At 42.5% G+C, this 72,089-nt stretch overlaps 3 protein-coding genes across 3 annotated transcripts; all 3 read right to left on the bottom strand.

Moving 5' to 3' along the window:
• Positions 1 to 2,797: 2,797 nt before the first annotated feature.
• Positions 2,798 to 13,457, bottom strand: ATP6V0E1 (ATPase H+ transporting V0 subunit e1; the record flags this gene model as incomplete). Its single annotated transcript, XM_082005980.1, has 4 exons — positions 2,798 to 2,868; positions 5,698 to 5,825; positions 11,144 to 11,191; positions 13,354 to 13,457. The coding sequence occupies 3 exons, from the start codon at positions 13,455 to 13,457 to the stop codon at positions 5,732 to 5,734; spliced, it is 246 nt and encodes an 81-aa protein (XP_081862106.1). The 3' UTR covers positions 2,798 to 2,868; positions 5,698 to 5,731.
• A 1,428-nt stretch (positions 13,458 to 14,885) lies between these two features.
• On the bottom strand, positions 14,886 to 19,182 carry RPL26L1 (ribosomal protein L26 like 1). Its single transcript, XM_082006391.1, has 4 exons — positions 19,161 to 19,182; positions 17,861 to 18,033; positions 16,993 to 17,133; positions 14,886 to 15,057 (listed from the first exon to the last, which is right to left on the bottom strand). The coding sequence occupies exons 2-4, from the start codon at positions 18,026 to 18,028 to the stop codon at positions 14,929 to 14,931; spliced, it is 438 nt and encodes a 145-aa protein (XP_081862517.1). The 5' UTR covers positions 18,029 to 18,033; positions 19,161 to 19,182; the 3' UTR covers positions 14,886 to 14,928.
• Positions 19,183 to 24,171: 4,989 nt separating this feature from the next.
• Positions 24,172 to 60,422, bottom strand: ERGIC1 (endoplasmic reticulum-golgi intermediate compartment 1; the record flags this gene model as incomplete). Its single annotated transcript, XM_082006177.1, has 9 exons — positions 60,047 to 60,422; positions 53,157 to 53,229; positions 43,111 to 43,205; positions 42,346 to 42,470; positions 39,714 to 39,818; positions 34,466 to 34,526; positions 33,178 to 33,278; positions 29,932 to 30,054; positions 24,172 to 24,279 (listed from the first exon to the last, which is right to left on the bottom strand). Exons 1-9 carry the CDS (start codon positions 60,162 to 60,164, stop codon positions 24,172 to 24,174), a joined length of 909 nt encoding a protein of 302 aa, XP_081862303.1. The 5' UTR covers positions 60,165 to 60,422.
• Positions 60,423 to 72,089: the final 11,667 nt, after the last annotated feature.

The raw sequence follows: 72,089 nt of genomic DNA, 5'->3' as shown, positions 1-72,089 counted from the left end.
AATAACAAAACCAAACCCAGCCCTTCTTCTCTTACTATTTGTAAAGAATGTTTCTTCTATTGTTTAGATGACTTTACCTTTGTGGTAACAAAACTTTTTTCCCCTGTACCTAAAACCCATCATGCCTGACAAAACAAAGAAAAAAAACCAAACATATTTTGGCCCCAGAGACTTTGTAATGCATTATTCTGGAAACAAGGGACCAGCCACCCACCTCTGAAAAGAAACTTAAAGCCCTTTGCATGAATAAAATGTTTCCATCATTTCCAGCAGAGGAAAAGCAAACTTCATAAACTCTTCACAACAATTTCCTCCAAGGGGCACAGATGCAGATAACTGAATCTCCTAAACAAGGCAAACAAGAGAAGTTAAAGCATTTTAGATGACCCTGACCTAATGCTTGCTCTAGGTGCTGCCAATGTTCATGACAAAGTCTTCAAGACTTGACTACAGAGTCAGTTTCCTTAACCTTCCTCTGTTTTTACCTTCCCCCAAAATATCAATACACATACAGAGATCAGACTGTTTTCCTGCAGACCCAGGCCTTCTATCTATTTTAAGCACCAGCAAGATTCCTTCATATATACTTTAACATTTTGTGTTCTCCTTCTGTTGTCACAAAGCCTGGAACAGTTTCCCCTTGGTTTTGATACCTGCATTGTTTGTTAAACACCAGTGGCTGAATTCGTTTGCTCTAATTTCCTGCAGTCATGCAAAAAAATAATTTATCTGAAGCAGTATGAATTCCTGGCACACATGGAGCAGACCATTCCATAATCACGATGCAGACAGCAGGTCACACAACATTCAGCAGAACAGGAACAAAACATTTTTTCAACTTCTTCAAATCATGCTACTACCCAGTATCTGTTTCAGAGAAGATATTAACCATTTGGATAAAGGGAAATTTCTTTATCTGGAAAGCACCTAAATAAAAATTGAACTATGGCACATTCATCCAGACTTTGAATAGCTCTACATTAAGTTCGCCAACAGTGACACATGATGTGAACTCTGTTTTACTTCTCCTGTATATTCTACAAAGAGTGATACCTTAGAACCTAAAATAGAAAGCTTGTTAAAGAAGTGATAATACCGACATAATACCACTGTTTGTCACTGGATGTCTTCTTTTTTGATGTCTCACTTTAGGGTAAATATGACATGCAGATCAATGTATTTTAAAAACTGTTACATATTCAAAATTGTCAACGATGTCTTGAAGCATTTATCCTCCCCTCCTCATATGATGTCAACATATATTATCCTACACACACTTTAAAAGACAACCAACCACCTAAGCTTTTATAAGATCATTTGGTTTCAAATTTTCTTAGGAATTATTTGCCACAGACTATATAGCATTTTGGTGTACAACTTCTTGCATCTTAAAATACAGCTCTCAGTAGTAGATAACTTGAAAAAAAAAATCCACCATTCCAGTCCCAACAGTCGCTATGCTTATTTGTAATAATGGACACGTTCTTATTTCTTTTGCAATTCATGCTGTCCAATTTTCAATCACTGCAAGTTACAGCATTTTGTCAAGATCTCAGAATTTCCTGTATAGTAATGAGTACTATCCTACTATCCTACTGAACAGTGGATAACACAGTTAACAGTGCTATCCAAAAGGAAAAAGAAAAATGAACCTGTCCATCATGTTCTTGTGCATAACAATAAAACATGGTAAGCAATAATTGCAATTTATCTGGACATGAGGAGGAAAGAAAGTATACATGAAGATGACTCCTGTGCACGCAGCAGTATTTGTATCCTGTGAAGCTATTCCCTAGCTAATGACTTACTAGATTCATTCTCAACCCCACAGACTAAGCTAGCGTTGAGAAGCCCCAGCAATCTTTCACCTCTGGCCTATACTTCATGTGCTTTATCAGGTTTGCAATTCCACATGTGAGTGTCAAGTCAGGATAAAACAATTGCTATGTTTTCTGTTCAATTCAAATTGCTTGTTACTGTATGTATCCTCCAAAAAAGGCCAGGAGTAAATCAATCTCCTATCAAAATTACTATTTTCGCTTCATTTAAACTAGTCATGTTATCTCTGCTACTGAGTCCCTCTAGTATCAGACAGTGGCAAGTTCTTGGAGAAGAGGCTCTCGAGCTAAGCATTGCCTTCTTCCTGCAGACCTTTCAGCAACTTTAGATTGAAAACTCAGTCCTATTTTAGAACTAGAGGTCTTGATAGAGGCAGCAAGCATCTTCATCTCATCACAGTATATGACTCTCTTACAGTTTATCCACATCGTCTGTTTCCTCAGCTCAACTCTGGCTAACTGTTGTCTGACTAGAACCACAGAAAAGCACATTGTAACAGTTAAACATGTCACAAGAACATTTGTATAAAGCAGAGGATTAGTTTTATTTCCAGGCATGGGAAATTTAAGACCAAATTTCCCAAGAATACAACTCATTTTTAAAAATAAATGCCATCAGCACGTGGCACAACTGTTTCTCCTCTCCTCATACAGTTTGATTGCACACATTTTTTTCAAGTGCAAACAGAACAGCACAACAACAGACAACGTAAGAGATGAGAGAGAGAGAGAGATCCTACAGAGTGAGTAAAATGAACAGGAAAGCTGACTCTATGACCCATAAAAACTTTAGAAATTTCCATCACATCTGAAGTTAATACACAAAAATTTACAGTACCAAAGAAGAGTATAAATTGCATTAGGCACACTGTTAAATGGTATAGTAGGAAGAAAATAGGGCTTTGAACAAGCCATTTGAAGCACAATAGAAAGGTTTAAGGCATTAATGCAGGCTTGGTATCCAATCAACTATGTTAAGGGCATCTTTGGGTCAGTGGAGTTTTTCATCTGGAGGAAATCTCTTCTTTACCTGCAAAGCAAGAAGCAATTTAATTATTCCTCTCCATGGACAATTTACTAATTGAAGACCTGGGTGTTACCCACAGGTATTTCCATTCCACAAATGCACTGAGAAATGGTCAAGAACTGTAGATAATTCATCTATATGGAGCTTCAAGAATAATCTCTACTTCCTTGCTTTCTTAGCAGTTTTATTTCTGAAGTTACTGCAAGTAGTTTTAGTTACATCATAAACTGGTAGAACAACTATTTTACTAGAAAGTTTTCAATGCTGTAATAGCATACAGTCATCTGGATGATAGCCCTCCTTGCATTTGCAGGAAGGAAGTTCCTGTTCTGAGAACAGAGACTGTAAATTGACAAAGTTAAGTAGAACAGGCAGCATTAAATCACTGTGCTCATAAGACGCTACAGCCCATATTTACCAGAGCTACAATATTCTTACATACCGCCATCCTAGCCATTAACTTGATTATACAGACAAATCATCTGATACATCATCATCACTTGAACTGGAGGGATACTGACTGAAAACAAAGACCAAACTTCTGTAATTTGGCATAGATCAATCAAGTCAGCGGCTCCTCATTAGAATGCAGTAGCCTTCTGCATGCATTTTCAGCCTGCCCCACTGGTCAAGTAAAATGGGTTTGCTTAGACTATTCAAATTTTTAAATAAGATCTCTTCACTCTGGGAGTTAGTATTTCATTCTCTTTGCATTGTTCACACTAATCCATCCAAGCCTGAACTGAAAGAGAAATGGGAGGCAGAAAAAAAATCTATAGTACATGCACCTTGAGTGCTGGAAAAGCGCATCTTAAAAGCCAAAAATAACTGGTCAAACAAGAAATGGTAGTTATATTTATGGGATTCTGTGCAATGTCAGAGAAATATATCCCAACTCTTTCACATGGAATCTAATTCACAGCTCCTGTCTAGCAAGAAGCTCAACAGGAGGTTCTGAATGCAGAGGCACACAACAGCAAAAGACCACCACTGCAGCCTGATCAATGTAGCCACCTCCCTGCCGCTCAGGTCACTCAACACTACAAGAATAATTCAAACAAGGTTTTGGAGAATAGTATGTCCTGTAATAGCATATTTCTAGCAAGAAAGAACATAATAGTTAACTACAATATTTGAGGATTATTTTATGCTTTTACTTTTTTAAAGCATTCTCTTTCAAAGACAAAAACCTTAATTTTATTCCAAAATTAAACAAACACAGATATATCAATGGTTAAAACAAACTGCTTCATATAACACAGCAGCATGTGCTATATAGGTCTCAAATTATCAATTAGTTAAGTTCAAAAATGACAGCTCCTCACAAACTTTCTGGCCATCCTAGAACACATTAGCTCCCTCTCTTCCTTGGTACAACTCCACCTCCAGTTCTATGGAAAATCCTTCACTGAAAGGGAGGGGGAAAGCCCTGATTCTTTTAGTAGGTGCCTAGAGTCCAAGAGTTGTATCTCATCTCCAGTTTGTCCTTGCGGGTTGCAACACACAGACCATTTATCAGTCAGAAAGAAGCACCGTTTTTATATCTAGGGCATCCATTTGTCCAGATAACTACATTTCAATTTCAGATCCCAGGCAACTGAATTTTGCTATGAAATTCAGGGATCTGTATGCCCATTACCAGCATACGCTGGTCTCTGTTTTAGCTAACTAATTATGTGTTAACACATGAGCAGTGAAAATGCACCAAGGAAATTCAGCTTGACTGACTTAGCTAATTACAGGCCTCTACTTGAAGCAGGGCCAAGTTCACCTTTAGCTTCTGCTCGCTGCTTCAAAGAAAACACACAGACACATACACATGCCACAGTCCGGCAACACCACAGTTCAGCTGAAGCCTACTTTCAAGCAGCACAGCTTTGCTTCAGGGTAAATGCTCAGGATGCTTTACAGACAGCATTTATCTGAGCTATAACATCAACTGTCACCTGCCTGCTGCTATTGGACTTCTGTAAACAGAAGTTAAAGTAATAACAGCAAGGGGGTAGGCATTTAAGCCTAAAAGGACTGAAAAACCAGGTAAAAAACTCTTAATTGTCTAATTATTCAGTTACCAGCATCACAACTAAAATCATGGGTACTTCTTTCCACAGTTATCCTTCATTTAAACCTTCAACTAGAGAAACCTGAAATCATCATCATATTTGAGTATAAGACTTTGTATTTTTGCAGGTCATGTCAGAAAGCATGCCCAAGAACTGCAAGAGCAGCATTCCAATAGCACTACCCAGATAGCAACCACCAGGCTCATCTATGATTAAAGTTGCACGCAGGTTATCATTAAAAAACCCACAAAGATTCACCTGTAAGCTCTGTGTTAGTGCTATACATTGACAGAAGAAAAAGAACCATTCTAATTGCAGTTCTCACTCTGACTTCCCAGATGAATGAGGGCAACTGTACATTGCCTTGGAAATCAGGACAGGTCTTGGATGAAATGGTAGTAGGCTTCAAGAGAGATATAACAATTGTTAAAAGATTAGGAAATCCGCTTATGTTAGCTATTAAAATACACCCCAGCCCAATTTTTTTTTATAGGAAGAAATGCACTGTTCCCCTTACAGACACCTGCTTACTGAACACAGCACTGCATGACACGATAGCAGGGAAAAATAACTGTGCAAGAATTCAGTCCAAACTTTTCACAGTGTCCAGTCAAGAGTAACATCCAAAACGTGTTTTATTTCAGCCTACAGAAAGATAGATTTCTCCTGCAAAACAGCCAGCAACTCTGAACACACTGCTTACACTACTGTTCAATTTCTCCTGAAGCTTTAACATACCAAGTATATTAATAAATCTGATCATACTCACCTAGTCAATAAATTGCAGCAGAGGACAGACTTCCTTAAGGCCAGTGAGATTTAAGATACCAGATTGTTTCATTGCTTAACTGCGGCCCAAAGAGGGGGTTGAGTTGAGCCAGAATCGCAATCAGCCAACTGCAAGACAACCCCCCCAACCCAAAAAGAGAGAACATCAGCCAAATTACAAAGCTTATGATAATGTAAAGGTGTGTCCAAAGCACAAGGACTACGAGAGAAAAGATGACTTTCAGGAACGTCTACTATCAAATGAAAATTTTACTCACGCTCATACACAAAGACCAGATACCAGCAATGAAGATCTGGTACCGAATTATTCCACAACTGAAACAATAAATTGTCCTGTTCAATTTAAAGCAACACAAAACCACCTGACAGCATTTCTCTTGTACTTTTCCTTTAACAGGAAAGAGTTTTAAGACATATGAAACTCACGTATTTGTGGGCTCAGAAGATAGAAACGTAAGAGAGAGAGACCTTTTCTCAGTGCCTTTGAAGGATCCTTTAAACAAAAACCTCCAAGAAACATAACTCTTTCTCATTTGCTCTTATCTTCAGTGTATGACAACCTCCCCTTGCAGACATGCTATATTTTTCCACCAGAGATGGAACAAGAGTGAATTTAAACCTGGCACAGAGTGCAAGAAACAAGGACCTGAAGCAGAAGGGTAGACTGCTACAGGAACACACACATACACAAATTTAAAAACACACAACGATGAAAGTAATATGACAACAACCCCAGGTCATCAGCAACAGCATCCCTGTCATCAGAGCAGTTCACAAACTAACACTGCAGAAGTCACACCCAGAACCAAGAACATGAGGAACGTAGTTTGTGGAAAATATCCAGGAAAGCTAAATAGAAATACATGTTCCACTGTTAAAAGATGTATTTGCTTTGTAAATATTACTAGATTCAGGAAAAGGATGGATGCTTCCATGGATTTAAATCTATGTTAAATACTAACTATATAAACACATTTAGTGAACACTCTGGCTCATCTGTCTGCTATTTCTAGAATGCTTTGTAAGGAGGAGAAAAAGCAGAGCAGCTTTGTAATGGGAGCTGCCACAAATACATCAGAGTGCTTAGGCAGTCATGGAAAATTCCACACAAACCTTGATGCTTTGACCAGCAAGTGAAGTGCAGGTCTGCTGTAAAATGGCTAGAGCAGCCAGTGGCAACAGATGTGGGCCAGACTTAAAGAAAACACATCCATCCTCTTAAAATTTACAAATATTTGTTTTCAATGCCACTTTCAGTTTTGCACAAGGTAGGACTCTAGTCAAAATGAGGTGCTGAGCCTGCAGCAGTCTATCAGTCATGCAAGCCTTGAAACATGTAGCAAGCTCTACAAAGCAATTAAAACATCAGCAAGACACCACCAAGAAGAGCCGATAACCTTTAGGTTGACATGTTTCTACTTTGCTATTCAAAGCTATGACAATTTATTTTGAAACCACATTAATCATTATGTTAAATTTCCTTAAGGGAAAACCAAATTAGCTCTTAAAAATACCATGGCATTTATTTTGCAAGGGTTAATTTTCAGATACAAAAGACAGATAGAAGGGGTGCCAGAGCAGTGTACCATCTGCCTTTAGCATCCTGAACTAACATAGGTGGGAGGAGGGTAGGAACACTAAAAGCCTGTTAAAGCACATTATTCTCTTTCCCACTGTACAGAAGGAAGGAACTCTGTGCACAAATATCTCACCTCTTTATGCTTCCTGAGTTCAAACCCAGCATGGCTGTGAATTAAATGAGCTGGAAGCACATTCAAAATATTGACGTGTCCCAGCTGTATCACCATGCTTTAGGCAAGCACTGTGCAGTTTTCAAAAGCTATTTGTTGGGACCATGCTGGATACCCAAGCTCCAAGCCAAAGCAGCATTACAGGTCAACAGTATATTCCTCCTCCCTGCTCTGCTAGGGCCTAATAATTTAAAGCAGTAGCTAGGCACTGAAGTCTATGACTCCCTTGCATTCAAGATAAGTCACGAAAAAGCTTCTCCGTTTTGCTTAAGCAATGCTGCTTTATACAATAACCTATCATGACAAAGCAAAACAAAACATGGCATTCAAAGTAAAACAAAGCATGCCCCTGTGTCCAATGTGTAATGTTCTAGAGTTGCTAAAATCAGGTATAGCATTCGAGCCACCCACAGGTCCTTAAATTCTACCAGATACCACTTACAACAGTTAGTGATAATTTCCTTGTCTGAGCTGGGTAATTAAAGTCCCTTATGTTTTACCAGAAAGATTTTTTTAAAAGGTCTTTCTACCATAACTGCCATCTGTCTATGCTGTGTATTACAAATTAAGGTCCTGCTATCTCTGTTTAAATGTCAATTTGAGCAACCATATTTTATCCTTTTAGAATCGGATATGGTTGTCAAATCAGCAAATGTAAAATTTTTCAAGGACCCTGTCATCCTCTCTTAGTAGAAAATCATGGTACTGTTTCAGGAACTGCTCTGTAAACAGCAAAACAGATTTAGACTTTGACAGTACCTTACAACATGCTGTAACCTGTAATTTCTGCGGCAGTAACTCCTTATACTTTGCCTTGTATTTTATCAGGTTCCTGAGGCTCATGTATTCCCCCTCGAAAGGCTGCTGGGTACAATTTCTGGACAGAAATTATGTACTTACCCATGTAAAAAAATTTCCATAGAACAACCAAATTAACACCATGTGATCAATATGGTTATTCAAAATGATCACTGCTAAATCTAAACACAGAAGAAACAGCTTTAAGTTGAAATGTGACTGACTTTGAATTTGTGCTAACTAAATTTAATTTGATGTAAATCAATTTGTCAATCAAGTGGCATTTAATGCAGATAGGAAATTGGTTTTTTCCTATTTTCAACTTGAAAGATAACTCAAAGAGCATGAAAGTAGGTCTAGCAGAGTCCTGAACAACTCTAAAAAGCAGCAGGTAACAGCACCAGCCACCTACTAAGGACACACAAACACAGATGAACATACCTGAGACAGCACAACAAGTTACTTTAACCCTAACATATCCAATGAAGAATCCTCAGAAACCATTCTTTCGGGCTTCCTCCAAGACTGGTATGAAAAATTAATCTCTTCCTTTACTCACTGAAATTAAGGTCTGAAATTTTTCAAATTCTCCCACGAAAAAGGAAAAGGATATGGCAAGAACAAACTTGCATACATTTGAATAAAACAGAGGAGAGAAAGGTAGGATCAGATGATCTTTCTAGGTCCTTTCCAACCAGGGTTTTCTATGATTCTATACAGAATTCATCAAAGGAGGGGAGGGGGGGGAGGAAAAAAAAAAAAAAAAAAAGACTGCATGATGAGGCAAGTTCTATCTTGGAACACGAGGAGAAAAATCTGCTTTTTGTTGTATTCTGGCAAGCAGGCATTATATAAGTAATTTATGTGGTTGGGTATAATTACTGATGGTTTAAACCGTCGTAAGATTTTGCTGCTTCTCTTTTTTTAAGGCGTAATTGAAGAAAACCAAAGGTAATACAGAAAACAAGTTAGAGCCCACAAGATTACAAAAGAACTCCCTCACTGGACATGCAAGAACAGATTATAAATCACGTTAATGACGCTAGATTTATAATAGGTATGTTTCAGTACTGAAAAAAAAAAAGAAAATCACTAAGCGTACAACTGAAATACTACTGTACATTTGAAGAGTTCACAGCATTCAGCCAAAGTTAAGAAATTCTACAACAAATACATTCCACAACATAGTCCAGAGGATTCTACAGATGCCCTGTGGCCCCAGCTTCAAGGAAACTGTCCTTCAAACAATAAAGAAAACAAACCCTAAGCCTCAAGGATTTTAGAAGAGTAGGACATTATTTCTGTTAAAGTACAGCATAGGAGGAACTTAAGTGAGAACTTTAAACTTAAACAAAACCAAAATAAAACCCAAAACACCATGCCCCCAACTTACTGTAACCTAGTAAAAACAAGCACCCAGTTGCCCTTTCTTAGCCAAACATTTGGGACCTACCACATACTTTATGTGCAAGCAAGGAGGCCTTCCTAGCACTGAAATTCCCAAATTTCAATCCCAAATTGAAGATGCTGGCACTACAAAGCTCTTCTCAAGCTTCTACATCTGCTCAGCGAAACTTTAATTAAAAAAAACCCTGTCATAGATACAAAACACAGAACCAAGTTTGCTGTATTTTTACAATTATCCAGAAGTATGACTTCCTAAGGCTCTGTCAAATACTCTGAACAAAAAAAAAAAAGAAAAAAGGCGTCACCTGTATAAAGCCTGAATATCACATTATTAAGCTAGATCAAACTTCCATAAGCCTGCGCCACAGGCCAGCCCAACATGCAACTAAACAGGACCCTCCTGGAACATGCCAACACTGATAATACAGCTTTTGGCTGCCAGTTCTTATTAGAGACGCATTTCTCTAAATATTCATGCTAAGCTCCTTAGAGTAGCATAAATAATGCCTAAATAGTTCGGGAAAATACAAATACTACTGAGGTTCAAGCGGAACTCTGAAAAATTATTTTATTACAAGTTAACCCTAAAGATCTACCCAGACTTTACCAATTTACTCTCTGTGACAAATTCTGCCCAAACACCTTTCAAAGTTATTTCTGGATAGCGCTTTCTTTGACAAGATCAGTCTCTACAGTCTTACATAAAAGAAAAAAAAGCCGAAACAAAAAGAGAAGGAAGGGAAGAAAAAAAGAGAGATGGAGAAAACTTGACAAAAACCAAAAAACCCAAACATAGTATGAAATGTTCCTCAACAAGTCATTTTTGTTATTTCTACTAATTCTTTTACAGGAAAAAGGCAGCCTCAAAATATACTGTGCATTTAAAAAGAAACAGTCTTAATATATCAAAGCATCACAAGTTTGTCACAAAAATTGTCATGTATCAAAAAACCTCCACATAAGGTTTTCCACCCACTGCTCTACCAGATTTTGAGAATATATTCAACCAAACTAAGTAAACCAAAACTTATCAGCACATTTAAATTAGTATCACATTAGAAATAAATGTAAGGGTATAAAGAATGAAAAAGGCAAAAAGACATTCTACCGTGAACCAGTCAAACCATAGAATTGACAAACTGCCATTAGACTTGTGAGCAAATAAGCCAGTGAATTGGAACGGAGTAGTATCAAGTCAACACGGAGCACTATTCAACAGTTATGTGTCAAGAGACAACAAGAGGAATTCAGGTTTGTTTTAATTCAGTATCCACTTAACAGGAAAATGTTTTCTTCAGCAGATTGAAGGTCTTTAGAACCAAGAATTCTAAGAGCTGTCAAAGAATATCATGTGTTTAAATCTCTGACACATTTGAAAAGCTTCTTCCTAAATGTCTTGAAGATATAAAAAAGGAACTTTTGATTCCATCAGAACCATGCCTTAAGAGGCAAGACATTATTTATACTTACAACAGGTAGCAGCAAACAGCACATGTCACCAGCATTGTGTTGATAACACTGCAAAAAGGAAGGAAAAAACCAGCTAATTAGGTGTCATGTTATGACTGACCACAAGACACATAGGAAAAAAAAACCAACCCAAACAAGAATGAGTTCAACTTTGATCATATGGAAGGTGACTCAACATGAGTGTTCTAACATCTTCCAGCTGATTAAGTTGCAAAGACACAGCTAAGACTGCAAAAGAACTGAACCAGCTCTGGCAAACAAAGGTATACAGCTGTATTTAACAAAAAATCTCTCTGAAGAGGCGCAAAACTTTATGCAGTCAGTGACCTTGCTCCATTTCACAGCCAATTCTACCAGCAAGTTATTAAACTACTGAAGCTGGATGTTCTAATACTAACAGTAAACAATAAACATTTTCTGCATTTGCAAAATTCTGCATACATAAAGTTTCAGTATCAAAATATGTATTTTAGTTTTGTATCATGAATGAGGGTTTTGCAAATTGAATACAAAATAAAGTCTCAAAGCCACTTGAAATTATCTGTAGGATAAGATTTTCCTTTCTTGCCGGAAGAAAACTGTGACAGAAACCATAGTTAAGCTGAAAAACAAGAACCAAGCAGTCCTTGAAACTGAAAATGGTAAAAGTGCAGTTATACATACATATGATTTTGAAATGGGAGGAAGGAAATGAGATTTTCTAAGAGTGAGTGATCTATGCAGCTCATGGAACTTACTAGCAAAGTGGAGGTTTGTTTTTTTTTCTTTTTTCATCTATCAATACACATCCACCTTGCCAACTTTCAAATGAATGCTACAAAGCTAACATAGCCTGCATTAAGCTTCAGAAACCCCTCCTTTCCAGGGAGTCCCAGAGTCATTGTTTGGGAGTTTTAACCTATGCCACATGAATTCTTTGATCAGTTAAAGTTTGCGTTGACTTATTCTGTTGGAAAAAGAATAATCCTGTTCAGAAACAGGCCTTGGGTAGAGTCTTTTTTTGTTTTATTTGTTTTAAGAAGATGAGAATTTAACAGACTACACAGTGTTACTATAGAATCAGAACACAGCAGTGCTCTGTTCATGTTTGTTAAACAATCACGTTTTGGAATAACGACAGACCATCTGTTGGTGACCCACATACTTTAAGGACATGCCTGGAAAATGTATTTCCAAGGTGTTTCTGAGGTCAGGCAAGTTTTCAAGCACAAAACACACTTCAGGTTTGAAACTGAAGCAGTAAATATCAGAGCTTAATAGAACTTGAGGAAAATTCCTCCAAGTTTAGATAAACAACTAAGAGAAAAGACAGTTGGTACCTGTGGAGTAGAGGGGATGTCAGAGAAAGGAAGAGAGATTAAGAAGTCATTATCTCCTACGGAAAAGAGAAAGACAAAAACTTGGCTACTTTTTAACCTGAGCAGCTATGATCACTGCAAGAAAAATGCCTCTGCTTAGATGCCCTGCTTTTGTCCTCAGGCCATGACAGCTACAAGGCCACTAGCATACATTAAGCACAGAATGAAGATCTACTACAGCAACTTTTTCAGTCTCATCCAGGGTGAGGCTAGAGGATGGTGGAGTAAGAGGTCAAGTAAGAGAACAAAAGGAACTTATTGCTCAAACACGATCTAACTTAACAATCCATCTCCTTGCCACAGGATGCTGTGTATGCAGGCATTTACAGGCCTGGAGAATAAAACTCAAAACCGTGACGGGTTATTAACGCCCGGAGACATCGCTCCTGGCTCCGGCCCTCGGTCCCAAGCTCAGAAAGCCTCACGGGCGATTGCTCCGGCCTTCCGCCGCTGGCTGGATCTGGGCTGGCATAGGCGTCTGGGCTCCCCGCCCTCCGCGCTGCGCCAGTACGGCGACGAGGAGCCCGCAGGCTACTGCGGCAAGAGGCGACGGCTCCGGGCCCGGCGGCGCGGCCAGCACAGCCCGTACAGCACTGCAAGGCGCCGCGGCGGCCGCCGGACCTCGAGAACGGGGGAAGGGAACTCGAGAGAGCCGGAGCCGCAAGGCCGCTGTTGCCCGGCAGGCCCGCAAGGGCACGGAGCGCCTCGGCCAGGCCGCCACTGGCTTGGGGCAGGGGGCCCGCCTCTGCCGGGGCGTCCTCACTCAGTCCCCATACGCCTGAGGCGGAAGGGAAGGGGTCCGTCACCCCCTTCAGAGCGGCCTCGGCCTCCCACCGTCCCCCGGACACTCACCCGCGGTTGGGCCCCTTGGGTACGAGCCACGGCAGGACGCCGCCGACCACCCCCCAGAAAACGCTCATGACGATAATCGGCACCGTTAGGCCACCGTACGCCATGGCCGGGCTGGCGGGGGCGGCAGCGGAGGGAAGCTCCTCGGTGCGACCCGGCACGGTACCTCCCCTCCCCTTCCTCCCGGCCGGCCGCAGCGCCCCGCCCTGCCGCGCCCGCCAATCAGCGCCCGCGACGTCGACGATGCCCGGCGGACGGTGGCGCACTCGGCAACGAGACGGGCGCGCGCAGCGATGCGGCGAAGCGCGAGCACTCAGCCCCGCCCCCCGCGCTGCCCGCGGGCCGGGCCCGCCTCCCGCCGCCGAACGACCGGACTCCGGCGTCCACCGGGGAAAAGAGGGACGAAAAAAGGGGCTTTCAGGAAAGGGTGGAGCTCCAGGGCTGGTTTTGGTCCCTCAGAAAACTGGAGAGACGGGGAAGGTTGCGGTAGGAGAGCGCGCTGCGCGCAGCCGCGGCCCAACAGCCGGGCAGGCCCCGCAGCGGCCGCGAAGCCCGACTCGGGCTGAAAGCAAGTCTTACGAAGCAGCAGGTGCGTGCGCGCGCACGCATGGACCGCGGGGGATAACGCCTCTGTGCCTACGTAAAAGCAGCCTCCGTATTAATGCCCATCAGCGACGCCCAAAGCGCAAATTTAATTTTCCCCGCCCCTTGGCATCCCGTTTTTCAGACCCCGCTGATGTTCAGGCAGGAGCTGAATTTCTTTCCCACTGTATTAGCAATTAGAGGGCCATTCACAGAGCCAGTAATTTCACTTAATTGCACAGCTGTTTTCAACATGCTGCAGCAGCTCTCAATTAAATTTTCTCCAAAAACCTCATCTCCACTTCAGAAAATTCATCCAAGATAGTGTTAGCAACAGCACTAAGACTGCCTTCACCCCTACCCTTTTGCAACCAGATGGCTCTACCTCACAAGCACTGGTGAGCTAAAAAACCCCATCCCCAACCTCAAGCATTAATGTAAGACCCTGAGACATTACACAGAAAATTCAGTGCTGTGTTTTGCCACGACACGCCCAGTGACCCTCTAAAATGTCATCTTTTACCATCAAATACATAAGATTGTTGAAAGAAATGTAATTTAAGAGGATTACAGAAGGAGATGCATGGGCAGAAACAGCTTATTTCAAATGCCCTATAAAGTATTAAATATATACAGTGCACAGAATTATCATGTTTGTTTAAAACAGTGGACATGTCTAAGTAAGTATTAAAGATCAGTGGAAGAGACAGAAGTACAATGGTCAATAGATGCCCATTTTCAGGATTGCACTACTCTTTCTAATGTTGGCTGAAACATTCCTGTTTGGGGAAAAAGTCTTTAGCTTTCTTAGAAGTAAAAAAAGGTATCAAAAGCTTTTTAATTTAGTGAAAGTGTTTTTCACATAGCCAACATGAAAATAAGAGAATCAGTATTTAAATGCTAACCAGACACACCGTATCAAGACTTTCTCAAGGAGAAGACACAACAAGAGGTTAAATTTTAGCAGTTTTTTAATGGTGTCAAATAGGAAACCATCTATTCTTGCATCTTCTCGATTGTTTCTTCCTTGTATTTGCCCTTCTCCTTGCCAACCTGGCGAGATTTGGCTTTACGCTCCAAGATCTTTTTGCGATCTTTGTCCAGTTTTAGCCTAGTGATCACCACCTAGAGAAAAGACAAAGAATTTAGTGTCTCTTCAGTGTTAAAGCACAGCAACCTATAGAACTGCGGTAACATAGCACAGCCCAGGAAGATCACTGCCAACAGGCTGCACCAAATCACCCAAGTTTTATTTCCGCAGACTATTTAATTTGGTTTGAGTAGAACCAAGGTACTGAACTGCTTTCTCTAGTTCAAAACACTGAACTATATTCACTTTTCCGGGTACATTCAGGGATCAGAACATAGAGTTTTTTCAATGCACAGCCACAACATTTGGACAAAGCAAAAAGCAGCCAAATTATCTACATAATAAAACAATTACTTTCAAGTAAAACTCATTTCGATTATGCCGCTCAAACATAACAGATACATCCTTCTAAAACATAGCATACAGCCGAGTCTTCCTCCCACCACCACAAAGGCAAGTAATGAATCATTATTTTAATTTCTCCATGTTTTAAGCACTGCTACCTAAATTTCAAACACTGGAAAACCATGCTGCTGCTGGCCATTATCACATCATTGCTGTACCATCTGGAATAGCCAATACATCCCGCTAAACTACAGGCAGCTGTAAAAGTTCACACATCGTAGGGAGTCATATAAAGACAGTTTAAAGAACACATCTGCTATTGAACAGTGGTGAAGCGGCTGAGCAGTTATCAAGTATTACTAACACGGACACATAAAGGTAATTTGCACAGATCATTTGCTACCAGAGCTTTAACGGTATTTCCTAACAACACAGCAGCAAACTAAAGCTCTGGTTTTCAGCCCACAAGCAGCCTTCAGTGCTCTTTGTGCCTCCAAAACCGGCAAAGAAATGCAGGCTTTGGTATTACTGAAAGGAGTACTTTAAAAATAGAACTAACACAGTCAAATCCTAGAAAAAACATATAGGCTGCAGCAGGGCTGTGCACTCCTGCTCAGTTCCATTGTGCATTCAGGTGTCTCTTAATTGTAATTAATTCCTATCTCTTTACGTAGGAGAGGTAGAAACTGTTCATCCAACCCCCTGCAAGTTTGCAACAAACAAAACATTCTTTCTGTTCTGTTCCATAATCAGAATCTTTATGCAAAGCTTTATCAAGGTCCAATTCCCAGTTAGAGAAAACTTTCACAGAAATAAAGGAACAGCACAAACCTCAATTTCTTCCACTGCTATTTACCACACAAGTAGTATGTGCACTGGTTCCATCACAATGTCACCTTGTCCCTCAAATGTTATTACTGCACACAAGTAATTATGTTGTTTTGGAATAATTCTCCTCTCCCTCTGCTGAACATACCAACCATTTAGATCAGAAAACCTGTTAAAACTGGATTTCTTCCATCAACACTTCAGCATGCGTGCCCATATGGCAAGGCTGAAGCAGACTAATTTCATCTGCTTCAAAGCAGGTTTTGGCTAGTTGTTCTGTTTAGTTTGAAGTGTTTTCCTGTTATGATCTAAACAGGCTTTGCCTGGGTTTCACAAACCCTAAACACTGTAAATCACTTCAGGCTAAAACCAGATTCAGACAAACTTAGTTCACAATAATCCACAAGAACAAATTGCGATTCTGAGGATCTCTCTCAACATTCCCAACAACTCCTTAATCAGTGCAAATGCCACGTAGCAAAGATGAAGGATTGTTCTGAACGATCTATTTTGTGCTTTAAGAATACCAAGCTCTTAAAAAAACATATTTTAGCAAGACTCCATATTCTTTAGCAGCTTCTCCACCAAATAAGCCCTAGAAACATCGAGGAGTTCTTGGTTTCAAGTGTCACTTCTCTACTACCATGACATATTTTATTTATTATCGCCCCAATGCTGTAGTATCTCAGTCCATTATTCCATGGACCATAACAAGGTTCTACTCATACTAGCAGCAGCATCTTCATTTGCCAATAAGGTCTCCTCATGCATTTCAGATCTCACTTGACGCACTGTACCTTGCTGGGATGGATCCCCACATGGACAGTTGTGCCATTGGCCTTCTCACGCTGAACACGTTCAATGTAGATGACATATTTTTTTCTGTACACCTGGACCACCTTGCCAATCTGCTGTCCTTTGTAGTGTCCCCGGACAACCTAAACATGAACGTAAGAAGCACACTGTCCCATACTTCAAAACCACCCCTTACAACAATTACCACATCTTAAGAACCACTACCTAATTATCCCCACAGAAACCCAGGACTGCACAGGTTGAAATCCCAACATCTTCTCTGTGTACACAGGCTACAAAGACATCAAGTATTGGACAATTTCAGTGATCACTAAAATGGAAAATATAATGGATCAGAACCATACTTTTTCCTCATTTTCTCTGCATTAAACCCTAATGAAAGAACTCTGAATATTTTCAATTGCAAGGATAATGGTCAACTTCCAACAGTTTTTCACTTATCACTGCATTTTAAATCAGAAGAGCCACTTGGATTAATTTCTAAACCGATCCTTCAAGTATCGCAGGTAGCAAACAGTCTATAAAAAAAAAGAGATAATACTTTGTTTTGTGCTTTATCGTTAAAAGCCTTTAATCCAGTGTAATACTTGATGCAAGTAACTAAAATGCAGCAGAGTTGCCAGCACACTTGTATTTTCCTTCTCACTGATGTGATCTCAAGAAGCACTCAACAGATCAAGTCTATGACTACATTAACTCGCATTATTTCTGCAAGACTCATAGCAAAGTTCTATAACCAACTTTTATTTGTCTAGCCCTTCCTCTGTGCACAGGCTATACATGAAAACCAAAACACAGGCAGAAGTTCATGTGTGACAGTACAGTTTAAAATACAGACAGCGCAGTTACCTGGACTTCATCATCCTTTCGAATGGGCATAGAGCGGACATTGTATTTCTGCCGCAGCTCCTTGGAGAGCGGGGAGGACATTATTTTTCTTCGAATGTGAGAAGGTGCATTGAAGTGTCGTTTGCGGTTCTTACTGCGGTCTGAGGTCACAAATGGATTGAACTTCATTTTGGCTGCATAAGGAAGAACAATAGTTTGAGAAATGATTGTAAGATACACACTGTGCTTTATCATCTACCCACACAAAGTATGCTAGGACATAAAAAAGCAGCTGCAACTATTTTTAATCCCACCCCCAGATCATATACTCTTACAAACTGGACTTTAAATAAGGTTTAAGTCTCTTCCCCGATTGACAATGACCCTGTGATTGTGACAGATCTGCTACACACATGCACATCAGACCATTCTTTCAAATGCAAAGCTCACTGTTCTCTCAAGTCAGGACATCTGACTGACATCTCAATTTTTACACTGTAGTTTACACTGTCTTCATTTATAAAGGAAACATATATTTTGGATTTGCAGAGGCAGGGAACTCATATTGCTTATGTATCTCCAGTAGCATGACTCCAGACTAGCACACATAACAGACTTGTAAACCCAAAATACCTGTGGCCTGCCCTAAATCTTAATAACTGCACTACAAGATTGTCTGATATGGCACAATTCATCCTGCCTGAGAAAGGCTGGTCCATCAAACGATGCTTTTGCTCAATTCTGCAACTTTTAGGCCCTACGCACTTGCACCTCCTGTGCATGCTAGCCTGGGCTGTACGGCAAGCCAGGGCATACTACAGATCAGAACGCCATATGCTGCCTGAGCTGCGTTAAGCAAATAATCTATTATCAAACCACAGACAAAAGGAGTGTGAGCTCTACTTGGAGCCTGAGCTCCCAACGGCACACCCGAGCACAGCTCCGAGGGAGGCCTGCCCCACCAGACACTCCTGCAGCCCGACTCCAGGGCCAGGCTCCTACACCCACCTACCCGCCGCTTCTACCCGACCCACGAACGCCAGCAGCGCCCTCGCGGCACACTCGCCTCGGGCCCAGCGAGCCCAGGCCAACCCCACTACCCCTCCCCAGGCAGCGATCAGCCCCTTGCCGCGCGAAGGTGTTCTGGGCCGCGCCGCCCCAGAGCTCCGGGCGCGACAGAGTCCCTTCCAGCTTCCCCGAGTAGGCCCCACCGGGCACGCCGCGGGGGCCCCGCCGTGCACACGGCCAGCGGGTGACTGCGCAGGGCCATTCCGCGCAGGATGACGGCGGATGGGAACAGGCCGCGCTGCGCCACCCTTACCCCACTGCTGCCGCCGCGACGATCGCCCGGAAAGAGGAAAGCGACGCACTTCCGCTTCCCCAAGCGGCCGCCAGGCTCTCGCGAGATCCTGAGCTGGAGGCGCCCCGCCCCCTGGCGGCCGGCGGCCACAGGCGCAGTGGGGCAGGGCGTGCACGGGCCGCCCAGCCGGGCATCCTCCCCGCGGTACCCAGCCGCGCGTTCCTGCATCCCCTCCTTCCACCGCGCCCAAAGTCAGAGCTATTCAGCGGCAGCTGCTTCTCTCCCAGTCCTGCCCCTCCAGCCAGCTTCCTCCTCTCCAGGCCAGCTCAGAAAACCCACGTCCCTCAACCAAAAGGGAGACCACGTTGCTGGGGCTTCCGCCAAGTTCAAATTCCTCAGCCCAGACCCTGCTCCTGTGCCTGTGTGTGCTGCCACCTGCATCCCCACCTCTGCAAACTAACTTACCTTGCTTGCATTTGAGTTAGATTGGGTGCTAATAAATTTTTTCAGGACACAGATTAATTTATTCTCAAGGAAAATTATTTATGGCAGAACCTCTTGGTGGTAGAAATGAACCAATCAATGGGGTGAGCAGCAGTACAGACACTTGACTGGGTTTTGGTTTTTAATAATAGGCTGGAAAAGTTTCTGGACAATGGAGATGGAGCAGGCTGCAAGTTGGACAAACACCTTTCCCTGTGCCTTTACTCGTCTTTTGTGCAGAGTAAGGAAACTTCAGCACCATCCTGTCACTTCTGGAAATCTGAGTTCCAATCTGTACTTGAAGTTAACTGGAAGCGGGGAGGATCTCTTCCTTCAGGAAGATGTTGTACAGCAGACACCAACATAAGTAGCAATACCAGAACTTAAAAAGGAATTGGTTTCTTAATAGGGTACAGATATATAGTGCCCAAATTCACCGTGTTGTAACCTTTTACTATTTAATCTTTAATAATTGCCTCAGACACTTATTTCTAAATACTTTGCGAAGCAAGGCTAAAAGGAAATTAAAGGGGGGCATGACACAAAACCCAAGTTATTTTATATACTAAGTGGCACAGTGACTAAAGCCAAACCCAGCAAGTGCCAAGCACAGTCCACTCACCTCATTAAAAAAATGGGACGTTAGGACACTTGGTACCATTCAAAACCAAGCACTGACCGTCCAGCCATGACTCAGTGCCGATTACAAAAGAGTCTCATGTTAACTTTCTACACAGTGACCTGGCTTACAGCAATTTCATTGCGTGATAACGCTTAGTTCACAGAAATAATTAAAAACAAAAGAAAAAAGCCCTTTTAGATTGATTTTGCAATAGTAGTGCAACAAGAAGCCAATCAAAACACAAGAGTTTTATTTTTAATTATAGAACTAAAAAGACTAATATTTTATTAACAAATTGAGTGAAATGCCAGAACTCCTTAATAATCTCCTTAATAATCTCCACTGTAAAACTGTGCTTTAAACATTGCCATAACATACTACAGGACTACGTCCTCCCTCCCCTGCCACTGTCTCCCTTCTTCCAAGGACTATTGAGAAATACCTCATTGACATATTTCATCTGAAACTTCAAACAACTATTCTAAAGCAGATACTCATCGCAGTCATTTTCAGCCCAACAGTTTGTGTATCACAAAAATAAGAAACAACTTTAAATGAGAAATATTCAGAAATTAACTACAGACATTACCACCTACACCTCAGATTTCACTTATTACAGAGCAGTAGTTGGATCCAAGTATTTGATAAATCAAACATTCACAAATGCATGTCTTCCAATTTTTTCTTTCCCCACTTCCATTTTTTTCTTAAAAAATAATCTTCAGCAGTCCACAGACTGCCTAGAATATACCTAAGCACAGCTTTCCCTAGCGCTAAAAATTTTAACTCCATCACTGCAAAGCATCCTACGCCACAGGTTCTCACAGTATGATGGAGTGTCACTTGAGAGGGACTTACTTAAACTGGGATATATACAAGTTCTAAATATTTTACTTCCTAAAGGGATGTCTGCCTTAAAAAACCAGAAATACTTCTGTCAAAATACTGACTTGAAAGAGCAAAGTCAGGAATATGTATGAACACCTACGACTGACGGTTTTCCTTCCACTATGGCTTGAAATTATTCTTATTTAACGTTTAAAAGCATAACTAAGCTCATTTTGTCTCTAGAAAGTGTTTGGAAATAAAAGTGAAATCTAAGGAGAGACGTATACACAGGGCAGGACTGCTGTAACAGTAACTACCTTGCTTTCACATTTGGAGAGATGAAGAGCAGATTCTTCTGTAAACATGTGATACAGCATCATTACATGACCCAGGCCAGCCATGACTGAAGGACAAGCTCGCCGCAACTTACGGCAGACCCAGAAGGTAGTCTTGGCTTGGCAGTAGTCAAATGCTTAGATCTGGTTTAGAGAACTAAGGTGCGGACTGCTTCTTCAGCAAAGTTTTGTGAAAAGTTCAGAACAATTTGGTTTCCACATCTAGCAAGAAAATGTGATTTATTAGGTTACTGCAGTGGACATTTTGGCAGAGAAAGCAGCCACACTGAAGTATGCATCTGTTACATCCAAAAAAAGCCAAACAATTTCACTGGTCTGTTTTAGAGAACTGGCCTGGACTGCACAAAAGGCAGTGTTTAATTCAGACAGAGGATGGGGAGAAGGGCAGGAGTAACACACCAGGGGACACAAGGAATCTGCAACCCGCTTTGCATGTTTGTGTGAAAGAAATTGTACCGGGGAAGAAAATTCAGAAAACAAACAGTACAATCCACCACGCTAGAAAGATCTTCTCTTGCACAGCTCAGGAGAAGGAGCTTGCACTGCTAAGATATTAAAAATGACATCCTTGTCATCCACTGGCTTCACAACTGGTGAGCAAAGACTCAACAAATTCAAGAGGAAAAATTAGGGCATTTTTGCTGTAAGCTTCAGCTGGTCACAGCAGATTAGAGGAAATCCTGCAGCCAGCAAGAGAAGCAACTGCAATGGAAAATCCCAGCTCCCACCAGGCAGCTGCTGCCATCCAGTGGGTACTGCTCATGGGCACAGGGACGCACGCACCGAAATGAAGACAAGCATCTCATTTTCAAGTTGATTTTTGTAAATGGAAAAAAATGTATAAAATCTATCCATACATTAACAGATACAGGAAGTTACACAATCCAGTTTACACCTAAAGTAATAGCAATCAGTCCATAATAAGAACAGGGAAAATATTCCAATGCTGTAATTTGTCCAAAGTTACTACAGGGCAGAGGACGGCAGGGGGAGGGAGGGTGGTTGGCTGTTGCTTTTTGGTGTGTGGATAAAACTGGCTACCTTCCCTACTTCCAAAGCAATGAGACAATTTCACCAGACACATATTAGGAATACTTCTGAAATGCATCTGACTCTAGCATTAACACTGAATATTCAAAGATTCATATTATTACAGCACAATGTTTCGATACTTTTGCCTCCAGGAAAGGGCAGTGGATAGCAGATAATATCCAAGAGAAATCCTGCACCCGTCTTAGTATTTACAGCATTGGTTGAGTTCAAGGGTTTTATTCTATGATTTTTATCCATCCTGGAACACTTAAAATTTGTGTATTCTCAGCTCAGACATTTACAAAGCATGCAGAGACTGCTACTACTCACAGAACATTTAGGAGGCTATGGAAAATGCGCTGGTGGATATTGGTCTAATTTTAGTGAACTCATGTCTACCATTACATGCAAGCCACCCCTGGCAGTAGTCTTCCTCTCACGCCTCCATTTATTGGAGGCCCCAGAAGACAAGGCTTGAATGAATGGGCATGGAAGCTCAGGTACCATTTTAAGGAATAAAACAAAACAACCACTAGCAGGGGCCACCTTGTGGGAATGCCTACGCTGCTACTGGCGTACCTGTGGGTGAACAGTGTCAGTCTAGGGCTCAGTAAAGATGCCTGACTGAATTTTAAAAGGAAAAGGGAGGCACCTTAAACCCTGAAAAGACAGACTTCCTGTGTTTGACAGGTGTATTCAATATGCATACACAAAGCAAGACAGTAAGCTGTGCTCATCATCCACCCAGAAGATTGCACCATTTTTCTGAACACACAGAATGTACAACCCCTTTTCAAAATAACAACAACAACAAAGTAGAAGTGCAGAATCCAGACTGTTGGGTGGTCTGTGTTTAAAAAACGTAAGAAAGAATAAAAGCTAATGCTGTAAATACAACTATTCCCTTTCAAAGCAAAGGCCACATAAAACTGTGTTGCTCAGTTTGGTTTTTACTTCATGCCACCTGTAAACACAAGACTGGATATTCAGTTTCTGGGAAGAAATGAAACCACTTTTACATCCAGAGTAAAAGAAAGGCCCTCCGCTGCCTGGATCACAGATTACCCAGAAAAAGATAGCTGGGGGAAGGCTTCCTCTTCTTGTTTGCTCATTTCATTAGAAAGGTCATATCTGAACAAAAGAGCTTTCAATAAAAGCACAAGGTATTTCTTGACGTTATTTCTGCCCTCTGTCTCTAAAGTTTGCTATGGGGACTAACACTTTCCATTCCTCATCAACAGATACATCACCTTTTTGGCACCACAGGTGGAATTTCTTCCTAATGTATAATTTTTCCTTATACAGAAGTCGATTGTCTAATCATGCAAATACAACAGAATTCCAAAAAGTGCCACAATACAGCTCAACTCTTTGCAATCTACTACCTAGTTGGTACACTGCCCCAGGAACCTCCCAGAGAACAGACTGTTATCCTTACTTAGATCTGACAGTGTATTTCATATATGGCATTTCAACCTCTCTTTGTGGGGAGAGAGAATTGAAATCCACTCCCTGATTCCATTGCTTTTTCATTCTCAGAGTCCTGAAATGCATGGAGATTTCTTTGATTTGTTGATGATGTCTTCACTGAACAGCCTGATTAGAGAAAAACTTACTGATTCAATCAAATAGAAAATAAAGACAAAAACAGGTAGTGGTAGATTTCTCAATCTTTGCTCATGTCCTTGGAGACTAGGGTAGAGTTTCACAGCTACTGCATTTTCCCCAGCTGGATCTTCTTCCAGGCCTCTGATGCTGTGAAAATGCAGGAGTCGAGGATCCCAGCTACAGTAAATGTTCCTCCAATGATGGCACATATCTGAAATGTATGGAGAGAGGAAACAGGTTTGTCAGTGATGAGGGAAACTTTTACACAGCTTGAAACTAGGGAGAAGGATATTATTGCCTACTGCTAGAGTATTTCCTGGAAGCATAGTAAGAACTGGGTAACAGTACTGGGGACATAATTACGTGACAATCATTCAGGAAAACCGTTCCGTACAGTGGAATAACTTACTGCTATCCTGAACTCATCATAGCCTGAGCTAATTGTAAATCCCAGCTCCTAGGAGCCTACAGCATGAATGCTGTTCCCTTCTGCGCTAAACTCCACCTAACAAAACTTTCTAGAAGTTCTGTGTTGCTCATATCTTCCTACTACTGTTTTCTATTACAAATACCACGGCCTTGTAGTCTTTCCCCTATTTCACAAGATACAACATTTGCAAACAGGCAAGACACTTAAATAGCATGTGAAGGACAGTGACTAACAGAGGAACCTAGCTACCAGTGACACCTACAGCTATGTCTGTCTAACACTTTCCATTACAAGGGCTGCTTACAAAAGCACTGCCAGCTTAACTCTTTGTGGGCCAAAGTTTTCCATGCAAGACGTCTCGGGTTGAATTATTTAAACAACAGTAAAAACACATAATCATTTTCAAGAACAGAATTAGGGAAAAAATTAATCTCCTGATTAGCATAACAGCCTACTTCAGGTCTCAAGTGCTAGAAAAACGCAAAAGTATTCTGACATGTCAAACCAAACGTACCTTGGTGTGGAGCACCCGAAATCAAGGGCACCAGTTACAGACTTTGCAACACACGGCTACGATTCCCTTATCTATGAAATGGGGACAATGCCAAACTTGCCTCCCAGGGAAGCTGTGATGGAAAACACATTTGAAGGTTCAATAGCATGACAACAGCGCTCTCAGAGTCCTTGTGGAAACATATGACTTGTACTCAGGATCTGGTTAAGATAAACCACCTGCTAGTAGTCAAATACCATAGGATGGGAAGAAACGCTGCTCACAGGCTGCCACCCCAGCCCGCGCACTGCACAAGGCAGGGTTCACATGGAAAGTATGATACACGATAAATGTAACTTAATAACATTTAGCAACCAAGTTATAATTACACAGGGCCTGGCATTTCCTAACTCCCACATTTTTTACTTCGTAACTGTGATGCTCTTTATTTGGTCTTTTACATCTCCTAGGATTAGGTGGCTCTAAGGATAAGAGACACCGAGTCAGTAAGAAGGGGACAAGATACAGAGCTTATCTCCTGAGAAGGGCCTGCCTAGGAAAAGGGGGATTTGGCTGTGACCTAGAAGCCAAGAGAGAGAGGAACCCCAAATCAGTACGCCAATGTAGCAGGGTATCAGGGAAATGCAATACAACTGACACAGAAGGGAACTGGTGCCACACCAGACCTACTGCGCCATGTCTCTCCTCCCATACAGCACTACACCCCATGGGCAAAGCTACAGACAAGAGAGTCACATAGCGCACTGTTCAGCTCAGCAGGGAGTTAGCAGTGGCAACAGAACAAACAGTTCAGTAATGGTGAGCGAAGGCAGCAAGAAATAAAGCACTCATTTACATGCGTATTTATAACTGGATATATGCATTTAGTGACCTTGGTGAAATGACGAGCTGCAGTAAACATGGCTTTTGCAAGACAGCTGGCATTCCAGCAGATAAAGGCTTCAAAACCCAGAGCGCCAACCTAACTGAGCCAAAGTTAGTATTTTTAGGGGACAAGTCCAGCTCCTGCTCCCTGCGCCCCCCCCCCCCAGTCTATCCCTCAGAGCATGACGCAGGGTGACTTTTCAGGGAAAATGACCGCAATGGAGTTGGGTTATTTCAGTCCACAGCAGCTCAGCTGACAGGAGATGCTACACCGCAAACAACAGAAAAACTGTCCAACACTAAGATTTTGCATCATATGGTAGGAAAATCTGATTTCAGTGCAGCAGTGCAGAGGTGAGGAATAGAAAAAAAATATATATTCATCTGCACAGCTCTGTACTGCTCTGTACTGCTGAAGGTTTGAGTCACACACACCTGGCATTCACTTGGAGCCTGCCTCCCAGCACGCACACAGCCCTCTTGTTTTGTTGTGACAAAAAAAAAAAGCAGCACCAGTGTTGGTCTCTAGGTCAGCACAGAAGCTGCACCCACTGTGTTTCTTTATCATCACAGTTCTAATATGTATGTGGTGCTGCTCCTTCGCAGCACTGAAGGAAGTTAGGCATCATGCACTTCTTTACATTTAATGGAGCATACTGGGAATGATCTGCATTTGGCTCCCTGAGGTTACAGTTTGACTCAGGCCCAACCATTAAAGAAGAAAGGAAAAGAAATACAGAAATGTAATAATTACAGCAGTAAGAGACCATGCTATGTGGGGTACATGTGAGGATTTTGAACAGAATATGGTTATAGAATAGTGGCTGGGATGCAGGATGAAGTCTAAAGGAAAACACGAGTGGATATGTAGGAGGGGGCAAAGCTGCAAGCAAGATGGCAGAAAGGCAATTGTCAGATACCTGACTCTGTAGGACCCGCAGGTAATTCCTGGTAAGGTAAGCTGTGGAATCCCACCCAAGAGATTTCTGGCTGACCTGCAGCACATCTTGTAGAGCAACACTATCGTGGTTTTAAAAATGCCACAGGACCGAGTCTATGATATCTGTTGGTAACAGGTCCCATGGCTGAAATAATTCTACCTGCAACCATTTTTCTCTCCCATTATTTCCAGTTTCCTTTTTTTCTATACCTAGAGGGCAGATGACTTCTCTCATATAATGAAAAAAATTCTATTCTTTTCTTTGGATTTTGAATGCTTCACCAGAATTTTGGCTTGTTTTCTGCCTGCTCTCTGCTCTCAGCTGCTAGACTGACCTTATGATAAAACCTTCTTTCAGTTTGGCCACTTACAGGAACTCATAAATTTTCAGCAGTGAAAGTCTCTCCCTGCTCCATAACCTCAACCACAAGGCCATGAATGGCTTCTATTTATGGGGAGATGCCTTGATTTTAAGCAGTACTGTTTAACAGGCAAAAACTACTGTGTTTAACACTATGCCAAGTGTCTCTGGTTAGCCCCAGGATCCGTGGCAAATTCACAGCCCAGTCACAGTGGCAGCACTGACCCACAAGCAATACAAAATCTGATTTAGTACTGAGTATTTTAAAGTGTGACATGTAAAGTAAAATCTATGCTAAACCAATGCCTTTAGTCCTGCTCAGGAAGCACCTCTCACATAGTGCAGAAAACTAGGATAATTTTTCATACCACAAAAACCCAAGGAGGCAGCATGAGTTAGAGCAGGTCTGTTGGGAACACAGAAGACCTGGGAGCACTGCTATGGTGCAATAATGCTGCTCTTAGTGGCGCTGAAGTTTTTCGGGGGCAAACTTGTTACTAACAAAGAGCATCAGATAATCTTCCCACCGGCAGAATGAGATTCCTTTGGCTCCCTGCTGAAAAGCCAACACCCCTCTCACAAGGCCATAGGATTCACCCCCACTCCTGGGACACGTTTAAATTTACTGAAAGCCACATAGGTGCCCTAGTAAACAAGCTGGGCACCCATGGAAAACTAAAAGGAGTTGCAGGTGATCATCTCCCTACCCCAGAGCCTCTCTTGTGGCTTTTAAATTAAGCAGCTGCTGCTCAGAAAAAGCTGATGCTTTCCATGGCCAGCCCCATTCGGCAATGACTCCAGTTGCCCCAGCACAATCTCTGCCTGGACCTCAGCCCAGTGCCTATCATCACTAACTGGTCTCCAGAGCAACGGTGATGCAAAAGGCCATGCTGGAGCTACAGGAAGGGGCTAAAGCAGTGGAAAGGACAACAGAACCGATCATGTCATCAAAACAGGGCAAGGAAACCTAGGACAAAAAGTGTTTTGATCTTCTGCAGCACTGCTCCTCCCCTCCAACCTTTTCAATGCCACGCTGAATGCTGTAAAGCTTTAAGTGTAGCACATACACAGCCAAGGCTGCCCTACCATAAAACACTCCTAGCCTAAATGAGAGCAAGGGCAGGTCATCTGTACCAGAGCCAGATGGTCCAGACTGATAGCCATGATATAGCATCTGCAACACGTCTGACAATGGCCTGGCATACCTGCCTGACATACTGCATAACAGCTACTGCAGACAGTGTCATCCACATGTCTCCACAGGAAGGACATTCAAGTAGAATGGCCCCAAGTGAGCTGCTTGAGACTATAGCCATTTATAAGACCAAACAAAGTAGACAAAAATAAATTGTAAAACTCTTCTTCAGCAGTCTAGCAGCCAGCACATGCCTGGCTAACTTTACAAACAGGATGGGGCAAAATCCTAGCTGGGGCCATCTCAAATCCACAAGGTCATTGTGGCAACCAGTGAGGAAAGCCTCTATTGTGGACTCCTTATGTAAACTCTGAAGCATGGTATCACATTCAACAAAGATGCTATTTATATGCATACAATGGCATATCAGCAGTAAATCAATGCTAGCAATGGATGTGACAAAGAATAATGCCAGCTATCAATCATTTCCAAACACTGTTTCCCATTAAAAACACCTCCATTCCCTCAGCCCCAACAAGATGCGTAAGAAACCTATGAGAGCATACTGTTAGGGAAAAAAAAAGTAGAGGCAATACGAGATGCCAAGCCATAAAATGCTGATGTTTGACCTTTTTTTAGGATTATGTTTTGAAACCAAACAGATGTGCTAAGAAGAGCAGGTCTTAAACCATGAAAGTTAGATTTTACTTCAAGCCCCTTTCTCTTGGTATTTGTGTATCCTAGAGATCACATGCATTTCTGAAGTTAAGTGAAAGGAACTTGGTGTTTATCAGAAGCTGCAAAATCAAAAATCTCTTAAGTGCAACACAGCCACACTGTTTATGTTACTTCCAGTTAAAATATTCAAACAGTTTAATAATAAAAATCTGAGGTCTTCATTCCAACCAATTTATCAACTACTTCACATTCCACCATGCCCCATTGGCACAGCAGACTGCAGCTTAAATTTTAAGCCAATTCCCTCAGGACACATTTTTTAAAGCTCTGGAAGATCTTTAAATAGCTCTTTGCCTAACTACCAGTTTGGACAGTACAGCTTTCTTATAGATGCTGATATCAGTACTGCAGGATGTTATCTGTATAGATCAAAATATAACTTGTCAGGAAAACACATCTGGAATTTAATAGTGCAGCTCCTTCCTGCTTCTACCCAGGAGTAAATGCCTGGAACTGGCATACCCATATTAAGCCAAGCAGCAGCACTGAGTAAAACAACTGCCCTGCTTTCTCTGCAAGTTAGATCTCATCATTAGAGAGACGGTTTATTGCAGCATGCTTTACTGCATACCACATTGGTTTTACTTCCAAGTTTCTGACATGCTGCAATAGTGCCCATCCTGCCTAGACAGAGTTTGGCACTTCTGGAATAGGATAATTTTCTTTCTTCTTGTGCCTAGCTATTAAATCAAATTGTCAGAGCACTGGGCTTACCAGTTACCTCACTTACACTTCAGTACAATTGTGCTGATGTACTGCTTTATTTCAATCATGTCACACTGTGCTGAAGCAGAAACTCAATTATTCTAGACAAGAAAGGCTCAGAAGAGAAATGGAAAGCAGGCAGAAGAAAGGAGAATTAGAGGTTTAGAGTAACTCACCGATGTGATAAACCTGTACAAAGGCTGTCGCCTCTCTGTGTATTTCACTGTGATGGGGCTCAAATCGTAACGAAACCAGATAGCTGGGATAATGCGGCCGGTGTGACTGTAGGCTACATACTCCTAGAAAAGAAAAATGGCAGAAAACATGAGCAATCTCATTCCAGACAGAGTGTCTGCAATAAAACTGCTTCTGTGCATCTGGTCCTTACCCCACTGTTTTGTACTAATGATCAGACTAAAAGCAGCAAACAGTTGATTCCTGTATGACTGCCCATCCCTCTTCCTTATTAAATTGGAAAATAAGTTCTTTACAGTCTGATAATGATATAGCTGGGAACAGAGAGCGATGGTACTTAGTCTCACCTTCATTCAAAGTTACAGAAGTAAATAGAAAGGTTGTCATTGATTTATCTACCTTAGATCTACTCTTTTTAAATACAAGCAGTCGCTAAGTGGTTGCAGGTGAAGTTTTCGTACTGTGAGTATCTAAATCGTATACTGGGATATTCATCAAACAAATGGAATTTAGTTTGCAAGAACCTGAAAAACCCCTTCTTGTCCATGCACTCAGAACAGCAAGCAGCAGCTCCTGCCTGTAAGGCCCCCTTCACACTGGGTCCAACAATGCGAGTGCTTTGCCCACTCAGTATGAATCATGTAGAGCCATGTTTAAACCATGTCTAAAAATCATGCTGAAAGCTCAAATGAAATTGTAGACAGAAAAATATTGGCAAAGATTAAAAAAAAAATTCCAAGCTGATTCAGGAGAGACATCTTCAGATTGCCAGTGATAATTTAATTAATTTAATTTAATTTAATTTCTTTAATACCAGGTACAGTGCAATCAATCAGCCATAGGACAACAACCCAAAAGACGTACTGCACAAAGCCAATGTAGAACAGCTACTAACATCAACTTAGTATCAAAACTCACATCTTGATGAGCTAATATTTTGTCTGTGCTCTCAGTGGATATATATCGATTTTCAAGGATCAGGGCATATTATCTTGACAGACTGAAGACAAATCAAAGAAAAGCAGGCTGGGGACTCAGCAATCTAATGAGGAACTGGGGTTGTTCAGTCTGGAGAGAGGAGGCTGAGGGGAGACCTTATCGCTTTCTACAACTACCCGAAAGGGGGTTGTGGTGAGGTGGGTGTTGGTCTCTTCTCCCAAGTAACTAGCGATAGGATGAGAGGAAATGGCCTCAAGTTGTGCCAGGGGAGGTTGAGACTGGATATTAGGAAAAATTTCTTTACGGAAGGAGTGGTCAAGCATTGGAACAGGCTGCCCAGGGAGGTGGTGGAGTCACTATCACTGGAAGTGTTCAAAAAACGTGTGGACGTGGCATTTCAGGATATGGTTTAGTGGGCATGGTGGTGTTGGGTCGATGGTTGGACTTGATGATCTTGAAGGTCTTTTTCAACCTTAATGATTCTGTGATTCTGAGCACCATCAGCACTGGCATGGCACACACACTGCCTCTTTACCTAGCTGCTCTTCCCTTCTTTAGCCCTATGACATGCCTGCCAACTCAGATGACCTCTTCTGTTTTAATTCTCCTTCACACAGAGGCAAAGACAACCTCAAATACTTCAGAAAGATGAAGAAAGGACAAGCAATAGGACAAGCATGATCCAGAAAAAAATAACCTTACTCTCTGTGAACTCAGAGGAAGCTAGTGAAACAGCTGCTGTCTCCTTCATTAATCACATAAATCCTAAATTTCCCTCCATTTAGCTTTTTTTCCATGGATGACAAGAGAAGCAAAATGCAGCTGAAGGCCCTAGTCATAATATCTTCAGGGCTCCTATTGCAGAAGTTCTGCAGCATATCTTGGGACAGTGGCTATCTGGGGAAGTGAGAGAACACAGGGTCTAGGAGGTAAAAGGGGAGAGGAGACAGACAGTCCACACTTAAGACTCTATTCATCTCTTCCTACTGGTCAATCTGTGCCAGACTATTCCAATGGCTTCTGATTTCTGTTTCTCACCAATCAGTATGGGAGTCAAGGACTAAAGCACCGATAACAGAATTTTTATTTTTAATGAGAAGAAAACGCAAGAGGCAGCACTGTTTCTGTGCACTTCAATTTTGACAGAACTGACCTCATTTTTTCCTTCCTCTCCCCTTTTCCCCACCAGCAATCCTGCCCTAATGAGTCAGTCTTGGCGAAACGCCCCAATTTGCAACCGTGCTCACAGAAGTGTCAAAAGCTCCTGCTGTCTATTTTCCAAATTACTTTCGCAAGTTGCGTCGCAACAGTCTTATCAGAACAACAGTTGTGACATTAAGCAGAACAAATACATTGTAATCTGAATAGAGGGAGACATCCAAATCATTGGTACACACTGTACAAGCAAGCCAAAAAGACAGGAACGTTAATCTGAGAACTAGTCCATGAGAGTGCATGCTTGATTCTCAGTTATGATAAACTAACGGTAATTAGATATTATAAATGGATTCTGGACTTTTATTTAGCACTTGACTGGCAAATCATTTTAAATTGAAAAAGGCTTTTTACCTTAAAAATTAAATAGGGCCTTTTTTTTTTAAAGTTCAATGCATCGTGTTACTAAGATACAAATAATTTCACATTTAATGTAAATTAAAGACTTATAAAGCTACAATAACTATCATAATCCACTATAATAAAGTAGGCACTGTGAAACAGTCAACCAGTACTTATTTGCTGCTACAGGTTCAGTGTCTTCATATCTGAAACCAATGTTTGTAAAAAGCTAAAAACCTGCTAACTTGTCTGATACATCCATCACAACTGAGACTGTTTTATTAATAAAACCACGTGTAAGTGCTGTTTCGTATGTTCAGCTGGATTGCGGTTTCCAATCCAGATGCATCTTGACACAAATAACAAGAGCTCCTGCAGCATGTAAAAAACCTTCCACACAATTTGTAGAAATCCAGATCAGTTAAACTGACATATGAGAAAGTCAGGAGCAAGAATATCTTTCTCTAGAATTAAAACCATACCACCACCTGCTCTGACAAGCCCTCACAGTCCCAACCACGGTAAACGCCAGGACCAGGAGCAACAGAAAGCCCCACTCTGAAGAGCTTCAGTTCCTCCTCCTCCCAGCAGAGGCTACTGCTCACCTACAAACAAACGTACATGGCTGCAGAGCACAGGAGCAAGAGGGAGGAGGAATGACGACTGAAGATCCTCCATGCATCCACTGGGCTGCAATGAGGAGCTTCTCTGAGAACTACCTGCTGCTTTACCTTATTTGCTACAGTATATTGGTATGAGTATCGCTGCTTGCCACTCATGTCTTCGTACACCGTCGGGACTATCTTCAGTATGTAATCATGAGATGCAAGAGCTGTGGTCAGGAAAGGAAAGGAAAGTATACTTTAGCATTCAAAGAAAGGAATCACAGCCTTTCAAAGTAAATGTGCAAAATCAACTAAAGTAAGTCACAGAAAAGCTACCTCCCTCCTCCTTATCTCAGGTTCTGTGACAAAGTGACAATTTCACATCCTACATTTATGTCCTTTGTACAAAACTTTATAAGGTAGTTGGATGACACCAGAACCTGCCCAGCGTTCTAAGACTTCTGTAGTACCACAACCCATGGAGATGAGTTTGGGTCACTTGAATCTTCCTAACTGCTTGCAACTATAAATGATAAGACCTATCAGCACCACAAAAAGCTGTTCTGGTTAAATCAAGAACTAGCTAGGCTTAGAGCTGCAGCTCATCAACAGAAAAAGCTGAGGCATCACAACCTGTGGAGTCTCATTTCTTGTGCACCCATTGATCTTTCTTTCTCTTCTTCCTTCTCCTACTGTTGCTTAACAACTATTGATTTATTTTTTTCATTATTTAAATCTCTTGTGCCATTTTTTTGGTCTGCTGAAACAGAATTCTAAATTATTTCTCTGCAGGATCCTTTGGTCAAGTGTAACACAATGACATTTGGCTCCTGGAGAAAAAAAAAAAAACAAAAACCAAAAAACCAAACACAATTGTCTAGCTTCAGGAACAGCCGTAGAAATGTTGTTCCAAGAAGTGGACAAGACTGATACCCTATGGTAGCCTGAACACTTGAAGGACAAAAACTGTGCTGAATTGTAGCATGCACTGGAAATTTCTTTTTGTGTTGCTGGTCATAAAGAAGGGCAATGAAAATGTCTATCTTTCCAGCCACAGGGTAGAACTTAAGGTAAGAGCTAACGTGCAATACAAGAACAAGGAAAAGTTCTGGTGGTGGTGACAGCAACAAAGGGAAGCTATAGGAATAGGATATAGATTAAAAACTCAGTAATTCTGAGTCTGTCGTAACAGAGCTGGAAACAATGTCCAGGCTGCAGAAAGGCTGCAAAGGACCTTTTAGGCTAAGCCTTCTCTATGGTGCTGGAGAAAATGCAAATGTCAGTCAGCAACGGCTGCATGATTTTGGCTAAAGAGGCAAATTAAAGACTTCTGGATACACCAGTGTTGCATGAATGGCCCTGTTTTCCCTCCTGCAGAGAGTGGCTAAGACCTGTAATCATCAAGAATACATACGATTTGAGCTGAGTTTGTCTGCTCCCTCCAAGGCATTGAATGCTCCATGAACGTTATGGACCTGGAAAGCAAAAAGGTGTATGAGGAAACTATGCTCTGACTTGGTACTCTTGGTGCTTCTCTATTCTATCCTGTACCAAGGAGATCATCTGATTCAACCTTTCCGAAAACAAAGTCTCAACCCAGTAAAAGATGACTTGAAATATCTTTCAGTGACCATCACCACAGCGGTTGGTTCCAAGCAAAAAAGTTGATTTCACAACGTCTTACAAGATGAAACTCCAAAACCACTCCAAAGCCAAAGGAATTGCAGTTGGAAGAGGCCAGTTGTGAAATTTCGTTGTGAGATATTTCCCAAGAGCTTTGCATAGTTAACTGTGAAATTAATTTATCAAGCTGAAAGAAAAATAAATGGGAGTCACATTCAGGTTAAAACTCAAGATTTCCTCTGTAAAGGTAGCTCATATCAGAGCAGTTGGGCTTGTACAGCTTTAAATCATTAGCCCAGCTTTCACGCCATGCACACAATGCCCTTGGAGATGGGAAGGACACATGCCAACACTGCCATCCATTCAGCTTTTCCTGCAGCTGGTCGCAGGCATGCAAGTATCTGTTTGCCCAGAATAACAGGATTTCCATCCCATGCCTTCCACATACTATGATCTGAAGTCTGATGTCCACCAACAGAATAATCAATTTGTGAACTCTCTAGACAGGAAAAAACCTCACAGCAACAGCTGTAGATTAGAGGTTGCATCATTCACATAACATACAGTAAGCTATACAGAAAGACAAATAACTCCACAACCTAGAAATTCCTGACCTTAAGCCAGACAACCTAGAAGAAGAGTTTGGAAGAAGTATTTGGTCATGGATGTGACAGAATTTCAGGTCACTAACAGGGCAATGCCATCTCCTTCCCAGATCCCCTCAATAACTGAGAGCATGTGGATGTATTTGTCTCATCCTAATGGCTACTTCCCTATTCTGAATGCTACGGAGTGGATGATGGTTTGGAGAAAGCAGCAACTGAACCCATTTCTCTACTGAGAAAGGAAATTCTAGAGAGGCAAAATCATCAGCAAGTTCAACTGGCAAGGTGCTGGTAACAAGCACAGAGCAAAAGCATCAGCTGAACCTTCTACACTGCCTTGCAGTCTGCTGGCATTTCAAATACGTTACACTACAGCAACCATTTCCAAACTACACATGCAGACTGTACATATTCTTTACTCATTGTAAAAAGCATATGAAGAAAGAGAAGCACCTGGACTGGGTTAGTGTTATGTTCCATTCTTGATACAGCTGAGAAGTAAGTCTCTTATAGCATATCTGGGCCAGAGTCTTTAACATCCACTTCAAATACTCTGACAGCAAATATTTTAGTGGCTGCTCAGCAAACAACTGTATCTGTCCTGTGAGGTACCTGTATACTTGGACTTAATGTTCTTGTCCTTGGCTCTCTAGTATCTACACTTCTGTTTAAATGTAAAAGTTGTCTGCTCTGCATCTCTCTACACAGTGAGTTTGCAAAGCTGTGAGTTACAGGACTTCCACACAGACAAAGCCACCAGACATCTCCACTCTTGCCTGTTTCTGTGCCATCAGGTCCTTTGGTGCCTTTGCCTCTCTTGTCTTTACAACATGGATGGTGTTTGTAACTCCTAGTCTGATGTTTTACCATGATTTTCCTTGTGGAATATTCTGAACTCCCATTACAATACTTGCTGTCTGTACTGGGTTTGTGTGGCAAGGCTTTGGTAGGGGGGACCTACAGGGGTGGCTTCTGTGAGAAGCTGCTAGAAGTTTCTCCCATGTTCAATAGAACCAATGCCAGCCAGCTCCAAGACAGACATGCTGCTGGGCAAGACCAAGCCCATCAGCGACGTACCACCGCCATCAGCGCTACCATGCGCCTCTGAGAAAACATGTGTAAGACAGGGAAAAAATAAAACTGAGCAATTGCAGCCAGAAGGATGAGTAAGAATATGAACGTTGTTGGAATTGTTGGAACAACTCTGCAGACACCAAGGTCAGTGCAGAAGGAGGGGGAGGAAGTGCTCCAGGTGCTGGAGCAGAGGTTCCCCTGAAGCCCACATGAGGCCGGCTGTGCCCCTGCGGCCATGGAGCTCCACGGGGGAGCAGATCTGCACCCGCACCCAGGAGGGCCCCACGCCGGAGCAGGGGGATGCCCGAAGGAGGCCATGACCCCGTGGGCAGTCTGCGCTGGGGCTGGCTCCTGGCAGGGCCTGTGGCCCCGTGAGGAGAGAGAGGAGCCCCGGCTGGAGCAGGTTTGCTGGCAGGACCTGGGACCCCGTGGGGGCCAGGCTGGAGCAGCCTGTTCCTGAAGGATGGCACCCGTGGGGGGCCCAGGCTGGAGCAGCCTGTTCGTGAAGGACGGCACCCGTGGGGGGCCCAGGCTGGAGCAGTTTGTGAAGAACTGCAGCCAGTGGGAAGGACTCATGTTGGAGAAGTTCGTGGAGAACTGTCTCCTGTGGGAGGGACCCCAGGCTGGAGTAGGGCAGAGGGTGAGGAGTCCTCCCTCCAAGGAGGAAGGAGCAGCAGAGACAAGGTGTGATGAACTGACCACAACCTCCATTCCCCATCCCCCTGCGCTGCTCAGGGGGAGGAGGGAAAGAAAAATCAGGAGTGAAGTTAAACCTGGGAAGGAAGGAGGGGTGAGGGGAGGGTGTTTTTTTAAGATTTGGTTTTATTTCTCATTACCCTACTTTGATTTGCTTGGCAATAAATTAACTAATCTCCCCAAGTCGAGTCTGTTTTGTCCGTGACAGTAATTGCTGAGTGATATCTCCCTGGCCTTATCTTGACGCACGAGCCTTTCCTTGTACTTTCTCTCCCCTGTCCAGCTGAGGAGGGCAGTGACAGAGTGGCTTTGGTGGGCACCTGGCATCCAGCCCAGGTCAGCCCACCACACTGCCCATAGATTGCTAGTTAATCTCTGCTCTACAAAGCACACAGGTGTGTTCCTTGGGGGAATGTACTTGTTTGTACCTTGTTCAGTACCTGGAGGGACTTCAACAAGCAGTAAGCTTTTGGCCACAGCAACAAAATTGCTTTGCAACAGAGAACTTAAGCAAGCCTATTTGGCCAGACATTCTCAGGACTGCTGCGCTACCAAGGCCTAATCTACTGCTTGGAGCAGTGGCACAGGAGGCTAGTCAGTGGTTTAACAGTGCCAACACTCCATTCTCCTGCAACATGGACGTCAAAAAGATGCTTGCCAGGACCTTCAGCACCCTAGGCTTTAACCTCTACAAACACATACGAAGACATATAACTGGACATATAACTCAGGCAGAGTCCAACAGCAGGCTAAAATAACTTCCAACCTTGCAACTATCAAGGGAAGACAAGACCTCTCACAAAGGTTAGAACTAGGATTATTCAACACCATGATCTAGCACTTTAGAGAATTCTACAATTAAAAACATATAATCTCCTACTTTTCACATCTCTGTCTTTACTAGGTTACCTGACATGCAAGAACCTCATTGGTTTGAATTTCAGTCTCATCTACACAAGGAAAAAATCTGCAAAAAGTCTGCCACTACTGTGCATGAACTACGGCTGAAGAATTGAAGCTCATTCAATGCCTGATGAGAATTAAACGTCTATTTCAAACACACTGTTTTTTCTAGAGAACACAGCCTGTACCTTAGTGGATCACTCAGGCTGAGCTGGTAAGAACCTACAAAGAACTAACTCCCAGCACATCACACAAGCGAATGAGAAGCTCCTCACCCCCTTTAAAACACGACCATATATTACATTAAAGCAGGTGGAGACAAAACAAAACATTCAAAGTGTATCTGGATTGATTTAAAGCTCTCCGTACTTGCTGACTCTCTACACTATTTGCTGAGTCTTCGTAGCACCTGTTTAGTGAACACATCCTTCTTTAATTTGTGCTGTTGAACTCATGTTTGCCTACAGAATCAGCAGCACCTACATACTCCATTCTTGTGTATGGAGATAATGAGTAGTTATTTTGAGCTTTGAAAATACTAATCAGAACTTGTCCCAATCAGCAGCCAACTACAGGTTCGCTAGACAGGTGTCTCACCACCGGAACTGAAGATGCTTGCTCCTTTGCCCCCAACTGTCCAGGCTTCTCATCTCATTCATGCTGATTCACACTTCAGCTCCATTACTCAAAGACTCCATGATAAAACAATGGGAACGCTACCTTAGAGCGCTGATTTCCCACGCAAACTGCAGAACTCCCTATTAGCACTTACCTAATATTTTTCATAATCTCAGTGTGCTTTACAGACATTAAGCCAAGCTTATTTATATGCTAATATTTCAGCGTTCCCACACAAGATATTTCCTAAAAGAAGCCGGGAGCAGAGTCAGAAGACTACAAAGCAACGCTTAGACTTGTTAGCATGAAAAAGGGTTTTGGAAGTGGGTGTACAAGAAGCAGACTAATGAGACGTCTGTGCTGAGGAAAGAAGATTACAGAGAGACTATGGGTAAGCAATGTTTAGGGTGAGTCGCAAACTGGGTGTGCACATATATAACTCCCACCTATGATGCTAGCTCCTTGGAAGTAGGCTAGAGAAATGCTGTAATCTGTCCTTATTGAGAAATCAGGAATTATTACATAACTTGCAACACCTGGTGAAACTCTATCCACAGGGCAAGTGCACACGTTCAGCTTCTTCCCAGCAGGGAACTGGCAGTTCTAAGCCTAAGCTGTGTTTCATAGAACAAATTTGACTAATAGGTGTCTGCTATACAAGCACACTGAAGTGAATTAAAAATAACTTGACTGGTGCCATGGTAAAGACAGTAGTAAGCACACACCTTCCCTTAGTATACTCACTGCTTCTCTGCAAACTCAGCCCAAGATTTGTCTGCTGTATTAATACTGAAAAGAATACTGTATAGATTATGCAAAGCTATAAATCCTCATTTCTACTCCTTGCAGAAAGATAGCCACATAGTCTTCCAAAAGCACTTTCAGTTTCAGAAGAAAACAGCGAAGTTACTGTATGACTGAACGCCGCTCCTTCCTGAAGTGGTGGCGTGTAAACAGTTTGCGAACTCTTCTGGACTGAGTGTACATTGCACGACTGCAAGGGGTGGTCTTGCTTACCCAGGCAGTCCTTTCTTATGTCCTCTCCACATGCCCCTTCCATAAAACTTAAAGTGTCTAATATTAAGTCACACTCATTGCATTCATTCCCCTAGAGCCAGGGAATTTTCAGAGAAGAGAACTCACCTGTAACTTGTCCCCAAATGAGAGCTTGTGGATGACATGAGTCATGTCAGGATTCTGAGGCTGCGCAGTGGCACTGTGCGTTGACACGTGAAAGTTACCAGGGACCTAAAATTAGTCAAAACAAGGAAGACAGGATTTCACATTTTATCCCTCAAGGCATTGCTAGGCTCTGTGATATGAAGTGGAAATGCCTGGATCCATCCTGGATGGATAGATACTGGCAGGCTGTGTCTACTTAGCAGTGGACAACCTCTGGCACATCAGAGCAAGGCTCTGAAATACTTTCCTGCACTTGACCAACACCACCATACTGCATACAGACCAGAGATCAGTTACATCCTGCAGCCCAAGAGTCTGGCACCCTCACATTGCTACTGCTGCTGACTAGGAGGTGATGAGTGGATCACTCCCAACTTCAAGGATTCCTAACACTTAAGGCTATGTCTTTCATCCTCATTAAAATAAGATTCATGTTTCTGACAGGCAACAAACAGTTGCTTAACATTTTATGCCCACATCTCACATTTGTAAATGGGCCTACTGCTGCAGAACAACCCAAGAGAGGTGTGGATATATTCTTATTGTAGTACTGGTCATGAGCAACTTACTTTTGAGAAGATCGTGCGTAAGAATGAGTTTTTTATATAAAAGACAAAAAAAAATCTTCAGCTTCTAGCCCTGACAACAGACCTTCCAAGTACAGGATTTTTAATATTTTAAATGGAGGGAGATATAAAGTTCTGGAAAATATCAATTTCACCTAAGAACTCAGTTCCAAGACAAAAAAATGAACACTGGTGTCATTCTGATGGAACCACTCTAGCACACACACACTTTTCAGGTCCCTAGCCCTACTCTGTGAACCCTTTCAGCAGACTGAGCTCAATCACTGTATGGAAGGTGCAAGAATCTTTTCCTAGCAAGAAAAGATTGGGAAATTAAGCCACCTTGATTTGCAAACCCTTTGGCAACACTGAGGAGCAATCTGACGTGACCTAAGACAAGAGTGGGAGGATGGTTATACAACTGGTGCCCATTGTCCTTCTCTGCAGCGACACCTCCCCAGCAGGGCCACAAGAGGCCACATGCCGGTTCCATGTGCTTTCAGGAAAGCTAATTTAAACGACTTGAGGAACAGCAGTGCACTCCCGGGAACACTTTCAGGTGTGGACACAAGCTGTGTCATACGCAAGCTGTGTCATACGCAAGCTCAGTAAACAGGGTGGCAGACTCTGCAGTTAAGAAGTACACACAATCATCTCACTGTTACCTTCTTTCCCCTCTTCAGGTTTGAGAATAACACCCAAGTGCAACCCTTGGTCAAGTTTCAAAGCCTGGTCGTGTCCCACTCCAGATACCAGTTCATACAGAAGCCCGTACAATTTCTGCCATGGGACTGAGGACTTCCAGCTCATACACAAGAGGTTCAGGTTTTCAGAGCCAGAAGTCCTGGCTCAGGTCTCCTCCCTCTAACAGCAATCCCAGCCACTATATGAGTCAACACAATTAGTGGCCTTTCGCAGATTAAGCAGTGAAGAGAGGTCCTCACTGCCACATACAGCAACCTCCTTTTGAGTTTCTTTGGTGAACAAAACATACCACATCTAGCAGAAAAAATGCCAAGTATTTCAGCTCTCTGCTTTGGGAATTAACAGAACAAAAACTACCTTTCAGGATGCCCTTTCCCAGTTTTGTAGGCTATCAGCTGCTAGTAATCTTGGTGGCTTAGAGGCGAGGAAAGAAACATCCTCTTTTTAAGTCCCTAATCCTTTCCATGCTACAGAATCAGTAAGAGGTTCTGCCTGTTATTTTTAGATGTGATTTAACATGACCTGGGAGGAAAAGAAGTAAGTAGGATTTTGTAGCCTGTGGTACATGAGAAGGCATGAATAAAGGGTGTGCCCTTCTTAGGACATCAGTGGGCCCCACCACTGTTTCCCCCACCCCAGCTAGTCATCTCCAGCATTACATAGCAAGATTATTCAACTCTGAACACACCCATCCCAGAGAGGAGCCTCCTCCAGGCCTGGATTTTCATTCTTTGAGACAGAAGTGGAGCATCCCGACAAAGCATCTGCAGAGGCCACGTGCATGTATTCCAAACATCTCAGCGCGGAGCCGCTTCTGTTACGCTGGCACCCTCTAGTAGGGAACATTCCTGTCATTCTGCGGCTCTCTGAACAAAAGAGCACTTGGATAGAGACATTGCCAAAGACCTCTGCACAGTGAGTCACATTTTGGAGGTGCAAAAGTCATGACAAGTAAACACAGAAGCCATTTGGCATTTGTAAGGAGTTCATACATCCCCTAAATGTTAGGCTGCTGCACTGAAAGAGACAGCACTGGCCACAACACAGAGCTGCTCTCTGCTGTTAAGCAATGCTATCTCGATTACCTGTTTTGAAGAAAAAAGAAAAAGCCTGATCTAACACATTCTCTGTGGGTCTAACTACACAGCCACCTCTGCACACATTGTTCTGCAGGACCGACAGACTTCACCACTGATTAGGGACATGAATGTACACTCTACAGGAGAGACACCGACACACAGATTTTCATGAGCATTTTACTAATGGATGTCGCCAGCTTTTCCCCAACCAGCACACACTCACCCACTATCATTCCTACTCACCTTGTTAATACTGAAATGGCCCTCAAACCTGCAGCCATCCCCATTATTGAGAGGTATCTTCATGGAGTTGTCAATATGACCCACTTCGTGCCTTCCCATTTCATCTTGGATGTCCAGTCCAACTACTGCATGGGTGGGAGGGGAGGAGACAAAAATCAAAAGAAATAACAGGAAGGTTGCACAGGAAGAGCATGCACTGCTTTTACTGGGAAAAAATCCGCATCTTTTTTCCTGACATTTGACTAAACTGTGCTAGTAACGTCATCTCTCAAATATTAATTATTATACCAGCCCTTCAGAAAGAGCTTTGTAACCAAACTTTTCAGAGTGCCTATTTGACACAAATATACCTCCCGTACCCTGCCAGCTGACTGCAATCTCAATTACACAAACAGAAAAACTTCAGGCAGACAAGGCAGGTAATTTGTGAAAAGCCAACAACTAGATGGTGCACTCAGAGTTATGAATTAAACTTGGGAAGCTTCTTGCTCCCAGAGACATAAAGGTCGCTATGAAAAAAGGAAATGAGATTTAGAAAGAAGCCAGAGAGGGAGGTCAGCCGCTAACACGGGCTGCAGAACAAGCACACGGTCCAAGAAAACAGGTGTCCTGGCCTGGAACAGAAAGCGATGGGGTATTGGCAAAGGCTGCAGCTACTTGATCTCCATCCACCTTATTACAGAAGGGCCACTGTACCAGTTTGGGCCCATTTCAAGTATTAGTTAAAATACAAAGAAAAACTGGTAAGTGAAAAGGGGTACTCACATTCACAATGCAGGTTTGGCAAACTGATGTTCAGATTCACCTCTATTTTGCCTCCGCTGTCTTTGTCTGGGTCATCCACATAGAGCTCATTAACTCTGGAGGACAGAAAACACAGGTGGGCTCAGGCATATAGCTACTTTTCACAGGAAAAAAACAACAATTTGCCTAGGAAGGGGAAAAAGGAGCCTTTGCAGCAGGGGGTTTGCCTGAGTGACAGCTGCAACAGAGCTACAAGAGCAGGAAAAGCTCCCCACAACTGCGTGGGGGCACATCACCATTTAATTTTACTCCTTGCTGGGCAAGCACAGAAGGCTTTAAACAAGTCTCTTGCAACAGCAGAAAACAAAACTCCTGCTCTGATTTATGCTTCCTGCCCCCTTCCCTAACCTGAGTTTCCAGAGGTGATACAAAACAAGAACCTAATGTTGAAGAGGTGGCAGGCTGGTGTGCTAGCCCTCTGCATCCCTAGGCTGCTACTCCTTCTAGGAAAGAGGGAAGCATGTGCTTGTCGATTTGTTTCATAAATAGTTTTAGAGAAAGGCTGCTCTTAACTATCATACAGGAAAGCTTATTTGTGTAACTAATTTGCATTTGCTATTGCCACCCAGTTGACAGAGCAGCGGCAAGAGAAAGAGGCATGGCATACCTGTATCTCCTTCCTTAATATCTCATTTCAATCTATGAATGGTAAACAAAAGCAACGACTAAAATTTAGAAAAGGATTTCAGCCAGGAACAGATGGGAAGAAACATCCTGGATGGCAGGATCGAAAACACTATGCAATGGTCTCCCGAAGAATAATGTTATTTCATAGCACCCACAGCGCTGGCACATATCTCACAAAGACAAAATACAGATATAGAGTAAAAAGAATACAGGAGTATGAACATTTATTGTTGGCACATACAATCCATCCGACACATAAAATATAAACCAAAGAAAAACCAACACAAGCACAGCCAAATTAGCTGAATGGTCTTAGAGAATCCACTCTAGGGAAACCCACCACACTGAACCGAGAAGACGGAGAGATTGATTAGCAGCTCTTTCTCCCTCAAAGTCCAACACTGTTCAGCCTCATCAAACAAGAAGATTTGACAATTTATCTTCCAGTTGGACAGGTTATAAAGCTATGAACTTATGTTCAAGCTACAGAAAATAAACTACCTTCCCTAGTTAAGCGTTCTGTACTATTTTTATTGAATGCTCAAAGTGCATGAAATCCTTTGACAAGCCCTTGCCGAAGAGTCTGTATGCTAATAGACAAAACAGACTAAGGGCAGCTGCAAGTCAGATTCAAAATGATTTTGCTCTGGTGATACATCTCTAGACCATAATGAACTGTTTGCCCTGTAGATTCAGAAGAAACAAGCCTTCATACTGAGAAACACACAGCTGCCAATTTTTTTTGGAGGTAATTACTCACAGGTCAGTAGGGTTTACATACACTCATTTCAAACCAGCACAGCATTTGTCTTCAGCTTCACAGCCCTACCTTTCTCTGTTTTTAATTGGCTTGACAAGTTGCTTGCAATCGTTACTCAACGTATTTTTCAAGTGATTAATAAAAATGACACAGAGGGAGGGGAAAGATTGCTCATCAGTGACCTAGTTAGAAGCTTCTTGGCTGAGCCCTCTCCTCCTGGGTGGAATGCATTAAATCTTCTACGTATTTATTACTGGCAGGCTGGGTACTGATCGGGATTAAGTCATATGTCCAAATACGGTTGTGAGGAGCAGCCCCAGCCAGGACAGGCATTAATCCCCCAAAGCAATACACCTTTCTGCGCTTCCCGAGTCCTCCCACCAAGATTCCAGTTGCCAGCCAACCTGTTTCGTAACAGCTCCTGGCTTCTTCCCAGTTCTCTGCTGTCAGAGATGTGGGCCATGCCCAGCCAGTGCCACGGGCAACTTGATGTTACTGGGAAAAAGGAGCATTCGCACCAGGGCTGGCAGAGAAGCGCATCAGGTTCAGCAGTGCAGCTGGACATCCCAGCTCTTTGGAGGAAGGCTCTAGGAAGGACAGTGTTTGTATTTGCTGACTTCCAACGTGGTCTGTAAGCAAAGGCGCGTAAGCCTTTCAGTAATAAGCAAGTGAGAAGTGGTTGCTCGTAGAAGTCAAAGGACAAACGGTGCACACGGAGCCTATGGAAGCACTTACATAGGAAGGCAAGCAGTGAGGTCACTTGGTTGCAGACTGGATCACTAAGGCAAAGAGAAGTAGGCCTGTTTGTCCACGTCACACAGCCCATTAGCCGCAGATAAAGGGAACTTGTTTCCCGTCCTGTGCTCCGGTCACTGGACCAACGGTTCCCAACCTGTCCCTTGGGCAAGGCCACTTCCTCCTCCTCCTCCTCTTTACCTAGTAGCCCCCTGCCCCTCTCCTACTCATGTTCCCAGTTTCATAACCCTACCTATCACTTCTTAGACATCTGACAGCTTGTGAGAGTCTGTCCTTCCTTCCCCTCCCCTTGTCTTGCAGTGCCACCTTTCATGGAGCACCCTCCCTGCTGAACCCTGCTTCTCCCTCCCAGCTCTGGCCACTGCCTCCTCCTGGCAGCATCAGCTCTTGCAGAGGGCCCAAGCTAACAAACCCAGCCAGGTTTCTTATTCGGGGCTCCAAAGTGCACCCTTTCTGCTGACTTGCTCTGTTACTGAGGTTCCCTCTCACCATAGGGAACCAAGGGCACAATGACAACACACCACAGGCTATGCTTGCTGTGGCAAACCTTAGAAGAAATGTCATTTTCAACAAACTGGAAATTTCAGTCCCAAAATACATTCTGGAAACTTCACAGGTAAAGCAAACTTCCAGGGTCAAGGCTACTCCTTCCAGGATCTCTCCCTGCACCACTGCCACATAAGTCTGGATGGAGCTGGCAGAGAACTGTCACTCCTGCCTCGCTTGCTATCCCTCCTCCCCAGGACCAAGAAGCCAAATTGCACACAGCCTTCCTATTATTTAACTGGACAATCCTGGGATGTTGAGAAAAGCTCTCTTTACCACCTCTAGCAACACCCCCTGAAGGAACAGGATCTCCAGTGGAAGAAATGAAGTTGGCTCTAATTTATAGTTGTCCCTCCTGGAACATAAAATGTCCCAGGAGTAAGAGTGCTTAACAGTGAATCTGGGACAGTCACAAGGGAAATAAAACCCAGGGTTAGGCAGAAGGACACTGTAAATGCAGCTGCTTCTACGGCTGTTTAGAGAAGCTGTGTTTAGGGTCATATTGTGACTCCAAAGGTGGCAGGTACCTCTCCCGAAGACCGTAAGCACGAAGGAGTTTGTATTTTACTGGTTGCTGTTAAGGACTATCTGAATAAAAGTGGCACAATAAAACAGAGGTGAGGTGCAGAGCTATGAAAGTACAACGAGGGCAACAGGACAGGTGAGAGGTGGACCTCTTCCCCCGCAGGGCCTCCCACCACTGATTTGAGGAAAGGGAGGAAAGTTCCTCCACACAGCAGGAGCTGTGATCCACACAGAAAGAATCTGCTTCACTTCTAGGAAGAGACACTTCAAAATACTTCACCTTCCTGAGTGGTGCTGCTGGGCTTCTCAGTTTGCTTACAAACTTGCAGCATTACACAGAAAAAGTTAGAGAGACTGTTTGGCTAAGATTCTCTCGTGCCATTTGCATGATCTGCAATGAAAGGGGGAAACATCAGCAAGAGGGCTTAGCATTTCTTTAAGATTTTATCCAAAGAAAGCCAGACCCATTCTCCATGCTTTAGGACTTAGATTTATGACACAACAGCTTTGTTTCCCCAGAAACAAAACTTCCTCAGTAACTTATTTCCACCCAGCAGCCTTGGCAACTAACATTAGACACTTCAGCACTTCAACAGCTGAAGAGCCTACAGCCCTTTGAATTCAAGATATACATTGCATTAATCTTTCAGAGCTTCACACACTATATGGGTGCTCTCTAAACACATCTTCCTTGTCCTCTGTCCTCCTCGTCCTAGCCTCTGCTTCAAGTTCTATTCTTTTTTCTATTTCTTTCACAGAAAACAACGAGGCACCCTCCTCCCCAGTCATCAGCCATACAGAAAGTACAACCACTTACTCCAGCAAGCTGCGTTTTACCTTGTCCTCCAACTCCCAGAAGGCACTCTCTGGTCTCCAGGACCCTAAGCCTAAGAGGGAAAATAATTATTCTTTCTTGAGGGAGCCCAAAGCTTCTCAAAAGATTTTCTCAGGAGAGCTCTCTTGGCTCCGCTTGCCATTTCAGCTCTAATCAACCACTTTCTGGAAACACAACCATCCAAAGCTGAGATTCCTGCACTATCTTCTTCTCAGTTGTGCCAGAGCAGAGAAGACACAACACAGGACAAACAAGCCATCTTCTTCTCAATTTGTGCAAAGAAAATACAAGCAGGTCAGCAAATTATCTACTGTGTAATAAATTGTGCATATGTCTATTGCTCTGCCATTTATAATCTTCCTTCCATGCCCTGAATTTCAATTAGTTCTTCATTGAGAAGGTCTTTGTCCCAGATCAGGTTTCGGCTCAGTTGTGAAGCACAGAAAACACGCTGTCCTACAAAGGAAGGAATTACAGTTCTCCAGAAGGCAGGAAGAAGGAGAAGGGTTCGAAAGACGTCAATGTAGATTTGAGTCAGAAACTGCAAATGACATCATGACACGACCTTCCGCTTCCTGCTAACCCACACATATACATTAGAACAAACAGCATAACGACACTTCACAAATATATAACACCTTTTATTAGGTAATCTCCAAGTTACTACACAAACATTAATTAAGCTTCTTAGCACCCCTGAGATGTAGGCAGCTAAGTATTACATCCTTCTAGAGAAAAGCGTGTCTCTCAAGGTCAGTCCATGGCAAGAGCAGGATTACAACTCCCATTCTCCTCTGACTACTAGGCTGTATTCTCTATGCTGGTCTGGCTTGCTCCAGCATTTCATCTGCCTCAACTGGATAAGCTGGTGGAGCTGGAGTTGCATCTCCAACTTACTGTCTGAGACCTGGTTCAGAACATGGAAATTGTAGCATTGTGCTCCTGGTACAGATGGCTTACGCTCCAAGGCTACAGTTTCCAGCAGACAGAATTCTTGTTGCACCAGGATCACACTCTGCTGCTTACAGCAGGTACAGCTTGATCCTGCAGGTTGTTACAAGGAATTTTCATGGGCCAAGAGTCAAAAGACACATTCCACATACCTTGGAGAGCTAAGGGACACAAAGCTCTGAAGGCAGGTATAACAATTCTGTTTCACTGCAGGATCGGTCTTGGGCATGCAAATGCATCCAGTGTGAACAAGCAATCTTGATCTCAGAAGCTCCTGGCATTTTCCTTCCTCTCACATTCGGGGTACCTGACAGCCTGCATGAGCAGTGAAGCTGTGCCCATGATGTGGCTCTGGCATAGAAGTTGGGCTGTGTGATATTCATGGGTTATTCCCCATAAAGATTAACGCAAGCAGGTGTCCCCAGTGAATGATCCAGTCACCTTAAATGAAAAAATTATTTGGACGTTGCTGATGATTTATGCTTTTATGCAAAGGCAGTATTTTTATTACAGATACTCTGCTTAAGTAATTAATTGCCTTGCAGGAGGGTACAGCTTTCCAGGTGGCAAACTTGTCACTTCAGTCCATTCAGTGCCAGTTACTTCATTAAAAAAAAAAAGGAAAGAAAAAAACCCACTACTGCCAGGAATGGTCTGTTGCTTTCTACAGTGTGCTGTGGCAGATGAATTATTGTTGAGCAGCTACATTCATACCACAAGTATCATATTCATACCCTCCTACCTCTTCCCCTGGCTGCCAATGCAAGGCAGACTAGATTAGTTAATTACATCTTTCTTCCTTAATGATGGAATACATGGAAAACTCTTATTGATCCTACAGAACATAATTCATGACCTAATTACAGCGATAAAACTGCAGGATTATCATCTTGCCAGCTATTAACTTCTAGCACTGATCTGAGTTAATTAGAAAAGAGATAGGTGATTTCTACATCCTTGATTTGCAACATAACAGCAAGATGAATGAGGAAGGCCGTTAAAGCTATGCCAAGCAACTTCTAGCCCACAATCTGCTCTCAGCTCTCAACCTACTACCGATCCTGCCCAGGAAATACCAGACACATTTAACACTTCAGCTTCATTTCTTGACCCATTTGGGTCATTTGCTCAGTGGGACAACTGTGTTTGATACTGTCAATTCTGCAGCCCTTCAAATGTGGAGCATGAACCTGCTTTTCTTTATCTGTCTTTTACAGAACTGAGAAGGTTAATACAGGTTCTGGTTTTGGACTAAGCCTTCAGTCACTCTCAGTCTGGACAGAAAAAAAAAGATCCTTGATTTCCAGAGTCAAACTCATCCTCACCATTGCAAAGAGCAATGATGGGTTGTGGCTGAACAAAGGAAGAAAAACCTCCTCCCTCACCAGCCTTTCACTGTGCTTTTCCTGAAAAGGATGTAGCCCCACCTAAGAACCAAGCTTTGATTTCCTTCACGGCTGCTCAGAGGCCTGTTTGGGTCTCACAATAAATGTAGAAGATGAGAAACTAGTTTTCTAACCTACTCAGGGCTTGTCTACACAGGAAGCTAGTCAGCAGCAAAATAGGATGTGCATTTAGAGCATGTTACCTATGCCACATGAACTTCCTGCATGTCCGCTGCAATGCGCACAGTGTCTTAGTTCGGCTTCCTAACTGAAGTAAGCTCCCGTGCACAGACGCAATCTTAGCGCTCATTAGAAATGCCCACACGAGTTATGACACAGCTACTGTGATGCACACTGTCTTCCCCACATAGGTAATCTGTTTGCTTTTAGTGTTATGACTGTTATCCTCAAGATGAGGGTGTAATTTCTTGGCCTTCTGCCACCCAGACAAGTCTTCAGCAGTTGAGACTATAAACGCTAAGACAATGGGCTGGCCAAGGAAAAACAGCTTTGAAGTTGGGCAAGAGTGACCAAACAGAGATTTCTAGTAATACCAGGAATTTAAGTTGCCACAGCTGTATGAATGTAGAAGAAAGTCCAACAGTGGGTAGAAGCTAGCAAGTATTATGGGTTAGGGTGATGTGGAGCAGACCTTATTTTCTCATGTCACAGCCTGAGTTCAAACCACATCAACCTCTCACTCTGGTATCTGCACCTAAAGAAACCTCCCGTTGGTGAGAGTCAGACAGTTAATCCTGTGGGTACCACTGCTGTTGAGGTTGCTGCTGACTTGCCCTGGAGCAGGCTGTCAATGCACACACACCACGCACAATTAACTCCACATAATAGGGCTATGAGGTAAGCACCAGTCCACATCAGTAAACCTGGTATGTCCCTGATGTAAGGCACCAGGCCAAGTGCTCTCAATTTCACCTTGCCATCAAAAATGTGCAGCTATTCCCATGCAATCCAGCTTTGTCAAGCGCATGACTGCTTTAAGGGAAATATTACACAAGAGGAGAAAGACTGATGCAGTCTCATAGCACAGCTGGCACTGGCAAAGCAGGAAAAATCACCCCATGTAAGTGTACACTCTAGTTAATCATTCAGATCCTCGCTGACACCAGGAAACTTCAAGCTGGGAGAGATATCTGTTATAGGAGACTCTTAATACAAAAGAAACTTGAAGCTTGCAATAAAAGCTGATGGGAACTGAACAGTTTGCACATAAGGAATCTTCTGTATCTTCAAAAGTAGTTGATTCGTGGGCAAACAAGGCTCAAAATGTCTTTGTGAGATACTATCTCCCCTGTTATTTGCTACCACCCAGTTTAAATGGTGGCACAGAGTTCTCACGCTGTTTGTCCCAGACCACGCAGAGCTCCACACTCTGTGCCCTTATTCAGAACGATAAGGCAATGTGCTGCCAGTAATACACACTTGAAAGGGAAGCACAAGAGGCTAGCAACATCTTTGAACACCTCTAAGGTACTGGGTTTCCCAGAAGAGAAAGCAATGAGTAAGAAGTGGAAAAAGAAAAGTTTACTTCTACTTTAGAAGTTGCTGAACTGGGAAGCAATTTGTTATGTGACTTTCTGAAGTATTTCTGCTGTTACAGGGGGAGCCTATTCACAAATGCTGTGGGTGATCTGTTTCCAATAAGAGAGATTTTGATGACCTGTAAGTCATCAGAAGCAGGTTTTCATATTCTGCAAGCTATTGTGTAGGGCAGTCCCTGACGAATCAGTTTGTTGCATTCGTCTCAGTCTCTTCCATGACATCCTCTCTGAAATTTTACTGCTTTATTGCTTACCAACACCTCCTCCCAACGCAGTTCCTGTGGGGAAAGGCAGTTTACCATCTCTCTGAAATTTTAATGAGAATCTTGTCAGCTGAGCATGCAGAAACTTATAGCATCTCTAACATCTTTGTGGAAAATGCATCACCTTGCTAAGAAAAAAGCATGAGAAGGCCTCAGAATCATATAATTTTGCTGTTCAAAAAGAAATCTCTAGTCAGGAAACTACCACTGCATAAAGGCATGCGCACTCAAGTAACTGGATCAAAATTAGGTAAATATTACTAATTCCTCCGGTAAAGCATTAACTAAAAGAAAAAAGAAAACCAGATGAGAGAATGAGATCTAAGTGCAGAGCATGAAAAAGTACTATTTTACTTGAAGCAATTTGTCTAGATTTCTCTATTTTTTAAAACAAAAAAACTCAGCTCCTGAGAGAAGTGTGTTGGTAAGGTGACCCTAGTATTTTACAAGCAAATGCGCAGAACTGAATTCAAAGAAACAGCGAGTAAGAAACCTAAGATATCATCTCTGAAGTAAACGTGCAATGGGCATAAAAAAATAGCTAGAGCTAGATTACACTACTGTCTTAAGGTTAAACATTACTCAAGGTTAAGATTATTCTTGAAATTATATTCTTGACGCCAGTCAGAGCTGCACAAAAACAATGAAAAAAATTGCATGGTTATCAGAAGCCACGTAAAGCATGATCAACCTAAATACTGCATATGAGCCAAATGCATTTCAGGTCTTTTTTGCTCAGCAGTGACATGTGTTGCTATCTGGACCATCACCTAAGTCTGACAGAAGTTCCACCCTTCCTAACTATCCAGGAACTGTGCATCACAGTCTGGTGAGCTCACTGCCACATCAGCAGGATGGTGGAGAATATTTCCTAGAACTCAAAACAAAGGTACCTGTGTTAATAGTTACTAAGAAAAGCTTACTTCAAGGCAGGAGGAGCATGAGAACCAGGGGGGGGGGGGGGCAGGGAAAGTAAAAATCTGATTAACTAAAAAATACTTGTTCTATCAGCCATTTTTTAAACTGGAAATGATTTCTCATTTTGCTCAAAGCAACATCCCAAAGAAGTTACCTTGGACAACGCATCCAGTGAAGACTGACAGAATGTAATACCGATTTTATCCATGGGGATAAAGAAGAAAGAAAATGTCTCGTCAGAGATCCCACTGTATCTGCAATGGGACCTCACAGTCTCACAGCACAGACCATGTGGATTCAACCAGCAGGCACCATGCATTTAAATAGATGGTATCACTAATGAAAAATACACTAGTTTTTGATGATCACTTTGAGTCAGATAAGTACAGATGAAATTGCCTATTCAGGAGGAGAAGAGAAACAAATCTCAGACGAGGACAAGAAATCATCAGCCTAAGGAGGAAGAAGGAAACTGCAACTGACTGGCATTGATCATCTTAGCATTCATGCTACCTTACACCTGATCATCAGAAAACTGAAAAGGGTCAGGAGCTTTTGATGGGATGTGTGGTCACCTCAAAAATATCCACTGTGCTCAACAGAGAAATCCAGTATGCAACTAATAAAGGATCAAGCAGGTCTGGAACAGTTTTCTCTATCAGAAGAATTCTAAAAACAAATTTGCCTAGCATACTTTAGTAAATTAAAAAGCTGGATGAATGACTGAGAATTCCCACTCAATCAAAAGGAATCCAAAAACCATTAGACAACTAACTGACCTAGGGAAATTACAGGCACATTTTTCCAAGATAACATAGTAAAACTGTAAAGAATCACATAGGTACATACGTTCAAACAACAGAAAACATGATTTTTACTTACATTTCAGTGGCTATGAATCCGGTGAGCTCCGACAGGAAGAGAAACAGTATGAAGAGACAGCAGCAGACAGAGACTGGAAAAGAGGCAAGGAGAGGAGAAGGTTAGTTTCGTATCTCTAACAAAGACAAAAACTGTTTTCACACAGGTATATTATTCCCCCCAGGGATATACCAGACACACTTGAAAACTAACACTCTTTAGAGACAATGACCCAGACGAGGCCATCAGAGCAGTGACTTCAATGGCATGTCAATACCCAACATCCTACTGGCTACCTTAATTCTTGGGCTACCTTTTCCATCGTGATTTCCCCCTCCCCATGGCTTCTGCATTCTCCATCTCCAACACACAATGCTGGTCTGCCAGCTCTCTCTCCTTCTTGACAAAGTTGCTTGACAACATGACTTCTTTGGACCCCTTCCTCCAAATGTAATTTTATTGCTACTAAAACCTACAGGAAGGAAAAAGAATCAGCACCGCCTTACAGTTAGCTACACGGTGTTTTGTGAATTAGGAGACATTTGGTTTTTTGTCACGTTCTAAGGCTATGCGTAAGTCATCTTGCGCTACTCACTACATAGAGCTGGTACAGCAGCGACACAGTGATAATGGACTAGTCTAGCTAATGCCTTATAATTCTCCAATTTCTACATTTGCCAATATATTGACTCTTCAGAGAGGGAAAATTCCTAGTGAAGGAACAGCAAAGTACCTGGACAAGTTCCATGTCTTTTCTAAGAATGCCAACCTCGAGTTAAAAGAAGGGAACCCAAAGTAACTGGCATATTACTAGTTACTCTTCATCAGGAAACTATTCAAACGTTGCACAGTGACATTCATGCAGCAGTGACAGAGTCACTGACCCACACAGGAGGGGTTGGAAGGAAGAAGAGCTGTCAATCCTATTGAGCAGGGATGATTGGAATAGACAAGGACGTGCCAACTCAAGAAGACAGGGCTGCAATGTGTGTATGTATTAAATAAAATACCCAAGTACAATACCATGAATCACTATACGAAAGAGTAAACCAGGAAATGGCATGCTATTCCAGGGCTGTGACAACAGGAGTACGATCTGGCTCAGCCCTCAATCCCAGCAGAGTTGCAATGACCAAGCACTCTTTGGAAATGACCACTTTACCATAGCCGCTAATTAGGATTGAGAAATACGTAAGAAAAACCCTGTTCCTCAACTTTATTCCACATGACCTATGCAGCCTGAATATCCATTCCTTCAGGAAGCTCAAAGCAACAACTGGCTGGGGAGCAATTTTATTGTACAATTGCGCCTGTCCAAACTCCCTTGGTAGAGAATGTGAGAGGCAAGGGAAGGAAAGAGGAGGTACTTAAGGCAAATACTGAGACAGACCCTCAAGTGACCTAAAGCCTTGTGCATCATTCTTCAGATTAGTCAGTTTATAGTTCTGAGGAAAGAGAAATGCGTTGCTTCCCCTTCCTCAGAGTCATTTCAAGGGTGGATTAATTTACTGACCCTCTGCAAAGCGCAAGGGATTAAAAGAGATGCCAAAAAATCCATTAGCTAGGATGAAGAAAGAGAGAAAAGGGAAAAATAAAGTCAAAGACCAGCAGGAAAATGGGAAGAAAGAGGCGATACTAATTTCTAATGAAAAATCTCATATGGTTTCACAGTTGCTTCCAAGTCTTGGCTGTCCAGACACAGTAGCATTGTTCTTCTGTAACCCAGCTAAACCATTGCCATGGTGCACCATTCAGTGTGGGGGAGGAGCATGGTCTCCTTAAAGCACAGCAGCAAATTCTTGTAAGAACATATACACCTACGTAAGAGCACAAAAATGTAACCTAGGCACAAGACTAGTTCATCCAGTGTTTCTTACTGTTAATCACCGAACAGCAGAGACACAAGATCCCTCATCTCTGGCAGTATGCAGGGGAAAGCGTTTGACAGAGACAACCCTTTCTCCTTTAACTGCTTCCCATATTCCTTTCTGCTTGTTATCATCCTGTAAAGGTTAGCATCAGCTACACCTCTGTTCTCCAGCACTTCTATGCAAGCCTGGTACTACTTACTGTAAATTCTCTCCCTGAGCTTTCTCTCTCTCCCAGTTTTTTAACTATCTTCTCTGCCATTTACATCATCAAATTATCTTCTCCTTTTCCAGTATAGAAAGCGTTTGCTCCCTCAAGTCCATCTTCCAATTCCGCTCTTGCAGTGAAGGCTTGTGACAATACTTGCAATACTACCATACTTACCAATACTGTACTTACAGTACAGTAAAATTCCACTATTCTACATCTAAAAAGTCCTGCAAAAATGCCCTGAAACACCTGGCAGGGACTGACTTTCAAAGTCAGTTTTCAACCTGTAAAAGAGATTACTGAGGGTGGACATCAGAGGGGTGTATAAAATCATGAGCAGCCTGAAGGAGTTGAATGGGGAAAAGCCACTCACTGTCTCTTCCAGTATGGGAACGGGAGGGAAGGGGGAGGTTAAAAACAAGAGGAGGTTTTCCTTTACGCAATACCTAACTAAGTTCTGAAAATTCTTGACTATGGATGTGGAGGTTGCTTAAAAAAAGGCTAAGATTTCAAAAAGGAATCATACGTGCCCTGCAGAAGAAATCCACCGAGGGCTACTAAACACAAAGGAACCACCTCTAGCTCAGGAAGTTCAGAATTGCCAGCTGACCGAAGCCTGGTGAAGTGTTTAACCTGTCCTTATCCTCTTTCTCAGGCATCTGCTGCTGACCACTTCTGGCAAGAGCACAGTAGACTACATGGACATTTGCATTGACCTAACTAGCATGGCCACTCTTGTGTTGAACTCTTCTTGTACACACACGTTTTCAGGGCAGGGGGTGTCTTTGGCGTGAGACTTAACGTGAAAGTCTTGTGTTAAACTGTCTCTAGAGCCAACATTTTTTCAGACCGAGAACGTGAGCTCTTCTCCTTAGTGTGGAGCTGCACGCATATACGATGTTCCCAGCACAAGAATTTACACACACAGTGCTTCAGCTACTTATTTCATAGTGAGGGCCTTTACTTGCTTCCATGCAAATATGCAGTTCCTGCCACCCACATTTGACAACTGCATTATATTTGGAAAAGTAAATTAAAGGCTAGGATCAGACAGAATAAAACAATTCATGCATAAAGCTTAGCTTAACTGCAAGAGCACTGCGATGTTCCCACAGAGCTCGAAGGACCATCTAAGGCAGGTTTCTTAAAACTCTAGTATGATAACACAATCAATATTATCAAAGGTTGCTGGTGTTAGACACACTGAAACACGCTGCTGTTGGCTAATCAGTAATCCCAAAAGGATGGGAAATTCTGCCAAGTTGTTTTTTCCTACACTAGCTTTGACATCCTAACCTTTTTGTACATATCCCTTCTGAGACATACTCCATCTATGTACATTCCTGACTCCTCCTCCCCACCCCACAAGAAATGAAAGAAACGCAAAGTGTTTAACACATCATACAAACTGAGAACGTGGATCCATGTCTATATTAAGGCATAAAATTAATAGTATTTATTATTCAATGGAGCAAACTGCTATGAAGTGCAAGAAACGGGTCTTGTTACAGATACCATGTGAATCATAACTTTGATATTTCCTGATGTGTATTTAAAACTCCAGCCTCCAAACAGCCTAGAGTATTTCTGGATAACGTTACCATGTGTGCATACAACATGTGCATGCAAACAATGCATGCACACTGACTGTTACATAGCAGGAGCACTACAGCAGCTGTCCAAGTTGCAGGCCCCTCTCTCAAGAAGTCAGACTGCTCCTGTCCAGCCAGATGCCAACTGTCAGCCAGCCAGGGCACATGCTGCTGCTGCCTATGTACCCAAACATGGCCAAGTTGTCACCACATTAGTCAGGTCTGTTAGAATGGCCGTGTGCTGCCATCAGAGACACGCTACACAGGGGTGGGAAGGCCTGCAAAGGCTGGCACAAGCACCTGGTAAAAGGAGGACAACAGTGGCATGACTGGCTGAGTGGCACAGGGATCACAATTCTGTCTGAAAGAAGCGATTTTTATTAAGGAAAAGGAACAACTAACTTCTGCACACTTTCCAGAGAAGTCCACAGCAGTGGGTATGTTGTCTTATACAAACCTCACTCCAGTAACTGCAGGGGATTGTTCTTTGTTCCTTCATTCCTACTAATTTTTAGTAGCCAGAAGGGTTATTACACAGATCTGAAATGTCTTGTATGCCACATTCACGGCAACTTTTGAAATTACAAATTCATACACAACAGAAAGCCTCAATAACCCTCCAGTTGGCTTCTGAATTTGCTTGCGTTCAAGATCACCTGCTCTTCTCCACTAAAACACCCTAGCACTTACTCTCCCTGAGCTGCTGCTTTCCTAGAAGAGTTGGCCACTTTAGCCCTGGTGGTCAGAAGCAGAGCTGGTATTTTCCATTGGTTTTCTTCTGTAATCTAATCTGTGCCTTCTTCCCTAATAAACCTCAAACTTAAGAAAAAAAAAAAAAGTCTTTTTACAATCCAAAAGCAAATGTAGGAATCCTGTAGTAAACTCATTCCTATTCTAGAAGTGCCTTTGGCACCAGAAGTGATACCAAACTAAAGTTTCAGCAGAAATCATGTGGGAAGTGCCTAAATTAAGAGCCAGATACTATGGGCTATTTTATATCTGCTCTGTAAAACTTGAAGGACTTAAAGAAAGCCAAAACACAGTTGCAGCCATAGTCATTTTACATATTTACTAGACCCTAAAATATTTTTTGCAAGGCAGAACCCTCCCCTACCCTCAAGTCCCCAGTGTTATTACAAGCTGACTTCTCTAAAGCATTTATCACGAAAACATGCAATCTTCCCAGGCTTCAAACTGGCATGGCAATGGGCTGGTCTCATTCATAGCCTCCTACAACACATAAGATTACTGGCTTTCAAATTACAAGTCACAGGCTTGGTCAGACAGAAAGCCCATTAGGAAAGCTGCACATAAAATCCTCACATGCAAAGCCACCACAGTTTGTTGGCTGCCTGTGTGGTTCAAAAGCTTATATCTGCCTGTCTAAAAAACACTCTGACAAAAAGTAGGAGAACCAGTTAGAGAAGAAAATCAAAGCCTGAGAAGCTGCAAATAACAATAGAGAGAAATAAGTCAGCTAATAATTTTAAGTAAGAGTCACAGCCTTCAAGCCTTCCCACAACAGACTTATCACTTGAGCTGTTTACTGCAGATCAGAAAGCCTAGCACTGGATGGCCTTTGATGGTTTTTCTGTTTCTAAAACACACTCTTTTGCAGGTGATTCATAACACGACAAATTCTCAAAGGGAGCCCAGTTATAGTGTGGGAACTCTTAGTTTCCAAAACAGAAGAGAAGGCAGAATCACTAACAAGTTCAAAGTGTTCTTTCAAAACACTAAATCTCATACACCTCTAAATTAGCAAACAGTTTTATTCAAGCCCTTTGTTCACCATTTCGACAAACCTAAAAGGGAGTCAACATGCAAGTAATTTAGTGGTCAGGAGAAGGACAGAGGACAAGGACTCTCTGAAAGTAAATATTTAGAGTAATGTGCTATCTTCACAGAAGCACAAAATAGTTGAGGATGGCAGGGACCTCTCTGGAGGTCATCCCCTCCAACTCCCCTGCTCAAAGCAGGGTCTGCTAAAGCAGGTTGCTCAGGGCTGAGTCTAGTTGTTTTGAGTATCTCCAAGGATGGACACTCCACACCACCCTTGGCAACCTGTTCCAGTCTTTGCCATCCTCAGTAAGGAGTGAGGAGTTTCTTTAGCTCACAAAGAGCTTTCCTTTGTGCCCATTGATTCACTGGTACTGACTCAGTTCTATTTGATGCCTGCTGTCACCAAGGGATATGACATCACTCACGTCAGCAGTGACATACAAGGCTACTGACCCATCTACAAGAATGGATGAATGGAGCACAGCTACATGATCAAAGGAAGTTACTGTTCAATGGAACAGGAAAGCTGCATTAGGCGTCTAATTACGGGCTTGGCAGGATCAACCTGATCAATGTTTACCACTCCGCACGGTGCGCTCCCTGCATATAATTGTGTGAAATTGCATTACTCAGCCTACAGCCTCCCTCAGAAGGAGGAAGGAAGGAAAAGGGGCCCAAGGCAAGAGATTTGTATCAGCTGAAGTCTATGTATTGATACACGGGAGTGAGAGTGGATTGCTATCAGTGGTTTCTGACCAAGCAATTTTTCTTCTTTAAAAGCATGGTAAATAACAACAAAATAAGATCTCTGCTCATTAGTCCCACCCACAACATCAGATGAATCCTCTGAGTACACTGTGAGAGAACTATGTGTTTCCCAAATCATCTTCACCGCTGGCCACCGCGTATTTGCCACCCACACTGTTCCTTACTGATCCAGAACCTGGATTCCCTGTTTGTAGTAGGTTTGGTTCTTCAAGACTCTTCAGCGAGCAAACACCTGGGTACACCAACTGTCAATGCAACTGTTACCAGCTGTTGTTCACACTGACTGAGGGGATGCCTAGCAGAGCAGTAAAAAAAAAATCTGCAGTCATCCCTCCCACCAATGTTTGGAGCAGACTCATAGCTTGTGTTCATGGGAAGACACTAGCAAAAAGCTCCCTAGCTACTTTAGTAGCTAGGAAAGTGGGTACTTCAGCACTAGCTTTTAGGAGCTCCCTTTCATGACAATGTATCTTTACCACTTTTTGTTGTTGAAATTCTGAATCCATGCAAACTACCCTGCTGTTTAGTACGATCTGACAGATTAGGCAAAATGAGCTGTCTCAGCAACAAAGGATACCCTTTCCAGTGTTTAATATCCCTTTAAAAAATCTCCCAGAGACAGAGAAGCCAAACGATCTTTTAATTTTACACCAGGGGGATGCAAGGACATAAAAAAGAAATGTTACTTACTAATAGCCCCTGTGTAGGTTGGCTGTGTAAGGTCTTTTGGCACCTTCCTGTAGATGTCAAACCTGAAAGAGGAAAAGCAACAGCCATAAAACAGGTGGAATATTTCAATACATTTCATGTCCCCACAGGGACGAATGATGCTGAAGTTTTTCCATCCAGCTTTCCAACATTTTTTCAGTTTGCAGAAGGGTATGAGAAGGAAAAACAAAACAAAACAAAAAATCCTTTTCCTTTTGTACAATTATGTAACTGCACTCCTTCTTGGCTCCAATTTCCAAAGCACTTCTCTCCACCTCCCTCTGCCTTGCTGTCATGGATCTGTGCAATCTGAACTGTGAGAGGTGCCAGGGAAGAAGTCATGCTGGACAAGTTTATAGACCACCGTAAAAGGAAAAGGGTACTCTACAGACTCCTGAATAGAGAGGCCTGGCAAAAAAACAGCAAGACACAACAAGTGTTGCCCCTTGTAGTTTGTATCCTGCAGTAGCCAGAAATTGGTAATACCAAAGTCAGAAATCAAGGTGCTGAGACCTACCCTTGGACACTGGGTACACAAGAGAAATTAACCCAAGAAGTTTGCTACTCCCCCAGCAAAATCTAGTTTAATATTAGACTGTTGTTTTGATTCAGTCATATCTTTTAATATCCATATGGCTCAGCTTTGCTATTTTAAATCCTTCACAGTTAAACTTTCACTGCCCTTACGAAGTTAGCTGTATTATTTCCTACAACCGTGTGTTCCTGCACATCCAGCTGCAATGCAGCTCTGACATCAGTCTTTCCACCACTCAATAAAAATTAATTAATGCATTAAAAACACACACACACCCTAGAGAAGGAAGTGACTGGTTCTCCCGCATAATAGACTTTTTTTGGATATACCACAAGTGGGTGAGATTTGATGATTTTTCCAGCCCTGGAGAGGCATGAGAGACACTGGCTTCCAAATTCCTATTCTATATGGCACCAAGATGAAACACCCCCATGTTTATTCAGTAGTTCCTACTACACCAAATATTGTACCGCGAGTTCAAAAAATAGATCATCTATCTTTTCTTCACTCTTCATCCGTTGAGATCACTTAAAACTTGGAGGCAGTTTGGATGAACAAAACAGCATTTGCTTTGCATGAGATTAGAAGGACGTTGTTGCTATGTTTCATTCAAGAGTTGAAGCTGGAAAAAGGGTAAGAGAGGGAAGAAGAGCAGTTATACAGATAGTTCACCTACCCAGCTCAAGTCCCTGAACACGCTGTGTAACCACTTAACCGTTCAACAACCCAGTGCAATACGCTTGACTGAGCATGTTGCACAGGGTACGCATTGGAGCTACATGTTTTTGTGACTCTATTCACCACCATCTCCTAAATAGATTAGTAATATTCCTGAACCAAACAGTCCATTTATGGCTCTCCAGCAGCCCTGAGAACATCTGGAAAGTGCTGTTTACATTCTTTCCACATACACGAAAGCAACAGCAGCAGCAGATGGTAAAGCAACCCAGAGTAGCTGATGACATCATGGTCTTACAGGCAGAGGAAATAGCTGATAGTTCCTGCTCACAGCCCATTAAACACTGAGAGCTGGTGTCGTCTCGCCAAAGTCACAGTGATAGATCAACAAGGCTAAAAAAGCTGAGAGAGAAAGAAAAAGAGAGAGAGCGCACATAAACACACACGAGCTGCTGAGTGTGAGTGAACAATTAGAAATAGGAAATAGCTCCATGCTGGATTCAGTAAAAACAGCAGCATGTGGATACTATAAAAGGAAGTTTGTTCTTACAATGAGAAATATTTACTAGTTTTAAAATTATGACCCATCATAGGATTTAAAAAAAATAAATCAATCCAGCTTTTTAAATAACTCAGTGGAAAGTTGATGTCATGGCAGGGTTCTCTCCTCTCAGACTGCCATTTTAATCACACCCAAACACCACAAATGAAGTTTTACGTGGTGTAAGCAAGCTAGGAATGGGTAAAGACACTACAGAAAGCAATCAACGGCCCTGAGCCACATTTATCGCTTGGCTTTAGGTGCTTAAAAGGTAGTCCACCCTCTCTGTGCTATTCTCTTTTCCATCTCTTCTACCACAATGTTACGCTCCCTCTCTCTTCTACTACCATGACACATTTCTAAAAAGGCCTTTAAGCAAGTCTCTGGACCTGATTTGCCTGGAGTTGTGAAAACTCAGGTCTATACTTAAAGGCTCAAGCCTCCCTGCGAGCACAGTACGGCACATTCACAACAGTTGTCACATGAGGCTTTTAATGCACTTTAAGGATCACTTAATGTATGAGCACAGTGAGCGTATGCAGCTTGCTAAGCAAAGAACATGAGGCAAACAGCATCCCAGCCTTGAACTTACAGTCCAGAGGCACGTACGAGAAGAGTCTAGAACAACCCAGGAGGACTGCATAAAGCAGACACTAAGGACAGACACTAAGGAGTAACACAGAATCAAGAGTGGACAACATACACAAAAGAGGCAGTGAGAGCAGACTGGATGGTGGGGAAGAAGGAGGAAAGCTCAGTTGAGATCTTACGGATGAATGCTGAAGCTTGAAGGATGATATCCAGAACCTGACTCAAGCAGCAGAAGGGAAGGCAAGCAGGGGAGGTGTATTTAAGCTTGCAAAAGGATGCTGAAATGATCAACACAACTAACATTAACAGCAAGGGAACAGAAAGAGACAAGTTTGGAATAAGAGACAAACACTACTGGCCAGCTTTTGCTCACTGACATGTCACACCACTAAGTCCAAGAGACTATCAAACCAAAAGAAAAAGGACTGCATGTATCCTGGGAGAACATCCACCTGCTTGGAAAATACGTGCTCTGGATTAGGAGTGTTTATACTTCGGTAAAGGAGAAACACTCTTCAGGGTACCAGGCATCTTCCACATAAAGCATTTAATACTAGCCACAGCTTGAGAAAGTACAATTTATTTGGTCTGATCCAGGATGGTGGAAACAGTAGTTGGGTTTACATGTTCTGAGAAGGGCAAGTTGGAAGCCCAAAAGGATAGCCAGACATCAAACTTGGAAGAGAATGATGGAGATGCTGGCATGGCCAGCAAACAGAGCTATCTCGTTAACTCTGATTTAAACTGAGTTAAAAGAAGATAAAAATTGCAGAGGATTCAACAACAACTTGAAAAATATGTTTGTGAGACACAATAGATCCTAGCAGTAAGTAGAGGATGGAACCCCAAAGAAGGCCTCATTAATTACATAGAATTCTAATAAACAAGTAAATCAAGCAAACTTCTCAAACAAGTCCATGAAGTTGGCAAGAGTTATTGTAACAGGAGACCCTAAGCCCCAAGAAATCAGAGATTTGGGAAAGCCATAGCTCTTATCAGACCTAAGGGTTAAAAATTGGATTAACTTCTAGACTCCACTAGGCAAACCCCTCTCCTTTTGCCACCAGCTTCTTGCCTACGTCACAGAGCTCAAAGCAATTTCAGAGGATCACTTACACTGTCCTGGGAAGAGAAAAGAATGAGGATTAGACACCACAGATGATTTGTAATGTATGAGGGAGGAGGCCATGGAGTAGTATGCATGGTAAAGGGGAACAGGTTTTACTTGCCCTCAGGTCAGATGTTCCTGCAAGCACCTGCAGTAAAAATTCCAATAAGCCTCCAGGTTCCTGAGGCATTGGTCACTTGGAAGAGTATTTGTACCCTGGGAACAGAGAGGAACCTCATGCTCTATATATTGCAAAAGGTGCCTTACAGATTTCTGTTACTGACACATTCAAAGCAGTGGAACATATTACTAAAGCTGGAGGAAGACTGGATGTTCAGGAAGGTTATACCAGCCAGCTCATAACAGAGCGAGACACGCTGTACTACACTCTGAACATCTACTTTGATAGTCTTGTAGTCATATCCGAAATGACCATGAGAAAGTAGGGTGTAGATTTACAGCATGTTGACTGCCTCGCAGTAACTGCTAAACGAGCTCTCTTAACCTGCAGTACTGTGCAGCAGTTTGTCCCTCTTTCATGCAGGGATACATTACTTCACGCTTACAAAGCATGCACACGTAGTTTTCACTGGAAGACCAGCACGTTATTTACATCTAGCTTTTGGCAACTCTCTTCCTTCACTCAGAAAGGCAAGACTTGTAAGGCAAGTAATATCTTTGAGTCAATCAACTGACATAGCTGCAGAGTGGAAACAAACTTTTTGCTAGGAAAGCTCTTCCTCCAGGTCATACGTATCCTCATAGAGGGAGGGCTGGACCTTGCAATACAAGGCTAAAGATAGAACTAGGCTGTCATCAGTGTAACAAAGGAATCTCCTGACATATCTAGTGTATCTATTGTCTTTTCTTTCAATGGAGAGCATGGTTGCAAACAAAGAAATAAAAAAGGCTGTTTGACATTGTCAGAGTTTTGCAGGAACCAACATTCATAACTAACATCAGGGAACGCTACAGTACTTTTTTCTCAATCCAATGCTGCAAGGACATAACCATAAACTTTCTCACCTCCCTGACAAGAATGTCAAAAAATTGGTCAAACAGCATTGTAAAGAAGAGCAGCACAAGGATCATTCTTAAATAGGTTCAAACAGAGAATTCACAAACCTTAGCATGATTAAGTGAGGTCTGAGGCAGAACTCTGGCTGTCTGATGGACAGGTGTGCAACAGTCTTCTCAGAAACATATAAATTACATGTTTGGTCTCATCTTATTGCAGTTGCACGAGTGGACAACAGGTAAAAGTGCAGATGGGGGCACCTCAATGGAGCTGAACAAAAGGATGGCAGATGTCAAGTGCCAGTAAGTATTAGATGGACTTCAAAAGCTCTATCTAGACTAACACGGACTGTTGCTATTCAAACATTTTTCTCCTTCAGATAGAAGTATATGCTCTTCGTGTTCACTTTTCAGGATCTCCTAGAGCCACAGAAAGCATCAAAGTGTCTAACAAGCCCCAGGCAGATGCAGTCGTGCTCATCTGAGTGGGACAGCCACAAACTATCATGTCCATGTCTGGCTACGCAGAGGCAATGGTAGGTCAAACCCAACAGATCGAAACAAGTTGACATCATCAGCCCCTGGGGTGATTCCTGACTTTCCTTTCAAATCTATCTGATTGACAGCGCAAGATGGGTGACAGGGAGGGCAGAAAATGTCTACCCAAACACTGCATTTTCTTCTAGAGTAGATACTTCACATGCCTGCCCTGAGAACAGGGATGAGCTCGCTCCCTCAACAGGAGCTGCTACGGGCAGGGCTTCCTGCCAGGGCATGCTTTACATACATCTGAACAGTTTCAAGTCAAGAAATATTTCAGGAAATGAAGTAATAAACACATTATTTCAATGAAGATTACCACCTCTCCAAACAGAAAAATCCTCTCTGCCATCTCTGGAGTCTGGAAAGAGCTTCAGTAAAATACTATAGTAACACCTCTAAGATGCTGTTAACTTTTTCATGAGCAGGAAGGAAAGAACTTGAGGCAATAAAAAAAAAAAGCTTGTCAGTATAACTAACTAAACGGTGGTTAAATTTGAATGTCTTGTAGCAAAGGGAAATTCTGATACATAAAGGAGTTCCTATCAGAGAAGGAAGAACACTAATTCCTGCTACAGTTTACAGCATTTGTTGTAACCCTCAAGCGTGCCCACCCCTCCCTGGCACAAAGGAGCAATGCACCGGCCATGTCACCCAGGGCAGACGATCAGCGTAGAAATCTCCCGTACGACTGACTCGCTGTGCGGAGTCGCTGCAAAGAGACAGCAGGTGCTTCAGCTCTGCCCTATGGAGCGCCGAAACGTAACTCTGGAGCGAGCAGCAGCGGGATGTTTTCATGTACCCTTCTGCAAGGTCTGTTTTTACTGATTTAACTATGGGGCAAGGGAAAGATTGTTTTGCAGCTCTTGGACTGTACTTTCGATTCCAGTTTATCAAGCAGCCAAGCAAAAGTGCAACACATTCACATGTGGCACTTGGTCACAGAACAGAATTCAGGCACTGTAAGTCAGCAGCAAACAGATTAATTTTCATCCCTTTCCACTCCTCAGGTGATTCAAAACTTTAGTTTTAATGCTCACAAACAGGGGAAAAGCATTTTTGTTCTTCAGGTAGCTTACATTTGTCTCCAGAAGAACCAGAAATATTTAAACATTAGCCTTCTTTTTGAAGCATACTGGCTCTATCGTAGGTACTTCTGCAGCGTGTACTGAAAGGGGATGGTGTTTAGAGGACATGATCATTCATTACAGCAAATTACATTTCTGATGTCAGAGAGTATTAAAAAAAAAAATCAATATCATGGCTGACATTCCACCTTTAGCAGGTCAGTGGTGGCGTAAATACATCATGTCATCGTGTCTTAGCAGCAAGGGTCCATGGTTGTGATTCACACAGAAGAATGTGGGTGTTGAAACAGCACTTGATTCTCCACCTCCCATATTAACCAGCTTTTAGAAGTGACATCTATTTTTCAGCAGATACCACATTTGAAGTTGAGGTCACTAATTCCTGGTGACATTACTCACTCTGAATAACGAGTCCAGTGCACAGTGAACAAGTACCTTAATTTTATTACACATCAGTAGCTTTGAGATCTCTCTGAAAAAAAGAGACCGCCTGCTGCTGCTGAACTAATTTGCTTCATTAACAAAGAACTACTTGAAGTGACTTGCAAGAACAACACACTTAATAGCAGAAATGTAACCCCACAATTAAGTTAACCAAACAACTGACAGTTCTACAGCAGATTTGACTAAACTAACAAAGGGGGAATTATCAAGTACTGATACAAAAAGTTAACTTTGAAAATACTATAAAGATTATGTTGTTACTGCAACAAGAAGTTTGAAGAACTGTGGAGACAGTGTTTGTATTCCAACGTGCTGCACATTGGAGACCCAGTGCTGGAAAAGAGCTCCTTCATTGGGAGTAGGGAGCAACATCTCCATCATAAGCTATTAGATATCATAACATGTCTCAAAGAGAAGACAAAGGGTGTGGGGGAGATGTCCCTAGGGTTTCCAAGATACAGAGGAAAACCCAGATGAGAAGAAGCCAACTGGTGAAGCCTTGCAGCCTGAACTGTCCCAAAGCACTTTTAGGGTCAGCAAAAACTCCATCCCTGATTGCTTCTTATTTGGCAAGACAGACAACTGCTCTGAGAAACAGTGTAGGTTAGGCTGGCCTTTTAAGAACTATTTCATGCAAGAAATGTTTCCTTGCCACTGCACAGGGATCCACACGACTGATAAATCCATTTTCAAAACTTGTTTCCCCTTCTGCTTCTGCCCTTGTGCTGGTAATGCCCTTACCCAGTTTAGCAGCAAGTAGCACAGCCCCTGCAAACTGGAGACATTCATGTGCAATATTGCTGTTGGTTTTTCCCATTTGTCAAGTCCCTCTTGCAAACCAAAGAAAAGTGAATCAGAGTATGGCTGCAGGCCTCAAATATCAATAATCTGAGAAGGCTTGATGTCCGTATTTCTACACACACAGGCCAATTCTTGACTAGCATAACAAAGAGCTTGCCTGTTCCTTACAAAGTCCATTCATTACGTACTCACCAGAAAATGGAGTTACAATGTGGAAGAGAGAATTTCTACTGTTACACACTGTACTCACCACATTCAAGAAATACAACAACAGAGAGGTATGCCATGCAGATTAGACACATTAACTTTCAAGAAACTCATTCTTCCAGAAAAAAGAGGCTTTTTGTCAAAAGAAGATAAAGCACTCTATTTGTTAATTATACTGTGGGTTTTTTTCAGATGGATAGAAAAAAAAATTCTGCCCCACGGTGCATTTCTAGGAATGCATATTCACTCCAAGCAACAACCTCAGACTGCTTTTGATGAAAGCTTCGTACACTATGGAAGGTACACAAAGAGTAAGGCAGCTCCCAAACACAACCTTGGACTGTCAAGCCTATGCAGGTATCCATTTCATCTTCCTTAAGACTCATCTGGAGGCAGCTCTGTTTGATAACAGGTTAGAAAACATCTAGTGTCTTCTCTTCTTTGAAAGCATCTACCATTTAGACATTCTAAATAAATTCATTTTTAGGCCACATCCTTCTGAATTACACCAGACTCTTTAATTACTTCATGTAGACATCAATGAATCCAGCTAACTATTTCTATTCAGCTGCCACTGAAGAGACGAATCATCCTTAACTTTGAGAAGGATTAATTTTCCCTGGAGACAAGAACATAACCTTGGGATAACAAACTCTACACACTTTTATTCTTCCTCTTACAGTTTCCTATCTGCCTCCTCGAACTTTTCTGTTTTAGTGCTATATTACAGACATATGATTCAGAGGTCTGAGATGATTGGTTCAGTCATCTTTACTTGGTTCCCAACAGGAGCTATGGATCTGATGCAGAGACAGCCAACCAGCTCTTCCCACCGGATTTGTATAGCTGCATCTATTTTTAAGTTTGTCATTTCACAACAGAAGAGGTACATTAGCAGTTCAGGGCACCAAGGAGGGTGTGAAGTGCGGAGAGAAGAATGAGCAATCTCAACCCCACTTCAGGAAACATGTTTAAGTGCACAAGAAATGAGCTGGAACAATGGCTCTGAAGAGTTTTCAAACAGTTTGCAGTATGGGCTACCGCACAACTTTCCTTCCTCACACTACTGCTGCTACCACCTGTGGAAGAAGCATCCCTTGAGACAGCAGAAGAGTTTATGGACTATGATTCATTCAGCACCTGCTGCTATTAAGACTCCTAACAGAGATACCACTTATAGTTGAGAATCCAGAGATTCAGTTTGCATAAAATGCTTTATCATTTATAAGGACATAGGAAGCAGGAAGAAACTCAGTCATGATAAATCTAAGTTGGATTAAGTCCATCTGACATTCAAAGACGACTGTGCACAAATAGACTCCATTTTCTCTCTCCAGGAAAACTTTAGCAGAGGTTACAAAGGGGAGATTAGAATTTGGTCACCATGTCTGTCTCAGAAGCTTCCTTTTGCCCCCCAAAATCAGTGTAGCTTGGCGGCAGAAGAGGAAAAAAAAGGCAAAAAAAAAAGAGGCCATACTGGATATCTTCTATGTGAATACATGGAATCAAAAGGAAGCTATGAAGAGACTGCTGTCAGAGCAAGATCATTCAGGCTGGAGACTAATGGCAAAAAGGAAACACCCTTCCTTCAGTTCCCAGTGGCATTTCTAGAGAAACCCTCCTGCCAAAGGCATGCTGTTTTGTGTCAAGGAGCATTTGTATCTTTGTGATCTGCTGACTGCTCAGGCAAAGAGATGTCCATCACCTAACCAAAGCTTAAGAATCAGAAGTACAAAGTACATAAGAGAAGACCTGCCTCCCCAACAGCTGGAGGCACCACAGTGTCTGTGCTCACCAAGGTGTTTTAGAGGTTTCATGAAGCAACTCAGCAGAAGAGCTGGCTTACAGAGAGCACCCACTGAAACACCCAGTAACTGGTATTCCCCGTCTGCCTCCCCATCCACAACATAAATATGAAGTAAAACAGATTCTCAGGCTGTAGCTTTTAGACTAAGATGGGAAGAAATTGCTGCCCCTGGACTTTATCTCTTGGTGCTTCTTTAATTGAGACAAGACATTAAAAAAAAGATATTAGAAGGTGCTAGAAAAACTAAGAGAAACTAGGAAAGCATATAGAATACTCCAATGCTACTAGAAGAACAAAGATTTTAAACCTAAAAAAATCAAATCACTTATCTAAGAGCTTAAAAAAAAAAACCTGTTTAACGGGCAGCAACTGTTCCTGTGTTTCCTTGGGTCAGTGCTCTCAAATAATGACTTTGGGACAATTCATCCCCGCTTTGTCAATAAAGCTGCTTTAAGAGCCTTTGAATGGTGGGCAGTAGGAGCCGCCCAACCACAGCAAGTGACCAGCACAGGCCACCAGGCACTCAGCTGTAGGTAGCTTTTAACCTCTTCAGAGACCATTTAAATAAAACCAAGCAGGCTTATACATATGCCCTCACTCCACCAAACACAGACAGGTACCTCTAACACAGAGCGTACCTTTCTGGCTTTGTTCCTTCCAACGAAGCACATCAGACACTTGCAGCAAGATCTTTAAAAGCAAAACCGTTACTTTTGTGTAATGGATAAATCTAAAAACACCAATTTAGTTTTCAATGTGACTGTTCAAGCTGAGGGAAATGTAGAGGTAGAACAAACAGCACAGCTGAGTCAGGTTTACACATACAGTGCTCTTTTGATTAACAAAAGACCATCTACTTAAAAAATAAAAATAAAATCCCAGGCACCTTAAGTTGTTGGGGGGACTTTTATTTTTCATAGTTGTTAAAACCATACCTAAAACTACTGTGACCAGGACCAGAGAGAAAAATGTTAACCTCTTTACTTGTTAAATTGATTTTATTCAGCAGAGTAACAGCAGGCTAACTCCTAGGGTATGCAGAGATGGCCTGAAAGACCAGTTACCACATTCCACGTGCCTAACAACAGAATATTTGAAATAATCAAAACAGTACAGAAGATGGCCCTGGAGAACAACTAGTATCTGGGACAACGATGACAAAGAAGTAAGTGGGACAAGACTCCCCTCTGCCTAGTGATCCAGAGAGGGGTTGGACATCATCAGCCTCCCCTGGGAGAGAGGAGAGGAATGAGCAGACGGCTGGACAGGCAACACAGGCGACTACTCAGCAGTTTTGTGGGCTGGATTATGTACCCCAGATGCTTGAAAGCTGCTACAAAAAAAAAGTCAGATCTGGTCTGACTAGCAGTTTGGAGCAAGTCAAAGCATGGGCTTGAGAGAAGATGCAACCCCTAAGTAAAAGAGCTGGAGACCTCTAAACAACAGAGAGAGGAAAGGTATCCAAACTGCCATGTTCCCTCCAAAGTAATGTCAGAATGCAAGAGGGTCTCTTTCTCTCAGGGACACTGGAAAGAGCATAAAAATGAAATGACAAGACCTACAGAGTACAAGTTCCGTCCCAACTAATGCTCCTGGGTTATTTTGTTTTGTTTTTAATTGGTAAAACATCAACAACAGCATGCCTTTTTAAGTCAAACCTCTCTTACTTTGCTCTAAAAGAGCAGTGACTTCCAACTCCCTATGCATTTTCAACTTCTTATGGTCCTTGCTGTACCAGACAAAAATCCAGAATTTTGTTCCACAGATCTATAAAAGAAAGAAGAATTTCTACACACCAGTAAATTCACTCTAAAACAGTCCAAAGGAAGTAGAGGTGCCTTATTCTAATGCTTTCCTCTATACATGTATAGGAAGCGCTATTTTTTCTATTTTTATAGAGATATATTAGTTAATGATTTCATTCTGAAATCCTTTCTGTAGATCATGCTGCTTTTCCTCCCATTCAAAGGCAAGCGCATGCTCTGACAACTCTGCAAGAACATCTAGCTCCTACACAACCCAGCAGAGATGAAAAGTACTGACTCTTCTTCCAACAAAGTAGGTGAAATCTATCACCCTGTTTTACAGAGTGGGAAAACAACAGCAGGAAGTCAGCAGCAGGGGAAGAAAATAGGAACTACTGACTCCGAGCGCCTCATTTTACTGTTGTTAATTCTGTGTTCAAATGAAATTTCTATGTTTCCCGTTTGCCAGCAGATGAGAACATAATGTGCAGATAGCAGCTCAGGACAGCTTCTGGGACAGCCACGCAGCAATCCTGTGCATGGGATGCAGCAGTGGGAGCCAACAGACCTGAATTCTGTTCCGCTCCCAGCACTGACTCACTGTGTAATTTCTGTTCCAGTTAATTCAATCTTTCTTCTTCAGGTTCTTTATTTTGCAGAGTAGCACCTGGTGACATTTGCCCACCTTTCATCAAGCACATTGAAATCTCCAGATAAAAAACTCTGCAAATACATGAAATATTACTGATCAAAGTTCCAACTCCTTTGAAGGTCTGCACAAGGAAAGCTGCAGGAAGATGGGCTTATGAAAACAGCCTGGATGTGCACTGCAAGAGCTAAGCCTTGGTTCAGTAACAGAGTTGTGCCTAAGAGCGCACATTTACAATCCTGATCAGGAATGGTTTCGTGAATTAGGACAAACT

This window comes from Phaethon aethereus (assembly GCF_964289735.1).
Source record: "Phaethon aethereus genome assembly, chromosome: 14".
NCBI classification, from domain to species: domain Eukaryota; kingdom Metazoa; phylum Chordata; class Aves; order Phaethontiformes; family Phaethontidae; genus Phaethon; species Phaethon aethereus.
Note: the sequence above shows the minus strand (reverse complement) of the source record. Positions and strands in the feature narration are given on the sequence as shown.

Bases quoted from the DNA above. Each gene is read 5' to 3' on its own strand.
- RPL26L1 (XM_082006391.1), bottom strand. From the start codon at position 18,028: ATGAAGTTCAATCCATTTGTGACCTCAGACCGCAGTAAGAACCGCAAA. The intron at 17,134-17,860 runs GTAACTGCGCTG...GTTCATGTTTAG, and splicing joins GAAAGGATGATGAAGTCCAG to GTTGTCCGGGGACACTACAA. The intron at 15,058-16,992 runs GTACAGTGCGTC...TCTTTTCTCTAG, and splicing joins TGGGGATCCATCCCAGCAAG to GTGGTGATCACTAGGCTAAA.